This window comes from Cupressus sempervirens, chromosome 4, assembly GCF_028749045.1.
Source record: "Cupressus sempervirens isolate cs-2001-9-10 chromosome 4, ASM2874904v1, whole genome shotgun sequence".
Classification (NCBI taxonomy): domain Eukaryota; kingdom Viridiplantae; phylum Streptophyta; class Pinopsida; order Cupressales; family Cupressaceae; genus Cupressus; species Cupressus sempervirens.
This window is the reverse complement of record NC_143121.1, coordinates 447,377,263-447,449,351: the sequence shown is the minus strand read 5'-3', so window position 1 is coordinate 447,449,351 and position 72,089 is coordinate 447,377,263. Positions and strand designations below refer to the sequence as shown.

Here is a 72,089-nt window from a genome sequence, read left to right as displayed (position 1 = left end):
CTGGGGATTCTCATATCCCTCTACTCTTCTTCTTGTTGTCAAATTCCTCTAGATCTCTTTTCCTAATATCTTTGGCCTTCTTTGGTTTATTCACACTTCTCTACCCTTTTGATGGTGGCATTGATGGCCTAGACTCTATGGGTATTTTCTCCTACTGAGTAGATGGAAATTTCTCTTTCCTCTACATTTCTTTAGTACCATTTTCCTATTCATCTCTATTTTCTATAGAATATCCATTTGGGCTATTTAGGTATCACCCATCCCATCATCTATTTTTTTCCTTTCTTCTTCCTTTTGTCTCTCTTTATTTCTTAGCCTCTACTTGATCAATTGCATTGTGACCTTCACCTCCTCCATTGTTTGGACTTGAGTCCATTATGGTCACATCAATGATGCTTGGATGATTTGCACTTGACTAAGTATCATACTTCTATGGATCCTCTTCTTTTGGTGGTGATATGGATGCATGTTGTTTCTCTCCATTTTCCTTGGGTTCTTTGTTTAGATCTAGAATGATCTACATTTATTGCTTGACCTATATTGTCAATCTCTCTATGGTCTTTTTCTTGGAGCTCCTTGTACTTGTTTTATTTTTCTCTTTGGGATTTACCTCTACCTCTTTTTCTTTCCTTTTTTTTTAAACTTTCCTTTTCCTCCTCATACAGTTGATGTCAATTTTTATTGGCATTTGCAAAGGCTTCTCTTTTTCACACTTGTGGTTATCAAAGCTATATTTTCTCGTGGACTTGTATTCCTTCTGCATGATTCCATGAGTTTTATTAAATCTGTATTGCTTATATTAGATATGATCTTTGCTAGGGAATCCTCTAGCATTTTCTTCTAGGAAAGTATGACCCTTGACCATATCTTTTTGATTGTCACAAAGAGTTCACTAGGTACCTGTGACTCAATATCTATCAATTTTCAAGTGAATACTCTCAAACTTACTAGTAAAATTTTCACAATCTTATTCCTATTTTCCTTAGTAAATTTTAAAAATATATTATCTAATTATTGGAACTATTTAGAATAGTTAAGGGGGGTGTTAATCAGTTATCCAAGGTCTAAATATAAAAAAAAACTTTTCACTACTCAACAAATATCAAGTGCATGCATTGATTAGATCATCCAATATCTTAAACCTTTATATATTACTATCCTAGGTCAAATAAAATTTGTAGAAATGTAAACATAAGTTAACACAAAATCAATCACATAATTTGACACAATGATTTAACATGGAAACCCAATTTGGGAAAAAACACTAGTAACATGCTACCAATTTCTCACTCTTCTGAAGTGAGCTCTGTGAGGAGCCAACCATATTAAAGGTTACAATAACACTATTAAATGTGAACTTGATTGAAGGTTTTCAATCACCCTATTAAAAGTGAGCCTTGTTAGAGGACTTTAGAACATCCCATTAGAATGTCACCCAGTTAAAGGATTTACTCATGACTATTAGGTTGACCTTAATCCAAAGGATTTATCCACACTAATATAGTTGTTAGAAAGTAATAGTAGGACTTGATCTAATAATAAAACAACTCAGTTGCATATTTCAGATCTCACATTCAGTTCTCCATTCTACTTGGCATTCCTTCCCCTTCATATTTGATTGCTTGTTCACCCTTCTAGCCTCCACCTTCTTAAGCCTTCTATCTTAGTATGCCAACTGTAGATCCATTCCTTTGGCCACCATATGAAGCAACACCTCCAAACTTTGTGTCTTTCTCTAGCTTGCACTCTGACATTTTGCTTCTAGCCTTGTATCCCCTTATATAGAGAATTTTGATATTTTGCCACTTAATCTCGACCATCCATCTTAGGTTACATTAGATTCATCAAATCCACCCTTATTTCCATTTTGTTTCTAGAAACTCCTCTTATAATCCTCATTAAATTTTCCTAAAAATGGTTTATCTTGAATTTTGTGCCACCAACTCATCATACTTATCTTCAACACGCTTCATACAATTCAAGAAATCAATGTTATTAGCTTAGATTCATCAAATCTTTGATCAAACTCTTTATACAGTCACTTGACAATAACAATCTTCTGATGCTCAGTCAACACTAGGTTGCTCAACATGAAATAAGTGTTTGCTTAGTCATTATTACCATTCTCTAATGCTCGGCCTATGTTGTATTTTATTGGTGCTCAGAACATACTAAAGTTCCTTTTCTCAACACATACTAAACTTCTCTTTGCTCAGCACATATTGAATTTTCTCAATTAGGCTTGGCAAACACATTTTATTGCATACTCTTCTTCTTATCTTTGCTAAGTATCCTTTCATTTTATCCTTAAGTAGACAAACAATACACTATATCATCAAAGTCTTACTTGGTCTTAATGCTCCTTTTATACACCATGTAACTCAACCTTTCTCTAGTTACTCTTGTTATTCATTCTTTCCAAATCCTCTTCATCAATCAATCAAATGATAGCATTTAGACCAAAGTTAGCAATTTTCATACCAACAAGTAGAAAGTTTGACATTAGTGACATAATAATGATTTTTCCATTATAGGTTTCTACAATCTTCCTCATTTCTATACTTCAACAATCTTATTTTTCAACAATCTCCCTCTTTGGCATTGATGGCAAACCAATACCAAAATGAAACTTAATGCATTTTATTGAAATCTCTCCCTCTATCAGTATTTGTCTTTCTTCTATATAGGCCACTATTTGCTTTGCAATCTCTCTTCTTTTTTGGATAATCAATGTAAACTCTTCCTCTTAAACTCTTCTTCTTAGACAACAATCTTTATATATTCTCCCTCTTTCTAATTTTGATAATACTCTCCCTTTTTTACAACAATTTCAAATACTTGTCATCTTATCATGTAAATATCTATAATTTAGGTTCTCTTGATAAGATTATCCCTATGTCACATTGCTTGTGACTGTAAATATTATGTTTCAACTCCTTCCTCACTTTGGGTGGTTCCTAAAGTAAGATCCATTGCATCAAGTTGTAAAGTATGTCATTCAACTCAGTTGATGTGAGGCACTACTCTTACTTCTTTAAGTAGCTTGAGATAGGTGTATCACCCCTAGATTACCTCTAAGATATTCATGTGCATCCTTAAGTAAAGCCTGTGTACATATATCATCTATCTATTCCTTTATATTCACATATTCCTTTATCACTTCTTTGTCTTGAACCAACTCTCTCAAATAATGATATTTGATTGCAATGTGCTTTGTATTTGTATGCATCACATGATTCTTATATATGTTTATAGCACTTGTGTTGTCACGGTAGATTACCAAAAGTTTAGTGATTTTTTCCTTCATTCCTTTGAGTAACTATTTGATCCATACTATATTTTTACAATTCATTATAGTAGCCACATATTTAGCTTCAAAAGTATATTATGAAATACAATTACATTTCTTACTAGTCCATGAGACTAATATTTTTCCTAGGAAAAATTCTCCCCACCACTTGTGCTTTCCTATCATGAATGTGTAATGCCTTGCCCAAAGATCCTTGGAACAAGGATGAAATACAAGCCAAGATTTTTTTTTAAAAAATTGAACAAGTATGAGTGCACATGACAACATCATACTCAGATCACATAGATCACAATGGAATACTTAACCACCATCTCAGCAATGAATGAATCTCCAAATGCCACTACCCAAATTGATACAGGCACAATAGGAAATAGAAACCCAAAATGAAAACAACACAAAGAATCTAAGATCTATCAAGACATGGAAAATTAAGTAAACCCAAAGGGTACTAGAATCACCAAAAATTAATCTGCAAAAAACTAGTGAAGATGCCCCCTATTTTTTGCATGAGGGCCAATAGTAGATATATTCTTGTCTGAGGATGTGCAGCATGCCACATAAGGAAATACCTTCTACATGAGGATGTGCACCAAATGATGCAAGAAAGTACTTGGCCAAATAGCTAAGAAACCCAAAATTGGTGTTGGGTTATGCATGAGAAAGTTCCAAAGGCTACATGAGCAAACCCAACACACCATGTAGGATCTTGCATTCTCACGTGAGACAATACAATTTTGCATAAGATTCCAAGATAGAAAGCTAGAAAATAAAAAGGTAAAATGCTAAGAAATAAAGTTCCACCACATTGGGGAGTACCAGATCCACATCTTGAGGCAATGACACTTGAACAATAACTAAAAGACAGAAACCAAAATTTGAATCTAATGAGTAACCATAGCAATAAAGGGAATTACAAAAGGTAACATCACAATTTACTAAAACAACATCACAAAAAAAAAAAATAACATCGTAATGAACTATACAACCAAACTAAGTACATGGTTCTTCCCAACCATAATAGCATCATAAGACCATCATGGGCCCTAGCCATCCCTTGTGCGTAATAATCCAAGCTATTGATCAAATCATCAGTACTATCATATAAGGATGCCACTACTAAAGCATGCTACAACATAAGCATAAGAAAATCTAACATGCTAGAAGTAAAGCATAAGATGATCCTCCAAATATAGATAACATCATTATCATATGCTAATCATCTTGATAATAAAATGTGTCAACAACTAACAACATCTAAAAATGATATACAAGCATTCTAGTGAAAGCATAAATCACAAGAAAGTATACTCTAGAACTTGATGAACCAAGAGAAAATATCTAGCAATGGTCACACTAGGATTATAGGTTGTCTCTGTACACCAGTCCCTAGTAGTGGTATAGGTAGTTATATCTCCCAACCATGTGGAACCTACAAACCCACTCCCATCGTGCTGATGGAGATAATGATCCAACACAAACACACATAAAGAAAACATACATGGCTAACACTCATGCTAGATAGTGTGATGACTAAAACTAAGACATAGACAATGCATAAACTATAGGTCTTGGTTAGACACTTAATGGAATACTAAGTAGGGGCTGACATCATGGAGAGTTGCTTGGCATTGACAAGTCCAAGCTCAGAATGTGCAAATTCAACTCCCTCAATGGAAAGGCTCTATCATAGATTATTATCTTAAGTTTTATTACTACCCAATGTATTATTTAGTTATCACTTATTTAAAACTTCCTTTGCCAACCCTCTAGGCACAATGATCACCAGGTTATGAGATAGAAGCCCCCTCCATATGTTACCTTACCCTACCCATACTCATCCAATGATGAGTGCTTGTAGGCATGTAAATTACCAACCCAACCTTAATGATCATAACTTCTAAAAGTACTATGGAAGATTAGGCTTCACAACTCACCCAACAAATGTACACTCACATACTCATGTGTCTCACACCACCATCACAAAGATCATAACACAAGAACTGGATGAAAACACAATGTAGAAAGTCACTCAACCAAAAATAGACTCAAGAGGATGGATGCAGCATGCATCCCAATGTAACATAAAAAGTGCAACAATGGTTTGACTGACATCAAAATGGATGATCCAAGTCCATGACCAAATTCATGCCAAGAAAACCCAATAAAATAGGGCAACACATAGAATGATGTTAAAGCCCCCCAAAACTAGAAAACTTTGAAATTAAAACCCATTTGATCCTTGGGTACAAAAACCCCAAAAATCCAATAATATTTGGGTTCAGACACTGTATGCAAAAGTGACTAGCATAATAGTGTGAATCCCCAAACCCCCATCCCAAAAATTGGTAAAATATTCATACCAAACCAACTGGGTAGAACCAGCAAATAGGAATAGGGAGGAACACTAGTTCTCAACCTCCTAACAAACTGCTACTAGAAACAAAAGCTAAAATGAAACAAAAACAAGAAAATTAGAAAGCCCTACTTGACAGCAAAAAGGGTAGAAATCAAAATCAGCTTAATAAAATAAATCACCTGTTGAATCTACCAAAAATCATGGCAAAGAAAGGTCTACTTAAGCTGGATCCAATGAGACTAATCTCACAAAAATCTCATGCTTATAGCTCTCAAAACAAACAAAAATCCAATCCTTCAGAAAGAGGATTTCAGAAAAGCTCTCCAATTTTCAAATTGAAAAATTGAAAGTGAGAAAACAAATCCCTTTTTCAATACTTATTCACTTTTTGAGTGAATAGTTAATTAGAAAAAATAGTTAGTTAGAGTAGCTAGACTCTAAATCAACCCAAATGAAAATAGGTTATTCCTCATAATAGGATTTCACCTAAGACAAAGCTGTCAGAAATTAAATTCAATAAGATTTAAAGCCCAAAACCCAAAATCATAGAAAATCACTTAACAGCTTTTGTGACAATGCAAACTTCTAAATGCATAGACACACTAACTAGTCTAATCACATAATTTAGATGAGTTTGGATTCAATAATCACTAAAAGGTTAAATTAAACAATTAAAATAAGGATACGTCAACCATACAAGGCTGACATTGGTAAAATATGAATAATTGAATCACTAACTCCATGTGCCACTACCAAGGATATAATTCATGTACACTAAAACACATGATCAATTGCAATTTCATATAATCTCTTAGTTGAAGCAATAATGCATTAAATACCTAATTAATCCATTTACATCACTCACATTCACATAAATCATAAAGAGACAAGAATTAAGTAAATCATCGTAGCATAAAATCCATCACATAACATAATCAAAGAATATGTCCAAATACCCAATAATTAGATATCATCATAGATCTACTATCATCTCAAAATGGCATCAACATGGAAATATGATAAACTAAATAGCATAGCAGTATAGCATATATGATACTAAATCAAAGTATAACATCCAACCCTTGAGTCATCTCAAAGTACATAAAATAAGAGTATCAAGTATCACTCAAATCAAAATAGACAAGGTACATACTACAAACACAAGAGGCACTACATCCTCCCCCATTAGCATAGGCTTACTCCTAGAAGCCAACAAAAAGATAGGGTTACAATCCCCTCAATCATGTAGCATCCTCCCAAGTCATAGAGGTCTCATCACTTAGGTCCCATTGGACCCTTACCTTCTTGATGTCTTGACCTCGCAAGGTCACCCTCCAGTGTTGTAGGGTATGAATGGGATCCAAAATAAGCTGCTTGTCCACTACCTACAAAGCATCCTAATCAAGAATGTGGGTCACATCTAGAATATACCACCTCAAAACAAAAACATGAAAAACATTGTGGATGCATGATAGGCTAGGTGGCAACACTATTCGATAAGAAATAGGGCCAATCCTCTCGATGATCTCAAATGGTCTGACAAAATGTGGCATCAACTTAGAGCCTTCTCCAAAATGTATGGGGTTCTTCCTCAACCGCACTCTTAAAAATACCCTATCACTAATAGAAAAGTGATGATCCAACCTATGGGCATCTGCATACTTCTTCTGCCTATCCTGGGCAGTAACCAAATGCTCTTTAATGAAAAAAACCTATAGCTCCATATCCTAAAGCATCTCTAGACCTAAAAGAACTCAGTCCTCTGAGTGATTCCTACTCAAAGGGGTACATCATGGTCTACCATATAAGACCTGAAAAGGTGACATGCCAAGAGAACTATGATACCCATTATTGTATGCAAGCTTAACAAGGTACAAATAGTCCTCCCACTTCACCTGCCTATCCATAACATACATGCAAAGCATATCCTCTAGAATCTAATTCACTCTCTTGGTCTAACCATCAATCTCTGGGTGATAAATCAAACTAAAATTGAGTTGTGTGCTTAAAGCATGTTGGAGAGACATCCACAGTGCAGAAGTAAACACTAGATCTCTATCTGAAATAATATGACGAGGGATCCCATGCAAAATGAACAATAACTTCCAAGAAGACATTCACTATAGAAGAATTTGTGAAGGATGCTCTTATGGGTGAACAATGTGCTATCTTGGACAACTTGTCTAGGGTCACCATACTATAGTGATGCCTCTATGATGACATAGGCAACCTTGTGATGAAATCTATAAATATCGTATCCCATTTTCACTCTAGAATGGTATGTGGTTGCAAAAGACTTGTTGAATGTTGATTCTTTTCCTTCACTCTCTAGCACTTGAGACATCTAGCAACAAAATCAGCAACATAATGTCTCATCCCTACCCAAAAGTACAGTTGTTTAAGATCAGCATGCATCTTCTTGACACCAAGATTTATAGAATATGGTGCATGATGCACTTCTAACAAAACCAAGGTACAAAGATCACCCAACACAAGTATATAGATATGCCCCAAGTGTCACAGTGGTCCATTAGACTCAAGAAAATAACCTAAAAACCTCCACTTAAGGGTATGTCAAGACTTGATCTCCACCCTCAACTCCTGATACCAAGTGTCATTGGGCAAAGCCCCCAAAATATGGCCTTGCAAATCCACTCCCAATGACATCACTAATACCTCATGTTGCCTCCTACTCAAGGAATCTACAATGACATTCTCCTTCCCTTTAATGTAATGAACATCAAAGTCATACTCACACAAGAACTCCATCTAGTGATGCTATCGTGCATTTAGGTTTGGTTGAGTAAAGATATACTGTAAGCTTCTATGATCGCTATGCAACTCAAACTTATGTCCCAAAAGAAAATGCCTCCAATGGACTAGGGCATGCACCATGTCCATGAGTTCCAAATCATCAGTGGGGTAGTTGAGCTCATGGTCTTTGAGTTTTCTAGACTTGTATGAAATCACTTGACCATCTCACATCAACAACACACCCACGCCTTCTAACAAAGCACCTGTGAAAACTATGAAATCACCTACAAGGACTGATGCACTAGTCAAACACTCCTTAATAACATTAAATATTGCCTTGCACTGATATGACCAAACATACTTCTTCCCTTTCCATTGAAGAGAAGTGATGGGATGAGCTACTCATGAGAAATCCTTCATGAAGTGACAATAGTAACCCACCAATCCCATGAAACTATGAACTTCTGAGACATTAGTGGGTACCAGCCAATCCATGATAGCATGAATCTTCTCTAGATCTATTACAATTCTATCACCAATGATGATGTGTCCCAAATACTTCACCTCTAACTGGAAGAACCCACATTTACTCAAGTTTTCATTAAACTGATGGTCTCTCAAGCATTGTAATACCTAATGTAAATGGACTTCATGCTCTTTCACAATCTTTAAATAAATCAATATGTCATCCAAAAATACAATGAAACAGTGATCAAGGTAAGTGCAAAATACCATTCATCAAACCCATAAACATTGATGGCACATTGCTTAACCCAAAGGGTACAACCATGAACTCATAAAGCCCATATCATGTACAAAAAGTTGTTTGATGAATGTCAACCTCCTAAATACGAAGCTAATGGTATCCTTCTTTTAGATCAATCTTTGAGAATACTTGTGCTCCCTTTACTTGATTGAACAAGTCATCTATCCTCTAAAAAGGATAATGGTTCTTCACTATCACCTTATTCAACTGGTGGTAGTCAATGTACAAATGCAAAGAACCATCCTTCTTCTTTACAAAGATGACTAGTGCACCCCACAAGGATACACTAGTACAAATGTGGCCCTTGGCCAACAATTCCTCCAACTACAATTTGATCTCACTCAACTCCTGAGTAGTCATGTTGTAAGGAGCTTGTGAAATTGGCTATGCTCCTAGTACACGATCAATCTAAAAATCAATGTCACACTACGGTGGCATACCTGGAATCTCATTAGGAAACACATTGGCATATTCACAAAGGAGTGGATGGTCATCAAGTGTCATTGTATGACTCTTGACTTCCTCAAGATCACTAACAAAAACAAGAAACAACTGATAACCATTCTATACACTCCACTTTAGTTGATTAGTTGAGATCATTTGAAGTGAGACTGGTCTCTAAACTCCCAAAAGTTCCACTTGCCCTCCTGTGTCATCAATACATTGTATGGTCTTGCGACATTAATCAATATTTTCCTGATGGGTAGCTAACCAATCCATGCTAAAAATGATATCATATAATCCCAGAGGTAGAATGTGTAGATCCACTGTGGTGGTGAAGGTACCCAAATTCAAAATACAACCATTGAATAATGAGTCTACAGCCACTTTGGACCCCATGGCTAACTCAACCTGCCACCTATTGACCTAACACACTACCACTAGCCCATGTTGTTGAACAAGAGATGGTGATATGAAAGAATAAAAAGCACCTAAGTCAAATAAAATTGAAGATGAAATGCCATGCAACGTGCCTATAGCCTCAACTATTGTATCTTGATGATCCACTTGATGGTTGTCAACCACTACAAAGACTTTGTGATTCCTACCAACATCTTGTACAATAGGCTCAGATCTAATCATGCCCTTACCAGATCTTGATAATGGTTTGATGGAGCATTCAAAAGATTTATGGATAGGATGGCCATAAGAATAATAGTTTCCTCCAAAGTTGGAACCTATTCTACAACCACCCTAAGTAGCACTAGGATAAGGTGCACTACCCTTGCTAGAATTCTGTTGAACAATCTAAGGAGGATGATCCAGCTGAGATTTTTTTCCTTGATTCCAATTATCTCCTTTCTTGAGGTACCAGAATACTATTCACCCTTGGTCCAATAAATCTTTTTATTCTTATGGTGATAAAGACCCTAAGAGGTTTCTAATTGGGTTTGGCCCTTTCTAGAACATTGAGTGAATTATGCATCTTGCCCTAAATTTCAAGCACTTTGGTTCTAAGAACCACATTTGCTACTAAAACCTCTAGATAGATTTTCCTCTACAATAAGTACCTTCTCTACAACGAGAATAAGAGTCCTAGGTTGATGCATATAGACTTCTCTAATTAGGGCATCCTTAAGGCCTTGGATGAAATGATGAGCTACGAGAAAGTCATCATGGTTGTAACATGAATACTTTCAAAGCTCAAAAATCAGATTTCATATTGATCCACTGTCATGTTCCCTTGCTCGATCGCATTGAAATCATGAGCACGGGCCTCTTTGAACTAAGGAGATAGGAATCTCTCTCGAAACCTCTCCTCAAAAATCTCCCAAGTGAGATTTGCAATGCTGATTTAGATTTCCCATCCCTCAATATTCCACCATACGGATGTGTGGTCCCTTAACTACATAATCATGCAACATGCCTTCAAATTGGTTACATCTAGGTACATGGTGAAGCAACACCTCCATGTCCAATAACCAAGTTTTTCCCTTGAGGCCACCTCCCTTACCATCATACAATGGAAATTTGGTTTGATGAAAAGACTTAATGACATCTAGCTTGATGGAATCTTCACTATTGCAATCCCTACCACCCTAACGGTGCCTTCAACCACCTGGTGGAGTACGAGAAAGCTCACATTCATGCACCTCCTCTCTATGCTTTGAATGATGTGAATCTACATGATGAGATCCCTCTTCCTAGTCATGATCCTATTAGCATTCCTCTACATGAGGGCCCAATTGAGCAAGAATCTCCTAAAGCACCAGCTTCAATGCCCCCACACTATTCTATTCAGTATTACCCTATTCTCTCTCTCCTTCCTAAAATCCCTCTTCCTAGTGTTCTTTCCCATGGTTACCACCACAAGTACCACCCCAACCACTAGGTCTATGTGAAGGAGGCATCACTATAGGAACAACAAGACAATGTTAGAACAAATAGGTCATGAGCATAAGAGTCAAAACCATGAACTATAATGATATAAAAATAGAAACCATAACATAATAATACACAACAAAAAACAAAACCATAGTGGAATCATAACATAGAGATCTGAAAGTTGTAACATGGGCTTTGATACTAGATGTAATACCCTACTTGGAGATCCTTGGAACAAGGATGAAATACAAGCTGAGATAATAAAAAAATTGAACAAGTATGAGTGCACATGACAACATCATACATGGATCACATAGATTGCAATGGAAGACTTAACCACCATCCTAGCAACTAATGAATCTCCAAATGCCACTACCCAAATTGATATACACACAACAAGAATGGAAACCCAAAATTACAATAGCAAAAAGAATCTAAGATCTATCAAGGTGTGGAAAATTAAGTAAACCCAAAGGGTACTAGAATCACCAAAAATTGATCCCCAAAAACTAGTGGAGATGCCCCCTATTTTTTGCATGAGGAATAATAGCAGACAAATTCTTGTGTGAGAATGTATAGCATGCCACACAAAGAAATACCTTCCATGTGAGGATGTGCACCAAACAAAATGAGAAAGTACTTGGCCAAATAGCCAAGACACCCAAAACTGGTGTTAGGTTTTGCGTAAGAAAGTGCCAAAGGCTATGCAAGGAAGCCCAACACACCATGCCAGATCTTGCATTCTCATGTGAGAAAGTATGATTTTACATGAGATTCCAAGATAGAAAGCTAGAAAACAAAAAGGTAAAATGCTAAGAAATAAAGTTCCTCCACACTAGGGAGTACTAGATCCACATCTTGAGGCAAGGACACTTGAACAATAATTGAAAAACAAAAAACTAGAATATGAATCTAATGAGTAAACATAGCAGTGAAGGGAAGTATAGAAGGTAATATCACAGTGTACTAAAACAACATCACAATAGATAGAGATAGCATCAAAATGAACAGTAGAAGAAAACTAAGTACACGATTCCTCCCAACCATAATAGCATGATAAGACCATTGCAGACCCTAGCCATCCCTCACATGTAACATCCCAAGCTACTAATCAAATTGTTGGTACTATCATATAATGATGCCACTACTAAAACATGCTACAACATAAGCATAAGGAAATCTAACATGCTAGAAGTAAAGCATAAGATAATCTTACAAATATACATAACATCATCTATCATATGCTAATCATCATAATAAGGAAATACGTTAACAACTAACATCATTTAAACATGATATACAAGCATTCCAATGAAAGCATTAATCACAAGAAAGCATACTTTGGAACTTGAAGTACCAAGTGAAAACATCCAGCAATGGTCACACTAGGACAATAGGTCATCTCTGTACACTAATCTCGAGTAGTGGTATAGGTAGCTATGCCTCCCAATCATGTAGAACCTGCAACCCCACTCCCATCATGTTGATGGAGATAATGATCCAACCACAAACACATACAAAGAAAACGTCCATAAATAACACTCATGCTAGATAGTATGATGACTAAAATCAAGACATAGACAATGCATAAACTATAGGTCCTAGTCAGACACTCAATGGGCTACTAAGTAGGGGCTAACATCATGGAGATTTGATTGGCATCAACAAGCCCAAGCATGGAACATACAGATTCAACTCCCTCAATGGAAAGGCTCTAGCACAAATTATTATCTTAAGTTTTATTACCACCCAGTGTATTATTTAGTTATCACTTATTTAAAATGTCCTTCACCAACCCTCTAGGCACAATGATCACTAGGCTATGAGATAGATGAGAACACAATGTTGAAAGTCACTCAACCAAAAATAGACTCAGGAGGATAGATGTGGCACATATCCCAATGCAACATAAAAAGTACAACAACGGTCTGACTAACATCCAAATAGATTATCTAGGTCCATGACCAATTCATGCCAAGAAAACTTGAGAAAATAGGGCGGCACACAAAATGAGGTAAAAACCCCCCAAAAACTAGAAAACCTTGAAATTAAAACCCATTTGGTACTTGGGTACAAAAACCCTAAAAATTCAATAATATTTGGGTTTAGACATTGTATGCAAAAACAACCAGCATAATGGTGTGAAACGCCAAATCCCCATCCCAAAAATTGGGAAAATTTTCATACCCAACCAACTGGGCAAAACCAACAAATAGAAATGGAGGGGAACACTAGTTCTCAACCTCTTAACAAACTGCTACCAGAAACAAAAGGTAAAATGAAGTAGAAACAAGAAAAATGGAAAGCCCTACCTAATAGCAAAAGGGGCCAAAATTGAAATAAGCTCAATAAAATAAATCACCCATTGAATCTGCCAAAAATCACTAGAAAGCAAGGTCTGCCTAAGTCAGATCCAATAAGACTGTTCTCGTGAAAATCTCATGCTCATAGCTCTTACAACAAATAGAAATCCAATCCTTCAAAAAGTGGATTTCAAAAAGGCTCTCCAATTTCCAAATTGTAAAATTGAAAAGTCAGAAAACAAATCCCTTTTTCAATAGTTATTCGCTTTTTGAGTGAATAGTTGATCAGGGCAAATAGCCAGTTAGGCTAGCTAGACTCCAAATCAACCCAAACAAAAATAGGTTATTCCTCATAATAGGAATTCACCTAAGGCAAAGCTACCAGAAATTAAATTTAATAAGATTTAAAGCCCAAAAACCTAAAATCACAGAAAATCACTTAACAACTTTCACAACAATGTGAACCACTAAATGCACAGACATGCTCACTAGTCTAATCACATTTTATAGATGAGTTTGGATTTAATAATCACCGAAAGCTTAAATTAAGGATACGTCAACTATACAGGGATGACATTGGTAAAATATGAATATTTGAATCACTAACTCCATGTGCCACTGCAAAGGATATAATTCCTGCACATGAAAACACACAATCAAGTGCAATTGCATATAATATCATAGCCAAAGCAATGATGCATTAAATACCTAATTAATCCATTTACATCACTAACACTCACATAAAGCATAAAGAGACAAGAATGAAGTAAATCACCATAGCATAAAATCCATCATATAACATAATCAAAAAATATATCCAAATACTAGATAATCAGATATCATCATAGATCTATTGTCATCTCAAAATGGCATCAACATTTAAATATGATAAACTGAATAGCATAGCAGCATATCATCTATGATACTAAATCAAAGTATAACATCTGACCCTCAGGTCATCTCAAAGTACAAAAAATATATGTATCAAGTATCTCTCAAATCAAAATAGACAATGCACAAACTGCAAACACGAGAGGTACTACAAAATGTTTTGAGCCCAATCAACATCTATATATTCTCTCATGTCAAACTTGTCATTGTTATTGTATTATAAACCATAGTCTTTTGTCCCTTTCAATTATCTCATAATCCTTTTAACATCCATTAAGTGATTCTCCTTAGAATTTGTAGAGAATCTTACAACAATCCCAATAACTAGAGCAATATCAAGTCTGTTGCAAACTACATATTGTAAATTTTCAATCATAGACCTATACAATATTTGATTTACGTCATTAGAATCATCATTTTTGGATAGTTTGTGTCATGTCACCATGGGAGTACTAATTGGTCTTGAATCTTCCATACCAAAAGTTTTCAAGGTTTCCTTTACATACTTGGACTATGTAATGTAAATACCATATTTCATCTAATATACTTATAATCTAACAAAGAATTTTATTTCTCCAAACATAGACATCTTAAATTCTTTCATCATTTCATTTGCAAATGTCTTGTATAATGCATTTGGTCCTCCAAATATGATATCATCAAAAAACATATTATCTAGTAGAATTCCTTTACCTCCTTTTGTTTTCAAATATATGTTGTTGTTATCATCAATCTTCTCAAAACCAATCTTGACAAGATAATTGTGTAGTCTTTCATACCATGCTCTACGAGCTTGCTTTAAACCATATAAAGCTTTGTGCAATCTACACACTATGGTTTTGTTGTTTGGAACAACAAATCCTTCAAGTTTTTCAATATAAACTTCCTCTTCCAGTATACCATTTAGAAATGATGACTTAACATCTATTTGATAAAATTAACATCCTTTATAAGTAGAGTAAGAAAGTAGAGATCTTACTCCTTCCAATCTTGCAACTGAGGCGAATGTCTCTCCATAGTCAATTCCCTCTTCTTGTGCATAACCTTTTCAGAATAATCTTTCCTTGTCCCTTATTACTTCACCATTCTCATCCAATTTGTCTCTATACACCCATTTTGTTCCAATAATATTCTTATTCTCTGGTCTAAGTACCAGTGTCCAGGTTTTTTTCTTCTCAATCTAATCAATTTCTTCATTCATGGCTTGAATCCAATCTTCACTCTCTAGTTCATCTTTCGCTATTTTAGGTTCATGCATGCTTAACAAACATGTTTCATTTCTCAATCTATTCCTTGTCATTGGTCCATCTTTCTTTTCTCCAATGATTTGTTCAACAATGTGATGCCTTCTAACATATTTTGATAATCTTGGCTCTATTCTTCTTTCATCAATAATAGGTCATTCATGAAGTTCAATCTTAGGTTCATTGTGCACTTCTCTATCATGTAGCTCAACATTCCTTTCTTGTAAAGTGATCTTGGCATTAGAATGTACCTCATCTTCTAACTATAACTTGAATCTTGAATGTAGCTCAACAACCATTGTATTTGACTTGGTAGTCACTGATTCTCGCTGATTAGCAATTTGGTTTTCAATATCATCAAAAATGTCTTCATCATGGTACATAAAGGTTTTATAATATTCAGTTTTCTTTTGTAGTTCATCTTCATGTATTTCTTCTTGACTTGTACTTAGTTCAAGGTATAGATAGTTGTATTGAATGCTTCTCTCCATTATTTCAAAGCAACGTTCTTCTCCATTATCAGTGTTCTAGTGCAATCCATTGCAAATCTATTTCTCCTTTTAGCAATCCCATTTTTAGGAGGGTTCCTTAGCATAGATGTTTTCCTTTTGATTCCTCTATCATTTTAGAAATTGTTGAACTCATTTGATGTAAACTCTCCACCTCTATTAGATCTCAAACATTTCAAGTGTTTACCATTTTCCTTTTCAACTCTTGCAAGATACCACTTAAACATTTGAGAAGCATCAAATTTTTCTCTCAAAAACATCACTGTCATCAGTATAGAGTAATCATCAACAAATAGAATAAAATACTTGTCACCTTTGTAGCATTGCATATTGATTTGTCCACATAGATCAGTATGAACTAATTGTTGAATTTCATTTGAAGTTTGAGTCTTACTCTTAAAACTAGATCTTGTCATCTTTCCTAACTGATATTTTTTGCAAACCACATTATCAAGTTTCTTCAATTTTGGAAAACCTCTGACTCTTGTCATCTTATTTATACTAACCAAGTTGTCAAGATTTACTTGACATAACCTTTTGTTTCATAGCCACTTATCATCAAATTGCACAACAAGACAAGTTTCTTCATTCGTGTCAAGATAAAATAGATTACCTCTAGTCTGATCACCATTTCCAATGATTTGTCCATTAGTTTCATAGATCTTGGCCTTCCTATTTCCAAATTCAACTTTCCATCCTGAACTATTCAAATGTGGCACACTAAACAAATTATAGTTAAGTCCTTCCACATAGTAAGCATTATCACACATGATCTTGTCTATCAAACTTATTGATCCTATATCTTTTATTAGTAAGGGTGCATCATTACCAAATCTAACATTATTTCTATTATAATGATCAAGGGTTATGAACTTACTTTTGTCTCCAGTCATGTGATGAGAACATTCGTTGTCAATGATCCATCTATCACTTTTGGTTACATAAGATACTAGTGCAGTTGCCTTATCTTTATCAGAATCATCTTTCATAGCAACATAGACAACTTCATCATCATGATCATCTGATCCACCATCAGATTCATGTTCAGCAATGTAGCAAATCTTTCCCTTGCCTTTATAGCCTTTGTTGCTCTCATCTTTTCTACTTCTATATTTGTCTTCATTTTTGTTGTTTGTCTTCTTAGGGCATCTTGCTAAAATATGACCAACTTTATTACAATTAAAACATATGATGGGTAACTTACCTTTGTATTTTCCTTTGCCTTTGTAAAATTTTCTAGCCAATAGTGCCTCAAATTCTTCTATATCTTCATCATCTATATCACTATCACTAGCAACAACTTTGACCTTTTTCTTTTTCTTATCTTTAGGTTCTTTGAGTGTTAATTTAGCTTTGAAAGAAGAATCAATATTCTCAGATTTAAAATTATCAAATTTTGAAAATTCAAAAGTTGTAAGTTTACCAACCAGACCTTCAAGGGTCAGATCACTACTAGGAGTACACCTCAACTCTTGTATAGATGAGACTCTAAAAGTATAAATAGGCAGTCGGATTCTTAATACTTTGTTGATCGTAGTCTAATCTTCAATCTTCTTATCTAAACCTCTAATTGCATTTACAACATCTTTGATTCTTCCACAATATTGAACTATAGTTTCACCTTCTTGCATTTTTATATCATCAAATTTCCTCTTAGACTTTCTGCTTTGGCTCTCAGCACATTCTTGTCTCATTCATAGATTTTTTGTAGAGAATCCCACATTCCTTTACTAGCAGTACATGCTTTGATATCTTCAAACTTTGAATAGCTTAGGGAAGATGCAATCTCCAACATTGCATGATTGTATTCTTTATTTTCTTTCACTTGTTGAGCAATAAGGGGTCCAACTACTTCAACATACTTTTTGGTTATAGTTTAATGTGCAAAATCTCCAAGTCCATCTAGATGTACCTTCATCAAACTTTTCCATGCATGAAATTTTTTCTTGTTTAGCTCAGGCACCTCCTTTCTATACATCTTGATCTTTAGCTTCAAGTACCCTCAAATTGTTTCTTCACAAGCACCAAGAGCTCTAGTACCAATTGTTGGAATAATTTAGAATAACTTGGAGAGGGGGTGAATTAGTTATCCAAGGTCCAAATGTACCCAAAAAAATTCAATACTAAACAAATATCAAGTGAATGCATTGGTTAGATCATCCAATATCTTAAACCTTTGTAAATTATTATCCTAGGTCAAATGAACTTTGCAAAAATGTAAACATAAGTTAACACAAAATCAATCACACAATTTGACACAAGGATTTAACATGGAAACTTAATTTGAGAAAAACCACCAGTAACATGCTACCAATTTTTCACTCTTCTAAAGTGAGCTTTGTGAGGATCCAACCCTGTTAAAGGTTATAATACACACTGTTAAATGTGACCTTGATTAAAGGATTTCAATCACCCTATTAAAAATAATCCTTGTTAGAGGACTTTAGAACATCACATGAGAATGTCAAAAGGATTTACTCATGATTGGTAGGTCAAACTTAATCCAAAGGATTTATCTAGACTGATACAGTTGTTAGAAAGTAATAGAAAGACTTGATTTGATAACAAAACAACTCACTTGTAGATTTTAGATCTCACATTCAGTTCTCCATTCTTCTTGGCATTCATTCCCCTTTGTCTTTGATTTCTTGTTCACCCTTCAAACCTTCGCCTCCTTAAGACTTCTTTCTTAGTATACCAACTGCAGATCCATTCCTTCAGCCACCATATGAAGCAACAACTCCAAACTTATTGTCTTTCTCTAGCTCACACTCTGAGATTTTTCTTTTCGCCTTGTATCCCCTTATATAGATAATTTTGATCTTTTTCCACTTAATCTTGATTGTCCATCTTAGAGTTAGGTTAGATTCATTGAATCCACTATTCTTTCCATTTTGTTCCCTCTAGAAACTCATCTTATAATCCTCATTAAATTTGACTAGAAATAGTTTATCTTGAATTATGTACCACTAGCTCATCATACTTATGTTCAACATGCTTTACACAATTAAGGAAATCAACTTTATCGGCTTAGATTCATCAATTTTTTTATCAAACTCTTTATATTGTCACTCGGAAATAACAGTCTTCTAATGCTTGGTCAACACTAGGTTTCTTGACATGAACTAAGTATTTTCTTGATCATTACTGCCATTCTCTAATGCTCAGCACATACTATATTTTACTTGTTCTCAACACATACTAAACTTCCTTTTCTTGGCACATACTAAACTTCACTTTGCTTGGTATATACTAAATTTTCTTGGTTAGGCGTAGTAGACATATTTTATTGCATAGTCTTCTTCTTGTCTTTGCTTAAGTATCCTTTCATTTTAGCCTTAAGTAGATAAACAATACACTATATCATCAAAGTCTTACTTGGTCTTAGTGCTCCTTTTATACAATACATAAACCAAACTTTCTCTAGGTACTCTTGTTATCCATTCTTTTCAAACCCTCATCAATCAATCGAATGATAGCATTTAGACCAAAGTTAGCAATTGTCTTACCAGCAAGTTGTAGGTTTGATATCGGTGACCAATAATGATTGTTCCATAATAGGTTTCTACAATCTTCCTAATTTCTATACTTCAACAATCTTCTTTTTCAACACAAATGTACTACAATTTCCATTGGTTTCTATATCCTCGAGAATATTTTTGAGTGAAAGCTTTAAACTATCCTTTGGTGACTCAAGACTTTGAGTGCTGGTCTCTTCTTCTTCAGACTCTTCTTCGTCTAAATGGACATGAGGTTTCCTCTTGCTTTTCTTTGTTTCTTTCATCTTATAGGTCTCCACTATTGGAGGCTTGGTTTTTGTGGGATTCTTCTCTCTCACTACTTCTCCTTTGAAAATTCTTCTTGATGTTCCATCAATCCTTTTCTCTTCTTTTTGGCCTTGCCAAACTTTTATCGATCCTTGTCAATAACCATTGCCAATAACTAGTCAATTATCTTTATGGCTAATAGCTAGTCAACCACTTGGGCTATGAACTTGTGTTTTCCTTTCAAGAAGAAAAAATGCTTCTTCTGCAATCATTTACTAGTTGACAGGTATCCTCTTCCTCTTTTGTATATCTCCTTGAAATTTATTGAAATACTTATCAAGCTTTTATAGAGTATTGCTTCCCATCCCATTGTGTGTACTAATTATCTAACATGTAATGATGTTCTTGGATGTCCACCATAATTTCTTGTATCCTGGGAGTTATTCTCTGAAGTAGAAGAACATGCTTGCCAATATTGTGCTAAATTTAAATATATGCACATTATTGTCCTTTTTTATCTTATCCACATTGTTCAATAGCTATTTACACAACCACCCACTTAGGTTAAACATGATTTTCTTTGTTGTTATTTAGGCTACTCTATACATCACTTTACTATGTAGACTATTTAGTCAACTTTTTTAGTAGAACCCGTGTGATATTACCCTTGCAACCAACTACATTTTTTGGTCAATGATATCCTTCAACAAGTACATTCTATCGTCATGGTAGCATCCAATCAACTTTTCTATTGCTACTAGTTTGTGCTTTTGGGTAGTCATCTCTTATCCTACTCCCCTAAACCTTGTTACCCTTTCAGGCACTTCCTTTATGATCGTGTATGGCTTTTTTAGCCACATATAATCACCATGCACCATGTTGAGCACAAATCTTACCCATTCTTCCCTACAGAAGTTAGGGATATCTATTACACAAGCTAGGGTTTCTCCATTTCCTTTTAGATAGATTTTGATTTGTCATGATCACAAAAATTCTCATACATCCATCAAATCTCTACATCTCCTACATTCATGACCTTTTCCTTGATGTGGTTGCCAATATCTTTAATCAAAACACACTAATTTGGAGTGAGGATAACACTCCTATCATGTCCTTCCCATTGATGCTTTGCAAGATGGGCTCATAGATATGTAGCTCTAGTTCTTGTCCATTGAATAATTCAACTTTAAATAGACCATCATATTGTGCTATTATGATATCTAATCCCAAAATGGTCTATATGTGCACAATCTACTTTACTAGGTTACTTCTAGTGTTGCAAATTAACTAACAACTTTGGTTTGCGCAAGGTATGCTCCTTTGATAGCTAGGGTTTTGCAAACAAAAGTTCTTCAGATCTTAATATTGTGAAAATGACTTATGCATCTATTTATAAATTAGGCCTCAAAAAGTAACTCTTAGATTCTAATGATAACCTTGTCTCTTACTTACCTCTACCTTTGTGCAATAAATGACCTCTCATAATTCATCCAATGATTAGAATTTGGAGACAACCTATCTTATCTTTTTAGTAGTTGCACATTTAATTATCATTCAGTCACATGTTGTGACTTACTAGTTTGAATTTAGGAATTGGTGCAATGCCCACTTCGCTTGCCTAACCCCTCTTAAGCTCTTCTTAGCTTAACTTGGTTAGGAAGACACAACTTTCCATTGAGCTTGTTGCTTCTCTAATATTTACTCCAATATTCTCTAACCTTTTCCTAGTCTATACTTTAATAAATTCCTTGTTGACTTGCCCAACATCAATGACCTTTTCTTTTCCTTTGTTGTCATTGTGATGTTGATTGGGTTTTCTCTTGGCCCAGCAATCCTTGACTACATGACCCATCTTGTGACATCTGTAGCATGTTCTTCTTGTGTTGTTTTATGGTCTTGCATGGTTCCATTGACCTATCCACTACTTAGACTGGGAAGCAATGTGACCATCATTTTTATAGGTGAAGAAAACCCATCTCCTTCTCCTTAGAGATGACTAATGTGATCCATCCCTTGATTCATAGTCTTTCACACTATAACCATACATGCTATAGTAATAGTAATAGCCTCCTACACTAGCTTCATTTGTAAGATCTCGGCACTCATACTCACTATGTACATACCAATGACATATGTAACAATAGCCTCTATAAGTGTTTAGATTACTTATTTCATCTTTCTTATGTCAACACACATTTGACTTGTGTCTTATTTTACCATAGTGAAAATAAGTAGGTTTGTTCAATGACATACCTTTCTTCATTATTTTATTGTTCTTTGCAGACATTGTGTCTTTTTCCTTTGAAGACTCTCCTTTCTCAATCATGTTGATTCCTTTGAATCTTAAACCAGTCAAGCTTTTTGTCTCTCTTCAAGTGTTTGGTTTCTCTTCTATGTTCCAAGTGTTTTTGTTTGGCTTTGCAATATTTTCATAGTTGTCATTCACTATTTTGAGTTCATTCATTAGTTGGAAAAATTACTTATCCATCTATCTTTATTCCTTAGTTAGAGCATTCAATTGTCCTAGTTTTTCATAATCATGCTCAAGTATGATGTTGCTTTCTTGCATAATATACTAGTGCTATTCATCCATGAGAGTTATCTCATCTTCTTTTTCTTTCGACAAATCCTATGCTTGATATCCTACTTCCTAAGCTAGTATGAGTTCCTCATAGGCTTTATCTCTTGCTAGGATGACATTTCCTTTCTCATTCATAAATTCACCTAGTCTTACTATAGATTTTTCCTACTCATTTTTTCAGAACTTTGATCTTCTTGATTAGTTTCTCATTCTCAGCCATGAGTTCTGAGATTGCTTATTTTGATTCTTTAGAGCCACTTTTCTTTTTGATATTTTATATCATCTCTTGGATTTTACCCATCTTTTTCATCACCTTCTTCCTTGTGGCTAAGGATTCTCCCAACTTCTCTTTTAGATATTCCATAGTGTTGTACGCTTCTTCAAGCTGCATCTTGTATTTGATAGTTGTCATCTGATCTTCCCTTAAAATTTCAAGCTCACTACTACTAGGGTTTGTTATTTGATACTAAATATTTGTCCAACTAAGAGGGGAGGGGGTGAATTAGTATGCTTACTTTAATAAAATATACTGGTTAATGCAACTAGTTTTAACACACACTTGGTTACTACGACATTAACTATTAAGGAAATGACAAAAGGTATGTTGTAAAACCATACAACATCATCCACAAATGCATACATCATTGACACATATATTCTTATGTGCAAACTCTCAATGTGAGGGAGAAAACCACAAAGGGAGTAATATACCCACTAGCCTTTCTTTGTAAGAAAAAAAGTTCTCTATTAAAGGCTTACATTTGTTCCTTCTGTGAATGCATCCTATTAGGAATTCTTGTAACATGTTAGGATTACAAAAGCCTATAAAGGATACCTTGTTAGATAATTTCAATCTCTTTTTAAGAGGTACAATCCCTCCATGTTAAAGGCTTACAATAGTTGTAATGGTTAGAAGGAAAACTAGGATTTAGATCTAAATATTTGACACACCTTGCTTGGTAGACACTCTGTTAAAACTCCCCAAATATGGTCTAAAATTCTTCCTCTATTCTAGCTTGGTGAAATACCTCTATTCGCTTCCCCTTTCTCCTTCTCATACTTTTCATACCTATTCACTGTTACTATTTCTTCACAATTGCTCTCGTATGCCTTCATAGATCTTTGCTTCACATAGTTACAGTAATAATCAATGAAATTTTTCTTCACTCTTGAAAAAAACCTTCTAATATTCCTTTCTATCCCACTCCAAAATTAATTCCAAGTGATCTTTAAATTACATTCACTATTTACAAATGGAAACCCTAAAACTTATCTTGTTCAAACTACAAATTTTAAATTTGAATCTCATAGTGAGCATAGTCACAAGACACCTGTGACTACCTATTCATAGATGCCTATACTTTGTAGGCCATTCTATCCATCTCCCTTATACATCTAGGCCTAAGACCTTGCATGCTTTACCTTTTTTTCCTTCTCTCTGCATGCATGCCATATCCCATTCAACCCTTATCTTGTATCATCACATCAATGGTGACTAGGTCATGACACAATATTCCATATCTTCCTTATTATTTTGTCATGACTCATACATGTCTACCAGTGGTTGCACTTACAACACTTCATCACTTCTTCTTAACCAATTTCTAATCAATGAAAAAATTTCATAGTTAATCAATACTTGAGTTCTCCTCTCACCATTTTTCCCAGTCAATGTAGCTTAGTCCAACATTTGACCCTATCAACTTTTCTTATGCTAGTGTACTCTATATGTTTTGTTTGAAATCAAAATAAGGGGACCATGTATTCCCTCTCCCCCTTAAGATGGAAATATAATTTCTTATTTCGACATCTTAAGGAAGTGATGAAGAAGGATAATGCAATTTCAACATTAGAATATTATCCACAAGCAACACACATTCCAAACCAAAGAGGTGACAACTCCTATGAGGTCATAGAAGGGTAGAGTATTTTGAGACCCATACAAGAAGTTAAAATTAATTCCTTGGAAATGATAACACATTATTATAAGGCTCCAAGGTAAGTGATCTATCTACCACAAAAATCCAATTGCAAATGATATAAGATTGAATTTCACACGATAAACAAATAAAACACAACCAAATAAAAATATTAGGTCCTAGAGAACATGAGAAAGATGGATAGGCTTTCCTATCCCCACAATTGTAGGAACAAAGGGAAAATGGGACCTATTATGATTCTAATAAAGCAGACCACGTGTGACAATGAGCACCCCAATCATAGGTAATAATGTTACATGTCATGGATAAAAATAATAGGGACCTAAATGTTATTTAAAAAAAGTAGGATTGAAATATAGATCATCATAAGGAGATATGTGAATATCCTCACTATTAATGAGTTGTTTAATCTTGTAATGTAAAGCTTGACAATCATTTTTAGAATGGTCATGATAACACTGATACATGCAAAATGGAAGACTCATACGTTGTTTTTTATGTTTCTTTCTACATTTAGGTCTAGTAATCACCTTAGCATAAAGAAGTGTATGCAAAATGTATAGATTAGTATTAGATGATAAAGGAGAAGATATGGAAAAAGACAAGATCCAACACTTTGTGGCACACATCCTAATGTTTGATCGATAGTGGTGTTGAAAGAACACTTATGCATCTCATTTTCGAAGGGTGTATGATGTTCATAACAAGAAACCATATCATTGAGAGATTCATCATGAGTGGAAGTAGCAACACAATTATTAGAAATAAGAGTAGGTCAAGATTTCATGAATGAAAGGCCATTAAGTTTATATTCTCCAATATATGTTGATGTGAATTCTGAAGATCACAATCATCTTCAAATAGAGAAGAAGAGGAAGGTTCTTCTTTTTTTTAGGTTCATTGTGAGCATATTTTGTGTTTAATAAAGGATTAGTCACATCATCAACATGAAGCATATGCATAATATTGTTATAAATAAACTTGACCTTACTATGAAGAGTCAAAGGAACAACATGCATAGAATGCAACCAAAGTATTCCTACAAGAAGGTTATAATTGAGGGGTCTAGGCATAACATGTATAGGAGCATCTAATATCATTGAACCCACTTTAATAGTTAGTGTTATAATACCTAAAGTTCTCTTAGCAATATTATCAAATCCTCTATCAGGATTGTTATAAGGCTTAATACATGTAAGATAAACATTCATAGCCTTTAACATATGCATACTACAAACATTAAAGCTAGAGCCATTATCAATTAATGTCTGACATATGGTATTTTTATTAATAGACACAAATACCAAAGAAATTCATAACGATCTTGAATATCCTTGAGAGTAAAATTATCATGAGTAAACATAATTAGAGGTGGCCGGACAAGGGTATCATTCATACATTGTAAAAAGACATTGATGTTATCTTGATTAGGAGGTGGAATTGAGAGATTGGATAAAGCTCGTTTCAAGGCTTCATGATATGTAGGAGATGTTTGTAGAAGTTCCCAAAGAGAAATCATGCAAGGAGTATTATGCAATTATGATACCAAATCATAACCCATCCTAAGATTTTGAGAAAGATGAGGTGGAGGACGAATAATGGTTTGAGAAGCTAGAAGGGAAGTAGTAGGTTGAGAATTAATCCTTGTACGAATGTGTTAGGTATTGCATGATAATCCAAAAGATTATTAGATTTTCCCTTAATAGTGATTTGAGAATAACCTTTAACAACGGGAAGAGGCATAGTAAGAGGGTGATGAATATTGACTAAGTTAACTTGATGAAGCTCTTGATTGTTCATAGGGTTATTTCTAGAAGAAACAGGATAAGGATTGTAATATTCCATTAATACTTCATCTCTACAAGGAGAAAAAATGTCCCTCAAAGGAAAGTATACTTGAGGAGAAAAGTTATGTTAAAAAGAAAAGGAGTGAATAATGTGATATTTTTCATGAGGAAGAGAGTAATCAACATTATCATCTAGAGGTCATCCCCAATAGTGACATTATCAAGGTTAGGGTCATCTTTAAAAAATGAGTCTCAATGAAAAAACAAACTGAAGCATCATCATATGCATTAAATGGAATGTCTAAAATGTAATTAAGAGAACTTGAAAATAAAGGTAACAACCCCATTGAAAAGAAATGCAATGACTAGATGCAATTTTTTTCGTATTTTCACAATGTAAATATATGAAATGCAATCTATATGTAAGTGCCAAAGGATGTATCAATCCCACAAATGTAAACAATAGCATACAAATAAAATGTAGATACACCAAGAAGAAATATAACTCCAAGATCAAATAAAGGAGGGAAGGTGAGCAGGTTCAACAAAATGTACAAGGTGAACATGCAATAGAATGTAAAGGGGAATCTAACACCAAGATCAAAAGTGGAAATGTCGATAATTGGGTTCACCCATATGTACAAGGTGAACATGCAATGTCCCTCCAACAAATTGAAAGGGGGAAGCTAAAGCCAGAACCATAAGTGGAAATGTCACATCTCAGGTTCACCCAAATGTATAGTATGAACACACAATATTACTTTAATAAAAGGAAAAGGGGAAGCTAAAGAAAAAATTAAAAAGTGGAAAAGTTGCATCTTAGATTCACCAAAATTTATAGTGTGAACACACAATCTCACTCCAATAAAAGGAAAAGGGGAAGCTAAAGTTAAAATCAAAAGTGGGAATGTTGCATCTTGGGCTCACAAAAATGCACAAGATGAAATGTGAAGCAATCATAAAGGGGTAAAATACTTCACATTTTGGGGGTTGATTGACCTTGTATCTTAAAGGGAAATTAAAGAGACCGATACTATCAATTCCAATTCTAATGTAATTAGATATGAGGAGATTAACACCAACCAAATGATGAAGGAGCACTAATGCAAACAAAGATCTAATAATTAGAGAATGGAAGAAAGAATACAAAGACCCTAATAGCCCCAATGTAGAAAGAGCTATGAAATGTGATTAAGACTATATATTTAGAAAGTAGATACACTAAAATAAAGAAAGTAATTAAATGACTCACATTGAAAGTGAGGAAGAATATTGAATCTTATTTTCTAATGTTTGTACAACTCCAATCAGTGAATAGTCTGAAACTATGAGATCTTTAGAGCCCAAAAATCATTTAGTTTCGTGGAAGAGTCAAATTTTGTCAGCAAGGTCGACTTGGTAGGGATGCAGTGCATCTCTTCTTAGCAATGTTCGATTATGAAATAGTTTCCAAATCTCTAAAGTATAATTAAAAGGGTATCTAAATTTACAACCTAATTTCATTTTGAGATATGTAACTTGCAATAAAATTGTTTTGTTTTGTTAATATGGGGCTTTCCTTGGTCAAATCACAGTTTAGGAATACACCTTGAAATTGAAATAATTGAAAAATTAAGAATGTAAAATAAATGCATGAATTAACCTGAATGGCGAACATGATTTTCATGAGGGCCTCATGGTCCTCATCATGAATGTTTTAAAATCCAAGAGGATAGTAAGGAGTAGAGGCCGCATGAAGGATGTTGATTATGATACGGAGGGGAGCATCCAGGAGAAGGGTTATGACTCTAGGGGTGAGGAGAATGTGAACAAGGGCACTAGGGGCAGTTCACTAAAGGAGAAAAGAGGGGTTGGTCACTCTAATTCTAAGAAGGAGAGTGATTTTGTAGAAGAATTGGTGAGAGATTATAAATCAAAAAGTGAGATTAAGGGTAAGCGGATTAAGGGCAGTTCAATTGGAAGGATTCTTCCCCCTCGGATGATATACCTTAGCTCGCAGGTTGGAAAGGAAAAGATTTCCTTCAAGACATCTTGAGAAGCATTTGGGACATAAAGGAGACTCAGGAGATGAGGATTCTGAGGAATAGGGGACCCTCCCCATTTCTGGTGAGAAGTATGGTGGTACTCCAAGGGCTTTGAAAGGGATGTATGGTAACCCTAACACTATTGTAAAAGAAATTAGGGTAATGAAAAATCAAATGCAGACACTTGGTAGGGATATGGAAGCTTTAAGGAAGGAAGTTAGACATGCTTGCAAGATTGCCCGTGGAGAACGCACTCTATTGATAGATTAATGGAGGTGGTCGGAAGTGCTGAGGATGTCAAAAACCTATTGGAAGTTGGGCAACATATTGATAGATTAATGGAGGTGGTCGGAAGTGTTGAGGATGTCAAAAACCTAATGCAGAAGATCCTGCAATTGGAGGCTAAGAATAGGGCAATGGACAAAGATTTTACTACCAACCAGGGAAAGATCACAAAAATGGAATCCAAGATGAGCAACCTTGAAAAATTGATTAAACAAATGGCTGACAATGTCACTACTCTATTGAAGAAATTGGAGACAAAGAAAGGTTAGGATTCTCCTCAGGTTGTGGAAAGTCAAGGTCCCAACAAGCATACCAGGGCTCACTCCAAGAAGTCTGAAGACACAGGAAAAAAGGATGAGGTGAAGGTAGTGGCTAAAAACATACAGATTCTGGTGGACCAAGCGTTGGACCTGATCAAGGCTTCTTAGCTGGTTCTTTGCTATCTCGTTTGCTATCTTTTTGCTGGCTTTTTGCTATCTTTTTCAGCAGATCTCTTTATGACCTCTTTTTTGTCCTCCTTGGAGGTCTGTTTCATGTTTTCTCTTAACTGTTATCTCAATTTCTATCTAGACTTTTTGTATTTTGTAAAAAGGTTTCAGGTCCTTTAAAACTTGCTTTTACTTAATCAAAACCTTACAATTGTAGGATCTTTCAAATCAAATGAAATGAGCTCACTTTACCAATTAATTGGATTAAGATGAATGTAAATATGGAAGAAGCATGAATGTAAGTAAAAAACCTCTCTTGATGACAAGCTCCATTATCATCAATAAAGGAAGCTAGATCTTGAAAGGTTGTAGCATGAACATAAAAGATAGATGATGAAGCCTACAAATGAAATCTTTAAACCTCTTTGAAAGCACCTTGAATACAAGAGATCTCCTCTCCAATGGATTGCAAAAGGATCTCTTTGAATGTACTTGAAGATAGCTTGGATGCTTGAACACTTGAATTCTTGAAGACTTGAAGACTTGAGTTCTTGATTGCTAGTTCGCATGAAATGATTTTTTGAAAGTATGATGCCAAATGAGGAAAATGGATGGAATTATAAAGGGCTCATAAAAATTTCTCTCATTGGCCAATTTGACCTTGAATTTTGCACCTTGAGTTAACCTAGACTCGAGGCTTGAGAAGATGACCCAAAGTAGGTCCCAAACAAGGACACACTACATCCCTGATTAGGAAATCATGAATACATACATCCCTAATTGAGTAGGTACAAACTACATCTCTGATTGAGCAAGTAGATATTGCGTCCTTGCCAACATAGCCCATAAAAGCTTTAGGATTCCCTTAGGGTCCCAAAATAGGTCTAGATTGTCAGAAATAAGGTGCAATTTTTTAGAAAAGTCAATTTAAATGTGAAAAATAGATTATGAGTGATGGGAGGATGATGCAAGGGGTCTAGTGTTCTAACACTTTACCAACTCTACTTATGGTTTAATCATTGATCCATCCAATGGCTCTTTGCTTCCTTGTTCTTTCCACCAATCTTGGCCTCCAAGACCCCCTTCCCAACTTTCCTCAAAGGAATAGTTGGATTGATGATAGAACTTAATCTTTTTTATTTAAGGAACTAGTCCTACTAGCCCTTCCTTCCCTTAGAACTCTAAAACCTTGCTTAGGATCTTACTCTCACCATCCCTAGGCCCTTTATGGTGTTGTAGATATCCACCATATCCTTCTTAATCCTAGTTGATAACTCTGGTCATATTAACAACCACCAAAATGTCACTATCCACAAATAAGGCTAATTAGGCCTAATTGCATTAGGTCTAGTCTCACTATTTTAACCAATTACTCCCAATTCTTCCACACAACCCTATGGAAGACCATGTGATTCTAAAATATATCATCTAGTACTTCTAGAATCCCAAATCACAGTGTCCCAAATCACCCACAACCTTGTTCACTCACAAGCCCTAGTTTCTAGGCTATCTTTTAGGCCTCTGGACCAGTTTTCACAAAAGTTTCCTAGAAACCTTCAAACCATGCCATTAGATTGCCCATGTCAGATCATGGGTGTGCTCTACAAACACTTCTTATTGTTGTCCTGGCTCGCCTACTCCCAATAGTTAGCTTAGGGCATCATTCCACACCTAAAAGATCAATCACAAAAATGAAAAAGAAAGCAAAAAAATATGTACAAGGTCTAACCTATCATCCCATAAGGTTTCATATATTTTCAATTGTGGATGATCAAGTTAGAGCCATTTTTGTGTCAACAGTTGTATGAATGAAGATCACAAACTAGTCACTTGAAAAACTTCAACAACTCCTTAACCTACCAACTTGAGATCAAGTTTGAGTATCCAAAAGAAAACTAAGTCAATGATCTATAAGTTCATGAAGTTAGATCACACATCCCAATATGTACATAGTCGTACAAAGACATAAAACTCTATAAAAACAATGAAAAACATAGGAAAATGTCAGTACAATATGCTCACGTGGGTGGCATGCAACTGAAAGCCATTCTAACCTTAAAGAATATGTATCCCATGCTCAAATACTAGAGCATGGGTCGTTACAATGACCCAAACATTTATTTTCAACAACCTTGCAAAAATTGCAAAAGTTACTCAAGTAACTTTTGAGCAATTTTGCAACTTTTTAGCAATTTTTGCTCTCTTCAAGTTTTGAGCAAAATTGTTGTCCTGGCTCACCTACTCCTAGCAGTTAGCCTAGGACATCATTCCACACCTAGAAGATCAGTCACAAAAATGCAAAAGAAAGAAAAACCAATATATACAAGGTCTAACCTATCCACACAATTTCATACAATTTCAACCATGGATGATCATGTTAGAGCCATTTTTGTGTCAACAATCCTATGAATGAAGATCACAGACCAATCACTTGAAAAACTTCAACAACTCCTTAACCTAGAAACTTGAGATCAAGTTTGAGTATGCAAAAGAAAACTAAGTCAATAACCTATAAGTTCATGAAGTCAGATCAAGCATCCCAATCCGTACACAATCGTAGAAAGGCATACACTCTATAAAAACAATAAAAAAAAAAGGAAAATGTTCATACAGTCTACTCATGCATGTGGTATGCAACTAAAAATCATTCTAACTTTCAAAAAAAAGCATCCCATGCTCAAATACCCAAGCATGGCTGGTTACAACCGCCCAAACCTTCATTTGCAATATTCTTGCAAATTTGAGCAATTTCATAACTTTTTAGCAATTTTTGCTCTTTTCAAGTTTTGAGCAAATGGGTGTCTCTAGGCCTATTTTAGGACCTTAGTTAGGATTCATAGGAACCTATAAGTGACCAAATACCTGCCTTAGCAACTTTTTACCCATTTGACAACTTTTGACAACATTTGCCCATTCTAGAACCTTGTAAACAATTTTTGCTTTTTACAAATAGATTGGGACAAGTTGGATTCCAAGGACCATTGGAACTTATTAGATTCACACAAGACTCTTAACTAACACCCTAACAACTCCAAAACCAAAAAGGGAGGTGCTTTGCACCAGAGGATGGCAAGGGACTACCCAAGTGGATAGATCTTACCTCAAGTTTTGCAACATGAAATATGAATACTTAAAGATGATCTATTAGTTCCTACCCTAAATCTCTCTAGGAGAAATGAGAAGAAAGGGGAGAAATATAAATGAATGATGACACCACATTAAATGGGTGCTAAACCATCATTAAATTGGAATGTTTCCAATTTAAGATAGTATAATAATACCCAAATATAATATAAAAATCAATGCAGACACACAATAAGGTAGCTACCAATCATTATTAGAAGAATCAATAAGATTTTATTTGTAATTAAATTTTAAATAATACTTTTAAAGGTTTAGATCAATGATTGTAGAAATGACCCAAGTCAAAGTTTTGCATACACATAGATCTAATCCAAGGTGTGGGTGAATCTTAGTATTAAAGATTAAGCCTGTAAGGATATGTGATGATAAGATAAGGATACAAAAATATACCACATATAAAAAATTTATTGCATTCAAAACCATTTCTCTGCACCCACCTCATATTCAAAAGACCAACAATATATGTGCTTTCCATGGTGGATTTGGGACAATAAATATTTCATATAATTTGTATGACCATTTTGGAACCCAAACTAGTTCATTTTCTTTATGTATTCTCTATTAGGGTCACCACATTATATCTTAAATGACCTATTTAGATGTTTCTCATCCCCATTATTCTTGTCGTGGTCAGTTTAAAAATCTTAACTACCTTTTTTACTTGCATAAGGGCTCAAGATGCATGGAGTGGGTTATATTAGGTTTGAAGACCTTTAAACTTGAGCTCTTTTCTTGGCTTTACCAAAAATGTTGCTTAAGTTCATCTAAATTTGACATGAATAAAAATTGGAGAACATATAGAAATACAGAAGTTCACCTTTGTTTCAAGAGTCTTTGTTGACTCTAATTTTTCCTTGTGAACTTACCAATCATTCATCGTAATATTTTTCTTTAAAATCAATGGCTTGATAACACAAGTTGTTGAGAAGTTGCATATTTATAAAGTCTTCCTAAGCATGGGATGGATATGACTATAGCCACAATGGTCATGTTAATTCACACTCTTCTTCTTAACAATGAGGATGTGGATGGTCTCAACAAAAATGTGTATCCTTTGTTGATTCTCATCCTCATGGTTGGGGGCATCTAGGTGGCCTAATAGTAGGATCCCTTGGTTGAATTTATCCATCTCTATTATATGAAATGCTCCTTATTACGAATGAGACAAAAGAAAATATTATAATAGAAAGACAACCAATTTCTCATGACCAAACCCTCTTAAATGATTTAGAGAACCATCTAATCTTCCCTCTAATTCTATAACTTTTTAAAATTTGTATCTAATTCTATAACTTTTACAACATAACAATTTGATAATATTATTTGTCTCTTTAAATCTTTTTCTTATCTATATATTTCAAGATATATTTCTATTATAATATAATATATATTTAATTAGAAAAAATACTTATTAGCTAAAATAATCTTAATTTATAAGGTTTACCATTACAATAAAATGCAACAAACACAAATCTTGATTTCCATTATAAAAGAGTATTCTTTACATTTTATATTCTTGACTTCTACTTTACTTTTTCTTTAAAAGATTATTCTATTCTTTTTCTTCGACATTCACAAAAATAAAGCTGACATTGATCAACTTACGCAAATCAACTTAAGCAAGCATAAGTTGTGATTCTTAAAGAGTTAATGTAAAAATATTCTCCCTTTTTAAATCTTAATAGGGAAGGTTTGCAGCGAGGACCGTTACTTTCCGTATCTTAATATAAAATAGTTTTTTAAATACGAAACTTTTCGAAAATATCTCATCGAAATACATTACGAACAGCAAGTTTGTAAAATATTAAAAAGTTAAATTTTTAAAAATATAAAAAATAATAATAACGTCCAGACGATTGATCAATCTATAGGACAAAGAAAAAACAAACGTTCTTCAAAATTCCAAGGGCGATTCTTGTAAATTCATGTAGAAACTGGTAACCATTTTAGAGATCGTGTCTATAAAAATCTCGTTGGTGAGAAGGTTTGCAAATAATTTTGTTGTTGTTATAATTATTATCATGGGGAACTGTGCCGGAATACCGCTCACTCACGAGCCTGAAGACAATCCAGGGCCAGCAGTAGGGTCTGAACCACAACCCGCATTTAAACAAGCGGCTCCAGAAAATTCAGCAATGCACAAATATGCCTTAATTGGGGATAACTTTCAAACTATTGATCAGGTATGTTTTTATGCTTTGCTATTACAAGAGCATTAACAAATGTTTACTGTCATATGGCCTCCCCCTTTAATTGAGCTATGCCTTTTTCTGATAATAATTTCTCTTTGAACTGCACTCGCCGGCAATGGATTTGGCCTGCAACACATCATGGCAACAGCTTAAATTTACTGAGAGATCTGGCATTGTTAATTTTACTCGAGAACAGTTGAATTCCCTAAACAAGTTAGATACTCAACAGGCCTGCACAACTTTCTTTCTTTTTAGCTTGATAGAAAAGGTTTTGCATAGTCAAACTCAGAAATTATGAAATTATGGTCTAGGAATCGGTTTTTGCGATTGGTGTTTTACAAAGTTATCGAACTGCTATGATAACCTGGCGAATTTAAGGATGTAGAGACTCTTAATCCTTTGAGCTTGCTAGTGATATATATATGGTTTATGCAACCAAATGGAATGTAATAACATTCAATTTCCTTGATAACATCAATTATACATGTGGGATAAAATTTCTTTTTTCATTCCTACATTGTTGAAATGCATAATACCAAATTGTTCAATAACACACTCATGCATTACTCTAACTTAAGAGATGCAATCTTCATGGACTGATCTATAACAGCAAGAATTCAGTGGAGGAGTGCCAAATAGCACCAAATTAGAGAAACATATAATCCTTAAATTCTTCAAACATCGTTCAAAACTTCCTTACCACACCATACTGCCAGTATTGTTTTGATCCAAACTGAGAAGAAAACCATGATGTGTCCCTTGTATGATGCATGAGAAACCATGTAGCAGCTGCAAAATCTTCAAGAGTAACCACTATCTGAAAATATTCTTCACCGTCTTTGAAATGTTCAGTGGAAAATAAGCTACAACAATGAAAATTGTCTTCATCATACATATCATTTCCTATGCAAGTGTGCAAGAATGCAATAAACCATCCAGCATCAAGGAGTTTCATGATCATCAACATAAATGGATCATAGCACTTGTAAACCAGAAAATAGGCCATACAGAAACTTGAATTAAACATACAATGATTAAATATTCCCCTATAAGCAATTGTATATTACTGCAACCATTCAAAATCAGCCACCCTATGAAAAGATTTACACAAGGATTATGAAGTGCTATTATGTATAGTGGACATCTCCTCAGAGTATGCTTGTTGAACAAATTAATTTCCTTTAAAAGATAATATTCTCATCGTATCTCATATTTTTTAATGCCAATGTCCTGTCCCATGTGTGTGATATCAATCTCTCAGGGAGTTGCCTTATAAAAGAACTTGTGTTGCTGAAATAAACCCATAGATATATCTGAGTACTCTTAAGAATCTTTCCAAAACTTGTTGGAGATCAAGATATCAACAACATAAATCTCTGACCAGAATCACCATGAATTGGAATGTTACTCTATAAGGAAACAACTCATACTTTATATGCTTCTAGCAAATCTGTGACTGAGAGTAGCATGATGCCAAATCAGAACTTGAGATAAGATTAGTGTGCGCATAATCCATTGCATGCTAAAATATGCTCTCCAAAGACGATTCTAAAAGCATTTATTTAAATGCTTTCCTTTGCTGATTTGGAAGCAATGGAATGATAGAAAGAAATATATGATGCTCACTGGTGAATATCACAACTTGTATATTCTTCAGCTTCAAACAAGTTTCTACTCACTTAATTTCTCTAGCAACACCATACTCTTGTACTAATGGTTGTGAAAAATCAAAAATTTGAAATGTAAAATAGTGTTGGGAAAATGGTGTCTCAACCTTGCAATAATTAAATGTATTGTTGATAAAAGGGTTATTGTTGATACGTGAGTTTGGCGGGTCACAGTGGAGCGTGGGCGGCAGAGGTTAATGTCTATTGGGACTACCGTACTAGAGGCTCAGAACCCAAACTTAGTTTGTGAGCACCAAGCTCCAAATTATGGTTCCACTTTCAATATGTTTCTTCATCAATGGGTAATGGATAACTTAAGTTGTATTAGAATACTGTAGTGTTTCTTTAAAGGCCATCTTAGTCTTTAGTTTATTAGGCAGTTTGTCTTTTTGTCTTTAGTTTAACATTGTTTCTTTTAGAAACATCGTTGTTGTGAATCTATATAAGGAGCATTCATCTCCCTAGTTTAATATAACATCGGTTTTCCATAGCATGGTATTAGTGTGGGTCAATGGGATTTCAAAAAAAATGTTGAATTTTTTAAGAGAAATTTGAGCCTAATTTGATCTAGAATTTTTTTTGAATTTTTAAAATAAAAATCATTGAAGGTAGTTTATGAAAATTTTGTGGTTTATCTTTGAACATTTTTGCTAAAGATCATGAGCCTATTTGAGGGTTTTAATCATGCAATTTCCTAGTTTGAGAAAAAGTCTTGGATTTTTGAAGGTTGTTGTTTGAATGTTCTTTTCATGAGTTGCATGTTATTTGCATTTTATGTTACCACATAAAGTTTTGTGTTTTTTGACATGAAGGTTTCTCTGATGGGTTTCATATTTTTCCCTAAATTTTTTTTTGATGAGTTTTCTTAATTTTTTCCTTTATAAAAAATTCGGATGGGTTTCCTAATTTTTTCCCTTAAAAGATTTTTGATGGGTTTTCTCTTAATTTGTTTTTGATTTTGTAACTTACAAAGATGTGTGGGATTCCTTTGTGGGCTTTTACTATTTTTCCAAAAACAAAAATGATTTGTAATCTTGTGTTTGGCAATATTTTCCTAAAAAATAATGACATTTTTGTAGTCTATTTTTGGGGCGTTGTGCTCTTTGCAATTTTTTTGAGGGTTTGCCAATTTTTCCAAAAAGTTGTGGCAATTGCTCTTAGTATGTCTTTGATTATAGAGAGGGACAAATGTGTTATCGAACATTAGGTTGGACATTTTTTGATGATTTTTGGTCAAAAGGTTTGCAGCTTTTGAGAGGGTTAAGGGCAGAGTTTATGGTAGGCTCTTGTCTCTTGTTACAGAGCATTCTAAAGAAGAGGGCAATCTTCTCTATTTTTATTTGGACGCATTTTGGCTACACTTGGTCATTAACATTCTACAAATCCAAAGAGGGTCTCAAGAACAACATAATGTTCTAAATAATTTATGAACACAAGACATATAAAGTCATTTTTAAGGTAGTTAGATGATGACCATTAACAAAGGGTATTGGAATATTGTAGTGTTTCTTTAAAGGTCATTTGAGTTAGTCTCTAGTTTATTAGATAATTTCATTTTGTCTTTAGTTCATGATTGTTTCTTTTAGAAAACATCGCCTTTGTAAATTCTATATAAGGAGCTTTCATTTCCTCTCTTTAATATAATATTGATTTACCATAACAAGTTGCTATCTCAGAGATATATTTTAATACAATGTACTCTGCTTTCAATTCTTCTCACAAGTCTGAATATAATCATGCATAATCTTCTTTCACAAGACGATAATAAGTAACTTGTTGCCTTCCTTCAAAATCTGCTTGTATACATCACATATCGTTGATGTGAGTTTCATGACCACTTCAATCTGTAGAATAAAATACCCAATATTATAGCCTCTCTTGAACAAGGAAATTTCAAATGCTAAACAACATGGCAATGCATGGTCAAATGAAGCAATCCCGATGTTTACAATTCATACTAGTTTCTTTATGTTGGATATTACTCGGTTTATGTAATGCGATCTTTTTGGTAACCACAAAGAGACATATGCTATTCTTCCTAGACTTTATCAATTATTTTCCCTCAAATTGACTACAACTTGAACTCAACTTGAACTTCAAATAAAGATAGAAAAGGAAAGGGCATAAAGAAATATAAGCTATTCCTAAGGACAATGATATCAATGGATGATGCTTGGATGAGTGAATTCCTATAACCAAGCTTTGCTTTGCCAAATGAAACAACTACACAAAGATGATGCAATCTCCAAAGGTAATGAAGGATTTTCATATTGCCAATATTTTCATCAAAATACCAAATAGTAACATAATCCAGATGAAAATTCACTATCAAACTTAGTTTTTGATCAAGTTCAAGTAACCTTGCATTGTGACTTTCAATCAATTAGTAACAAAAGGTATGAACACAAAATTCAATGCACATCTTAGCATTCTCCATTTTAATTGATAAATTTAAGTAGAAACTGTTCAAAATGTCGAAGCAACACAAGAATCCACCATATCTTCAATAAAAAAATGTATTAACTTTGACATAATCTTGGTGACAATTTCTTGTCATTGACTCTTGCTACTCTATTCTACCATCTACTAATTGACTGACTCATTCCTTAGAAATGAGAAGGCCAAGCCTTTGACAGATCTCTTAGTTACAAGGAAAGGCCTAGATTGATTTGAAATCAACAACCAAGATAATTTACTAAAACCCTAATAAGGGTTAGTTGTAACCACCACAATTAGGGCTAGTTATAACCATTGTTTACAATCATTTAAAGTCATCCAATGAGAATATTACATTGCTTTGGAATACATATCCTTTTAAGGATGAACCAATGAGAAAGTTGCTTGTAGTAACTCATTAAATGTCTTACACATGTCCACTTGTGAATGAATTTGATCAGATGATCTTGGACATGTTGACTTGGAGTCACTTGATTGGTTGAAGATGAGTAGGCACGACCTCGATGTGTACATCTTTATCCTTGATTGAATGTATCATCTTCTTGTGAATGATTTTGTTGGATCATATTCCCAAATTACTCCATCTTTGTGAATGTTCTTCATCATCTTTGTTTTTTAAATCTTCTTGAAATTGCTCTTATCTTGATGTCTTGATCCTCTGTGACCTTCTTGTGCTAGTTGGGTTCCTTAATGTCGATCTTGGATTTTTAAAGGAAATCCAAGATTGTCATAACCTTCATCAATTGTAGAGCTATCCTTCCTTGTACTTGATCTTGAATTCTATGTTGAAATTTCTTAGGTTGTCTTATCCGCTATCTTCAAATGTCCTTGATTGTTCCATCCTTGATCCTTGCATCAATCCTATAAAGAACAAGAAAGCACTTTGGATCAAAGCAAAAAATAAGAATTGAAATGCAAGTTTAAGATATTTTTCATGATAAACAAAGGGATCTTGAATTTTGAATCAATCACAGATTGTTATTCTGATTTTGCTCCAGTCTGGAAAATTTTCCATGAAACCCTTTTGGAACACTTGATGAATTGGGGAAATGTCTAACTTGTTGAAGTAATTCTCCTCTTCTGATTTAAATCTGCATTTTTCTTATCAAATTCGTTTTAATTCTGCCATGAACTTGCTAGGGTCTGCTCAAATCTGATCTAATATTCTAGATTGCACTTTAGGTCTGACCTTTCTTGGTAAAGTTCACCTTCAATCTGGACAACTTTTATATGAAGAAAAATTTCAGAACTTACCTTGACAACTTTTACACTAAGAAATTTCACAACTTCTCCCTTACCTCTGGCTATCACAACCTTTCAATTCTATACTTTTCCACAAATTGATCAAAGTTCCACCCAGTCTTGACAAGAATTCTCAATTGCTTAGGGGACTTAGATACACATACTACTGACAAGCTAGACCATAACTAACACCACCTACAACAAATTAAGATAAACACCAAGTCACTAAGTGAAAAAAGAGGGGGCTCCCATTTGCAATGGAGCATGTGTGTTTGAAAAAAAAACACATGTTCTTCATATACATGCATGTATTCTTTATGCACGGACTGCATATATTCCTCAATATGAATCTGAAACACTTTTCATATCTTTTCTCCTCTTCTATTTCTGCATAATTGTCCTTATATATCTGCACGGATTTGTTCTTAAAACTACTTATGCATAAATGATATAGATATATTCTTTTATCTCACACCACACACACACTTCTCAATGCACTTCATAAACCTACACACACACACCCCTTTCTCAAAACGTTTGGCAGCCTTTGAAAGTCATCCCTCTTTATAAGATATGTATCTTTAAGTGAGGTGACCCATTGTAAGTAACTTTAATGTAAATTGTCCGTTGATCCTACAAGTCTCAATGGCATTGAGTAAAGTAACCGGTGACGCTAAAACTTAGCACACCAAAGTGTTGTCAATGATTGGTAACTAGTAAACAAGAAGAAGATATACCATCTCACAACTACTAGTAGACATCTACATTGGTCGGATCGAGTGTGGAGATGGTAATAAGGCAAGGCAGTGAGTCACAATTAGCATGATGAGTCACCATTGACGTGACACGAAAGAGAAGACACGTCTGCACCGTGATGTGATTGAAGTTCAGATGAAACAATGGAAAGAAGGAAAGACACAGAGGCTATACCTAGGCCTAGCACAGGACTAGCAGGGTTACCAACCTAGACCCTATGAAGTACGTGTCATGGGTTTTCATGAATAACTCAGACATACAATTCAAATTTTGAATGCATCGAATTTGAACAAGATTTTTTTAGGGTTTCAACACCTAGAGGAATGAAGACATATTATAGCTTGAAAACATTAATATTCAGAGTTGGAGACAAGAGATATGCGAGTGAAGTAGAAAGAGATTGGATTGAGAGAAGTGTTGTGTGAATACAGAACAAAAGGGAACAACAAGCCAAGGCAAACTGGTGCACTTTAAACAGGGCAAAGCAAAGAAGTGAAGTGATGATATGACAAATATCACAGTAAACCCTGACACAACGATAGGAGATCTAGACGTCCTCATGATATACACTAGCATCTACATGACAAAGTGTGCCATATAGTTTAGATGAACCTTTGATTGCTTTCTTACCATAGTAATTTATGTAAGCTCTTAATTGGGCTTGCTTTAGTAGTAAGCATATTGTAAATCCTCTAACAAGGTACCTCCCAGAAGGAGTGTTCAAATCCTTTAATAAGGTATCTTTGACAAGCTCATGTAATCCTAATAGATTGCAAGCATTCATAATTGGATGTGTTCCCAGAAGGCACAGTCGTAGCCTCTAACCGGGCAACCCTTTATCTGCAGTAAAAGGCTAGTGGCTATATTATCCCCATTGTGGTTTTGATCCTCTCGTCGAGGGTTTCCACAGACAAATCTGTGTCACTTGATGTCTGCTTTTGTGTGTGAGATTGTATGCTTTTACCTTACTGCATTTATCATTGTTATATTAGTTAAGTAGATACTACTTAGTTTTATAAGAACAATAGTTCAATAGTTTGGTTGGAGAATTCATATCGATTTACCCCCTCTTAGTATCGAATGGGACCAACAATCGGTATCAAAGCTTAGAGCCTAGTAGTGACAAGCCTGACAGTTTGAGGGAAGATCAAATGACAACCATCAAATACAAAAAGCAACTTGATGAAGCTCTTGACACTATTGAGGATTCGAAAGAAAAGTTAAGAGTATATTTGTCAAAAAGAAAGAAACTCAATGAAGTCATGAAATTATTGAGAAAATGGAAGAACATAGTGGAATAGATGAATCTAAAGAAACTATCACTAATCTCATGACTGACAATGAATAGCTAAGAAAACTAATCTTACGTCTGAAGAAAGAGCTAGAAGAAACTTCTGCAAAGCTAAGCCAAGCGCAAAATGAAAAAGGCAATGTTGCACTAGCAATAGAGAAAGCTGAGGATGCATGAAGAGAAGCACTAGAAGTGGAAAAGAACGCTTGAGGAGGATGCAAGACAAAAAGATGAACGAATCCATAGACTAACTGAGGAACTGAAGAGCACAAATGAGAGAAATGAAAAGTTGAAGAAGTTCAATGATGGCTCTGAGAAGATAGACGAGCAACTCAAAGCTCAAAGAGAGACCAGGAGCACAATCGGTCTTGGCTATGAAGCGATAACAAAACTAAAGTTGGTGAGTCTTCTAGAAGCAAGGACTAGAATCACAAAAGACAAGGGAAAACATCGTCTAAAGGTAAGAAACCTAACAAACCAACCTGTCATTGTTGTGGTAAAATAGGTCACACTTCTAATGTATGCTGGCATAGGAAGATTTCACTTGTTCAAAACACTTTCAATGGGTATTGTCACAACTGCCACCGCTATGGTCACATGGCACAAGAGCGTCGATTTCATCGAAATGAGAGAAGATTTGATGGATACTGTTACTCTTGTAACACGTATGACCACAAGGTTGAGGTTTGTAGATCCAAGGAAAGATCAAACTAGTCATCTCAATAAGATTGACAAGAGCATGGAAAGATGGATAGGCATGTACTATCGATGACATTCTTGACCAGAAATGAGGTTTGCTGAAATGGTGATCGTATACATAATCTATTACTCGAGGAGGGAGAATAGTGTACCTAGTGGAGCAACATACGATGCATATCAAATCATTCATAACCATGCCACACTTGACCTAAGTGGATGGCTTCATGAGCAACTAATGATCAATCTACGTAAGGTCAGGGGCAACTATAAGATACGGCCTTTAAAATACAAAGCTATACTAGTATTTATATTTTTCTATTTCAAGAGGGAATTTCCAAGACATCAACTAGTCAAAGGAAATGCCTATAAGAGAGAAAGTTTGCAAAATGTACATGCGATTGGAAGATAAAAGAGAGGACCTATATAGGTCATACTTCAACAAATTTCAAAGTGACATGCATCAAAGGGAAAGAATGCCCATTACCTTAGTTGAGGAATACAAAAATGAACTATGTTTTCTAGCATGCACGAACTACTATATGATATACGTTGTTGAACCAAGAACGTGTTGGTCATACCACAGGTTAGTAGGTTAGTATACTGAGAGGGGTGGGTTCATCAATATACTCACTAGTTTCAACTTTTTACTCTAAATCACACTTCACACTCATCTATGTGTTTGTCTTGGCTATAACATAACCTGTCAAGATTAAGCAAAAACAAGGAACATGAAAATAGCAACACATAACACAATATTTATCTCGTGGAAACTTGGCCAGGGTAAAAACCACAATGTGAGTCAATCCTCACAAAGCTTGCACTCTTTTGAAGTGCACTCGATCAAGAGCTTATCCTTGTTAGAAGATTACAAAGACACTGTTAGGTGCCACTTGGTTAAGGGATTTTGATAAGACCTATTAAAGTCTTTCCCTGTTAGGAGCAACCTGGTTAAAGGACGTTAGGACACAAGTTAATGTGTCACCCTATTAGGGGATTCGTAAAAAGAACCTATCAGGGTCCACCCTCGATGGGATTTACTACTGCAAAGGTTAATAAACAACAGGGAATGATCTAACGGATAACTACTATACTTAGGTTGAAATAGATCCTTCTTTAGCTCCCTTGACTCGTCTTGAACTATGCTCCACCTTCTCTTGACTTTGCAACTTTAGTTCTCGATTACTTGTGTGCTTGGCTCTCCTTGCTCTTGCACATGAAATCTTTGTGTTGCTCAAGCTCACTTGCTTCTCCTCAACACAACAAATCTTCGAAGGTCACTTCGCTCTTGTCACTTTCTTTCACACCTTGAGGTTCCACTTAGCTCGACTCTTTTGGCTCTTTGGTTAATCAATTGGCAATCTAACCTTTCCTCTTTCAACTTTGTCTCTTATACTTTCTTTTAACATTGCTTGGAAGTCCTAATCTGCAAATTCAAATTTTGAATTCTCACCCCTACTACTAGCTTGGCTTCTCGTTGCAGTAGTGTGTCGCTCTTGCCAGATGCAGTGTGTTCATACAGGAGTAATGGGTATCATGTGTCTTTGATGACTTGCTCTTGTTGGAAAGTTCAAATTTGAATTCTTTCAAGTGTTTCTCGATCTATTCCCCCTTCACCATTAAATGCTAGGCCTACACTTCTCTTCTCTGATCACCCTTGTGAACTAGAGTTGCACATCTATGTGCTTTGCCGGTCTTTCCTCTCTACCGGTATTGGTTCCTTCATGTGCCTTAACATCAATGACAATACTTTTGATAACAAAGTCTACTTGCCTATCTACTGGTGAGTTATGCCAACAATCTCCCCTTTGGCATTGATGGCAACACTTAGTCATTTTAGCACTCACTGTTTTGGTGCCTTACCTTAGCTTGTATTTCTTCTTTCATCATCCCCCTTGAGATAGTCCATCCACATGCTTTGACCGTTGCCTTGCGTTTTCTTGCATTTTTTCTTTCACCATCTATTTTGTGTTCTTCCCACACCTGCTCTTTTGAGCTTCTTTTGTTTTTGTGCTCCCCCTTTGTTCTTCCTCTTCTTCTATTCCTCACAACTTCTCCCCCTTTGACAACAATTCCAAAGGTGACCATCTTTCTTCTCTTTTGTTCTCTCGATTGCTCCCCATATGGAATAGTCCCTTGTTCTCATCAATCCACCTTTAGACTTCTTCATTTCTTGATCATGGATTGATGCATGCCTATCCGTGCTTAATTCAGGCTGGATAGGGGTAAGATCCCTAACCTTTCTATTAGATATTCAAAATAATCCTTATGAAGAGGCTTTGTAAAGATATCAGCCAGTTGCTCCTTGGTTGGCGCATATCCCAACCTAACCTCTTTTGCCTGCACTTGCTCCCTTTGAAAATGGTACTTGATGGTTACGTGCTTTTTATGTAGTGCATCATCGGGGTTTTATATATATTGATTGCAGTAGTATTATCATAGTTGATAACTATCGTTGCTCCATTTTCTCTTGAATTCCTTCAAGTAGTTGTTTGATCTAAACAACTTGAGTGCAATTTGTTATTGCAGAAACATATTCCACTTCAATTGTTGACTACGATATGAAATTTTGTTTCTTGTTGGTCCATGCAACCGATCTTCCTCCAAGAAAGAATGCACCACCAGTTGTGCTCTTTCTATCATCTATGTTCCCCATCCAATCAATATCAGTGAAGACACTAAGCTCAAAGTTACCTTTTCGAGGATACCATAGGTCATACTCTGCAGGAACCCTTTAGATACCTGGAGATCCTCTTCACAACTACCATGTGTGATTCCTTTGGGTTTGCGGAAAATTTAGCCACCAGGCCAACTGCTTGTGCTATGTTCGGTCTGCTATGCATGAAATACTGTAGTTTACCAATCATAGATTGGTAAAGCATTTTATTCACTTCAGGGTTTTTCACCCTTCTTTGAGAGCTTGCAACTGATCACCATTGGGGTGCCTACTAGTTTTTCTTCCTCCATACTGAACGTCTTCAATATTTATCTCACATATTTTGTTTGCCCTACGAAGATTCCTCCTTTTAACTAGGACACTTGAAGTCCAATGAAGAGCTTGATTTCTTCGATCATGGACATTTCAAACTCCTTCATGGCTTCAGCAAACTCAACACTTAGCTTATCATCTCCTCCAAAGATGATATCATCCACAAAGATTCCCATAATCAACAAACTTATTACTGTTTCTTGCTTCATCTATAGATTGCAGTTGTCATTGGTTCTTATGAACCCAATCTTTATCAAGTATGATTACAATCTCTTATACCATGCTCTTGGTGCTTGTTTCAGTCCATACATGTCTTTTCTCAATCTACATACTTGATTTTTGCCTTTTTTGGTCTCAAACCCTTTAGGTTGCTCAATATACACTTCCTCTTCTAGAATTTTGTTTAGGAACCCAGACTTCATGTCCATCTAATACACTTTGAAGTTCTTGTGATTGCAAATGCTAGGAGCATTCTGACTCCTAATATCGCTGTTGGTGCAAAGGTCTCTGTAGTCCATGCCTTCCTCTTGTGCATAACGTTTGCAAAGAAGTCTGGCCTTGTTTCTGACTACCTCACCATCTTCGTTCATCTTGTTTCAAAACACCCATTTTGTACCAATGACATTCTTGTCATCTAGTCAGAATACCAATATCCATGCATCATTCTTCACTATTTGATCATATTCATCCTCCATGGCCTTTCTCTAGTCTTCATCTTTCAAAGCTTCCCCTACAACTTTAGGCTCCATGTGTGAGAGCAGACATACTGTCTCTCTCGCCTTTCTCCTCGTTATCACTCCTAGCTTCTAATGATTTGGTCTACCGAGTGGTGCCTCCTTACATATTTTGCTAGCACTGGTTCCCCTTCAACTGCTTCTTCTCTTTGTTCTTCATGTTGAGCTTCTATTGCTTGAACCGATACAACTTCTTGTACGGGTTCCACCTCTATCGATACTCTCTCCACTTTATCACTTAGTGGGATGTACTCAAACTGCTTGTAATCTTTTGGTCCTTTCTTGATGTCTTCCTCATTCTTCTCTAAGAATTCATCTACCCTTATATTGGAAGCAGTGTTACCAGCCTTGAACTCGGTCAGGCCCAGATTGGGCTCGGACTCGATCTCAGTAGTTGGACTCGACAAGGACCTAACAAATTAAAAAACCTATAAAATTCAAAGATCCATAAGGATTTTAAGTTTATTTCATGCATCATTTAGCCAATTAACATCAAATACACAATAATTGAGATAAATAGATTGCAACTTTTCATACATTACGTTAGTATAAATTCAGATTTTTTAAAGAAATTACTTAAAGTTAAACTAAATAACAAAATAGAAATCTGAAATATAGTGTAACTGTCAAATGTCTACAATATCCATGGAATATGCAATCCATGGAATCAAAAGTTCAAAACATATATCAAAAGAAAGGATCACAGTAGCCTATGTCTTCCTACAAGTACGCCTAAGATAGGTCATGGAAGACTCTAGAGCCATCCTCTCTCCCTGTGTCCGAGGTTGAACCTCAGTGACATGCTCATCATGATCATCCTCATCCTCATAATCCTCATCCTCATAATCATCCTCATAATCCTCACCATTGGAGTCAGATTCATCACTCTCAGCCTCAGGGTCCTATACTGGGTCTCCTTGTGCTCTAGCCTCTTCCACTACCATCGCCACTACTAGATCCCAAAACCCCAATACTCTTCCCTCAACTCTTCTTTCTCTATTCGTTTTGTTTGCAAGTGATAGAGTGACCTTTTTAGGTCTTACTCATACTTAACAAACCCAGAAAAACAATTTTAATTTTTTTTGTCATTTCTAGAGGCTGCCCATTGGCCGAGTCAGGCTAATGGGACTCGGCCAGTTAGCTGAGTCAGCTGACTCAGCCAGTCAGCCAAGACTAGGCTAGGACTCGGTTGAGTCCGAGGCAAGAGGCCATTAGCCTTGTTTTGCCTGACTTGCCTTGGGACTCGTTGAGTATGGAAAGGACTCGCCAAGTCCTGTAACACTGATTGGAAGATTCCACAATCTTGTTTGTCTAGAGATTCAGACACTAGTATGCTCTACTCTTGGTAGAGTATCCCAAAAAGATACCCTCATCACTCTTGGGCTCAATCTTTCCTTGGTATTCATCTTGATGTAGCATTTTCTTTCGAATACCTTGAAGTTATAGACTGATGGTGTGTGACCAAACCACAGTTCATATGGAGTCTTCTTTGCCCCTTTCTTCACTTGTACCCTGTTAAAGGTGTACAACAGTGCTTACAACCTCTCTCCAGTATATTTGTGCAACATTGTTTTGGATCATCAATGTTCTAGCACAGTCTATGAGGGTTCTCTTTATTCTCTCTACTACATCATTTTGTTGAGATGTCCTGGGAGTTGACATTTTACTTTTGATCCCATTCTCCTCACAGTATCTTTCAAATTCTTGTGAGGTGAATTCACCTCCTCAGTCTGATCTCAAGCACTCCAATACTCTACTGGTCTCCCTTTCCACTTTCACTTTGTAGACTTTGAACATGTGTAAGGCTTCTAACTTTTCTTTCAAGTAAACCGTCCACCTCATTATAGAAAAGTCATCAATAAACAACATAAAGTATCTGTCACTAGATACACTCTTCGTTCTCATGGGACCACACAATTTAGTATGAACTAGATCTAGTACATGTTCAGAAGTAAGTGACTTGCTAGAGGAACTTGAACTTGCCAACTTTTCTAGTTCACAATCTTTATACATAACATTGTTAGGTTTAGTAATAGGGGGTAAACCCCTTACACAGTTCCTCCTTCGTACTTTGACAATACTTTCAAAATTCACTTAACATAGCCTTCTTTGCCACAACTAACTATTATCATTTTTTGTACCATACAAGCATTACCATAAATATTGAGGTAGAAAAGATTGCTTCTGCTTTGTTCTCTAGTAGCTAAGTGTTTGCATGTTTTGTCAAATGTTCTGCAAGACCCTTTAGTAAACTCAAACTTATAACCTTTTTCCATCAACTAGGTCACGCTCGACAGGTTATATCTTAATCCTTCCACTAGAGATACATCTTCACAAGTAGTGGACTCATTTAGGGCTATAATACCCTTACCTATCACTGTGCATGGTGGTTGTTCCTGAACTTCACCATCCCTCCATCATAGGCCTCGACCTCGTGGAACTTGCTTCTATCACTAGACATGTGGTGTGAGCAAGTGCTATCTATTATCCAGTTCTTGTGGATAGTGGTTCTAGTTATCAGGGCTCTCTCCACCCTTTCTTTTGTGATAGCAACAAAGGACACTTCATCCTTGCCCTCATCATCATCACTAGTTGACTCTTCATCAGTCACAACTTCTTCAACAATGAAACATTGCTTCTCATTTTCTTTGGAGTTTGACCACATCTTGCTGATTTCTCTCCAGTTGTTGCTCCTTGTCAGCATAATGTCCTATTTGCAATTAAAACACTTGAAAGGAAGCTTACCTTTGTACTTCCCTTTGCCTCTGACCATTCTTTTTGCAAACAAAGCCTCCATCTCTTCTTGTTCGGCTTCTTTGGCATGTAGGATCTCTATCTTTTGTATCTAGATGTGCTTGCCTCTCCTCTTTCTCTTTGTGTTGCAGCCGGTGCAATAGAGAGGCTTTGAATGCCGTTTCAACCTTGGGTAGTTGACTGTTGTTGAAGTTTCTAAGCTCAAATGCAGTGAGCTTGCCTATCAAGGCATCAAGTGATACCTCCATCTTATCTATTGTTCTTAACTCCTAAATGGTTGACACCTTTATGACATATTTGGGTAGCAGGGTTCTCAATACCTTACTCACACACTCTTCTTCTTGTAATACTCCTCTGCATGCTCTGATGGCTAGCATGACATCCTTCATCCACTCACCATAGGCTTCAATCTCTTCAACTTCTTGCATCCTCGTGTCATCAAACTTTCCTCTTAGGATTTCAACTTTAGCCCTCATGACATGCTTCTCACCACCATATACGACTTTCAACTTCTCCCACATCTCGTATACTGTCTCCAGCTCCTCCACATCTTTGTACTCGGAGTAGGACTGGGTGCTCGCTAGAGCATCCATTGTGGTTGTGCGTATCTTCTTCTCCTTCAACTGGTTTGGGCTGAATTGCCCAGCTGGTTCAACATATTTGACCTTTATATGGGTCTAGTAAGCATCTCTAAGAGTCTTTAGATACAAACGCATCTTCCTACACCATGAACTGTAGTTTTCCTTGGAAAACTTTGGTGCATCTTTTTTAAACATCTTGATCTTTTCCTCGAGCTGTTAAGCTCTTGTCTCCTGAGGACCTAGGCTCTAATACCAATTGCTGGTCCTACTATAGGTCAGTAGGCTAAGAGGGGGAGGATCGAATCAGTATACTCACTAGTTTCAACTTTTTACTCTAAATCACACTTCACACTTATTTATGGGTTTGTGCTGGCTATAACTTGACTAGTCAGGACTAAACAAAAACAAGGAATATGAAAATAGCAACAGTAACACAATATTTATCTCATGGAAACCTGACTAGGGTTAAAAACTACATTGTGTGAGTCGATCCTCACAAAGCTTGCACTCTTCTCAAGTGCGCTTGTTCAAGAGCTTATCCCTGTTAGAAGATTACAAAGACACTGTTACATGCCACCCGGTTACAAAGATTACAAAGAACTTTAGAACACAAGTTAATGTATCACCCTATTAGGGGATTCGTACAAAGAACCTATTAGGTTCTACCCTCGACGGGATTTACTGTTGCAAAGGTTAGTAAACAATACGTAATGATCTAACAAATAACTACTACACTTAGCTTGAAATAAATCGTTCTTTTTCTCTCTTGACCCATCTGGAACTATGCTCTGCCTTCTCTTGGCTCTGGAACTTTAGACCTCGATCACTTGTGCCTTTGGCTCTCCTTGATCTTGCACACAATATCTTTGTGTTGTTTAGGCTTACTCGCTTTTCCTCAGCATGACAACACTTCGAAGGTGACTTCACTCTTGTCACTCTCTTTCATACCTTGAGATTTTACTTAGCTTGGCTCTTCTAGCTCTTTGGCTAATCACTCAACAATCTAACCTTTCCTCTTTGAACTCTGTCTCCTTTTATACTTTCTTCCAACTTCACTTGGAATCCCTAATCTGCGAATTCACACTTTGAATTCTCATCCCTACTACTAGCTTGACTTCCCATTGTAATAGTGCTTTGCTCTTGTTAAATGTATTGTGTTTGTATAGGAGTCATGGGATTCATGTGTCTTTGATGACTTGCTCTTGTTGGAAAGAATCCAAATTTGAATTCTTTCAACTGTTCCATGATCTATTCCCCCATCACCATTAAATGTAACGTTGAGTGCACTCCTACTCTCTTCATCACTAGGTATTCACAGGTATCTTTTGCTCCATGCTCACCTTGCTAACTTGGCCAAATCAACTCACTGGTCTGTCTTCTGCTTGGCATCCTTTTGCTCACACAAACTTCACATAGCATACTTAGTCTAAGTGGATCACCTCTGTCATCGTCTCCGTTGGGCCCATACTTCTTCTCTTCTATGATTACCCTTGTGAACTAGAGTTGCACATCTATGTTCTTTGCCAGTCGTTCCTCTTTGCTGGTCTTGGTTCCTTCGTGTTCCTTGAGATCAATGACAACACTTTTGATAATTGACTCTACTAGTCTGTCTGCCAGTTAGTTGTACCAACAGAATGCACTGGTTAACAATATTCCTGTACAAGGTGACAGAAGGAGAAGCAAGACCTTCCATTGACTTGCTATTGTCAATGTTAGTAGACCTAAAGTTGCCAAAGCTCGGCATGAGCATAATGAGAAGGCGTGCGCTCATCAGACTAAAGAAAGACAAAGAACTAACACACAAAAATGCAAGAAAGTCCGGTAAGAAGAAAAACACAAAGAAAGATCAAATTAGTATGAATGAAGAGATTAACATGGAAGAAGAGTTCGAACTCACCAGTGAAGCATCAACAAGTCTGCAATGACAAGGGAACAATGAAATAAACATTGATTTAGGAAGAGAGTCCTCACAAGAACCAAAAATGATCATGAAGGATACTAGTAAGCGGGCAGCCAAACTGCTCAATTAACAAAAGTAGAGACATACAAAAGGAAGAAGAACGGACAAGAAGAAGCAAAGAAGAAACCTTCTCCACTCCTCAAAAAGACAAGCCATCTATTGGAGAATCATCAACAAGAACATCCAAACTAGTGAAGAAATGTAAGAACCCACCTCCTCCACTTTCAATTGAAGATATTGTACCCAATGGAAATTGCAATACAATAAGGTGTATGTATTCACTAATGAGTGAGGAAGACAAGAATAAGGTGACAAATGTTGTACTAATTAGTTTGAGAATATACAACAAACCCCAATAAAGATTAAAGATAAATTGCCAAATGAAATGGTACAAATCATCCAAAGGAGATGGCAAGCTAGAATTAGTAAGCTCAAAGAGATATTGGATGATGCACTGGCAAAGGACAGGCCAGAATTTTCACCACCTGTGATGACATTTGTGGAGGCACACAAAGATGATTTCATCTCACAAGAGAACATTGCGCTGGTGATAACAGGAAGAGAAAATGATGCCTTTGAAAAAGCAATAAATTGTTGGAAAACAATTACAGCACACTTGGGGGAATACTATATACAAAAAAGAAGAGAAATCAAAAGCTCAATCATCCTAACAAATTGATCCTAAAGGGAAAATAATTTTGCAACAAGAAACGTCAGAGATAATCAAACTAATTGGATCCAACAAAATATCTGAAGAAAAGGGATAAATAGAAGAACTACAAGAGATACCTATTAACTATAACCCACTCACATCACCAAGGAGTGAGGCACACACTACTACTTATAGCATGGAAGTCCCGGAAAAGGTGAAATCCCTAGAGCTAATAAATCCATGAAGGGATTTAACAACAGAGACAGTGGAGACTGTAATTGATGAAAAGTCACTCGAAAGGGACTATACTTCAGTTGGGAAGAAGCAACATTTAAGTCCTGGAGAGGCACCGACACCTCCTACAAACTCACTTGTCACGGATACATAGCAACCACAAGTAACCAATCCTGAAGCTCAAAATATTGAAGAAAAGCATCGAGATAGACAAGACAACTTGTAAAAGAGATTGTACACTTTTACCTTACTGCATTTATCATTGTTATATCAGTTAAGCAGAAACTGTTTAGTTTTGTAAGAACAATAGTTCACCAGACTGGTTGGAGAATTCGTATTGATTCAATCCCCCCTCTCAGTACCGGTTGGGACCAACACTGTCACCTTTAATTAATTATTCCTCAAATTGCACCTCCGTAATGATAATTACGTTTGCTTGATCGCTGTCATTTATAGAATATACAACTCACTTCTTTTATTTGCTGCTGCATTAGGCAATCATATCGCACATGATGAAAGTGATCAAACTGATCCCTCTTTTATGCTTGTTCATGCTTTTTTTAAAGCTTATGCCATGGAGAGGACTAGTACAAAGAAACTCATATCTTGAATCTCATACAACAAGGAGTATGCCTAAGCAAACCTGACCATATTATATGTAGAAAGAAGAATCGAACAGGCATAGACTGGCTCCTAACAGCAAAAGTAAAAACCCTGGGATGAATATATATTCACCTGAACAATAACATTTAGCAGCTTCCAAAATACTATTGATTAAGGCATGCATGATTCTCACAAATTTCCCTTTAAATGACCATCAACATACTCGTTATATTCGTTACAATATTGAACCGATTTCATGGAAGCCTTCACACCCATGCTTCAAATTTAATTTTTAATCTCATTGATTATTGTTGCTTTATGCTCAATTGTTGGTTGAAAATACATCTACTTATTGTATTTTCACACCTTTGTGATCTGCTTATTACCTTCCCTGCTCAGAGATATGATCACCTTATTATATTGTTTCCATCAATGTTTAGTAGTATAACCATGTTTCTTATTTATAAATCAATGCTTAGTCGATTATCATTTTGTTTGCTTAACATCAATTCAGTCACATTCATTGGTGAGGGAGAACTAAGAATAGGGGCCAAGCCTGGTCTCAAGCTTGTGCAGCACATCCTTGAGTAGTGTAGTGCTCAGAGATATCAGATTTCCACAATCCATTATAATTATCATACAAGTTTTCTGGATTCAATTGTGTGTTTATTTGATGCAAAAAATAAACACACAATCGAATCCAGAAAACTTGTATGATAGTGCAGTGCTGTCAACCTTCTTAACCTCGTGGTAGGCCATCTGCAAGTCTTCTGAGACCATGCTTTCATTTCCACACCTATCCACTATGAGCATCAGCCATATTATCTTTGTTCTCTCTTGTAAAGAAAGGGTGTTTGCCTCCACATCTATTTTTGCTGATGCCGTTGCTTTCTTTCTTCAGACTTGCACACATAAAGTTCACTTTGGCTTGTTGCATATGAACTTTAATTGCTATCTGTTTACTTCTTTCCTAATAAGGAATTGTTTCTCTTTCATTAATTCTACTCCTTCCGGTGCTTTTTCATTACTTGTGTCAATGTATGAACTCCTTATAATTCTTCCAAGGATGGATGCAATATCATTTATTACTTTTATATTCATCATTTGTCCATGTTGCTTCCCTTATGACATGCTCCCCTCATCTATATGCTTGTTCATTACTATGATTATAATGTGTCACACCTTGAATATGGATATGTAAGATCATACGTTTGATATATAGTAATGTTTATGTCATCATCTTAGTCAATATATAGTAATTGATATTAGTCAACTTCTCATGTTTGACATCAACGAAAAGATCTAGCAATCTTGACACCAATGACATTATTTCTAACAACAATAAATGCAGCGGTCTTTTTTATGTCCTTGAGAGCCTAATTAGATTTTCATATGCAACTTTTACCAACTTCAAGTGACAATTTAATTTTCTGAGTCTAGAGTCTTATCTGTTGGGAAAAACGTTGATGAATATTTCATGAGTTTCACCCTCTGTAAACTGTAACTGATGCCACCGTCATTTCTTAATACCTCTACGCTCTCAATTTTTGAAAAAGTAAACCTTTGTATTTGAAACTTGATTAAAAGGGTTATTTTCTTATTTCCATAGGGACAACAAATGGAACACTATAACTTTCGATTTTTTATTTCTAGGAAAACTCAAAATGGCATTGATGCAAGCTTCTAGACACGAATCTTCTTTCACAAACTAACATTTAGGCTAGCTTTAGCTTTATAAAATTTCATTTTCTGTAACTATATTTTGTTTCTTTTATTTATTAGTTGTTAGTTGTATATTTTATTTGTATTAAATTTTAATATAGCTTTTTATTCAATCGCTTGATTTTTGCAATATAAGGTAATAGAGAGATATCTTTTAATTTGATTACAGGTGACTAATGCCTTGAGAGAGTCCGGGCTTGAGGCCTCGAACTTGATTGTTGGTATTGACTTCACTAAGAGCAATGAGTGGTCTGGTAAAACTAGTAGTTGTGGTGTTTCCACACATTCATGAGAAAGGAAGATTAGATGTCTACAGATGCAAACTTTCTTTTGTCACATCATTGAGCCTTAAAATGTTAATTTCATAATTCCCTTTGCCAATAGGAAAACACTCTTTCAATGGACGGAACTTGCATGCAATTGGCGACATTCCAAATCCCTATGAACAGGCTATTTCTATCATTGGGCGTACTTTGTCACCCTTTGATGAGGACAATCTAATCCCTTGTTTTGGTTTTGGTGATGGTTGGCAACTATTTAGCTCTTGTGCATTTTGCTTATGATATTCTCACTTTCTTTGCATGATCATATTCAGTTTTTGTTACACAAAGGTAACTGACTTACTAATGTTCATTTCTGCATGGCATAGTATCAACACATGATTATACCGTGTTTAGCTTTTATGAGGATCATCGACCCTGCTGTGGGCTTGAAGAAGCACTATCACGTTACCAGCAGATTGTTCCACATTTGTCACTGTCAGGTTTGTAGAATGTCACAAAGTACAATTAAGAATGCAGATTGAATGAAATAAGGATAAATCTTTTGCAAAATAAACAAATTTTGGGACACGACATACCTTTTTTCATAGATATTGTATTACTTCATATGGTAAGATTTGTCTCACAAGTTGCCTTAGGATGCCTGCATGGTGAAAGACATGAAGGACAGCCTTGGCATTAAGATGACCAAGTATAGCATGGCACACATCTTCTTTAGAGAATAACTCTTTAATGGGACTGCATCAATTCCTCTCTCAATGTAAACACGTCTGCTTGATTCCATTCCTCACCAAATATCTATGGGAGCAGGAAGTTTAATCTTAATGCCTTGTTGTTACCAGGGTATCCTATAAACAATGCCTCTCTCTATCTACATTAAGTTTCCCATAATTGAGACATTGGAGAAGAAAAAATGATTCTTCTCGGAGATAGAATAAATGAAATTTTTATTTTCAGTGATTTTGTTTGAATTTATCATTGAAAAAGTAGTCATGGATGCAAAATTTTGACAGAAACGGGTCAAACTGGGAGAAACAATCCCTATCACCAGTTCAAGAACATTGTTTCCAATTTCATCAAGTGGTAATTATGGTGAATCTGTTATACTAACAAATTTTGTGATTTTGTTGCCTATTGGCAAGAACTTTCAATCCAGTGGTTCAGTACACAGGAAGATAAATTACTTCATCTTCCAACAATGCTTCATTCACTTTACTGTAGGCAAACTTCTATAGATCAACCAAGTGGTGTTTTAAAGATTAGACAGTAATAGCTTTACATCTCTTTGTGTAGACTGCCGTGGTGGCTTTGGTTGTGTCTAAAGGCTGTGTTTTTTTAATTTGAGAATCAAATGCTAAAAACAGATTCATGGATCTCAGTTTATGAAAATGCTTCATTTTAAACTATCTCATCGGTTTCATCAAAGTAGCTTCCATTCCCTCATTGAATGGGTCCTAACATTGCCACGACACACCCCAATTTGTCTTGAACCAGAGACCCCCATTAGGGATGAAAATCTTGATGACAATATGTGCTGGGAACCCCCCTAGTTCATGCAATGTTTATTTGGGATTCAACTGCATAATTTTTGAGTCAAAATAATTGACCCAAATTTTTGTGAGTAGAGGTTTGGAAGAGCCCATCTTGCATGAGCACAAAGCGTCCATGTAACACTAGTTCTTATTCCCCTGGATTTTATTTCTAATTTCCTAGTATGCACCTCCAAATGCATTGCTCCTAATGTATGCTTATTCATTTTAAAACCTCTGTTATTCTTTTCTCTTGATTTCCCTTCGTCTTATGTCTTTGGTAATTATTGGCCTTAATTTTGCATTCCTTTGTTTTGTCTGGTTGATAATTGTTATGTGTAGTTTTAAAGTTAGGCAAATCATTTTCTTAGGTTTGTGTTTGCTTGGTTTGAGCTTTCTTGGTTAATGTTTCTACTCTAGATTAGGCCACTCTGTTCAAACTTCAAACATCCAAATTTGGTTTAATCTATTTTCTTTGCTCTGTCAAGTCCAGTTATTAAGGCCTTCAATCTAGTATTTTCTATTTTTATCCTCCAAGAATTCCTTGGATCCAAAGGCCTTTTTGTATTGCTGGTTTATCGTTTTTATCAACCAAGTTTTATCATTCAGTTCCTTCATGTGCCTTTTCTAGATTTGAAATGAGTGTTCACTTTTAAGTAGATTCCATGTTTTACCAGACTCATCCCTCCAAAGCATTCTTATCATATTTTAGTTTGTTCCATCTCTTGAGATCTGGACTTTCTAAGGGGTCAAATTCAATTAGATCTATTTCATATTTCAGTTTTGACCATGTTAAGTGATAGTAGCAGCACTTAAATCAAGAGTTTCCCTGATTCTTATATATAGCTATTCTTGGAACTCTTGAGATCTTGACAAGTATCACTTCTAGAGGACAACTAAGCCTTAACTCTAAATCTGTATTTTATATAAGTAACATCTGGATGTGAAAGTTTCATGTGCTGATTTACATCTTTATTGGATTCAGATTTCAAAGCTTTTAATGTTTTCAACCTATGATATTTCTTCTCAACTACCATGATATTTCTTCTCAACTACCAAGCTACCTAAGGTCTTAAATTCGGATTTATCCACCCCTTGCATCCAGATTCCTTCAGCACTTCCCTCGTTCTCTTACTCCTTTGATTGTTTTGCAACATCAAGCTTATTTTTAGATTCTTGAAGTGTCATTCAGACACTTTATAATATATGCTTGTCACTTTAATCTCAAAGGTCAACTCTCAACTTCTTTTTCTTTTCCTTTCAGTGCATCAAGGGTCTCTTCTACAAACTTGAAGATATGATTCCTGTCTTGAAGATATGATTGTATATCTCCTTGTATTATCAATTTGTAAAGCTCAAGGCAGATTATAATAAATTAACAATATAACTAGTGTGTGTGTGTGCGGTGCACAATGGATGAAAGATCTTACTTGGTAAGACAGCTGTCTAACCTCAGTTATTGCAGTTTTGTTTGTAGGGTGTAAACTAGGGTAAATTCTAGAAGGTAACATTACATTTTGGGAACAAGTTGTGTTTAAAACATTAATGGGAAAAAAGAAACAAATGGTTGTTTTCTTTTCTACAGAAGCAAAAGTGTAATCTAAGTATTGTTGCATGGTCCATGGACTAATGTGAAGTGGTTTGGCTAAGGTTAATTGCTGATATGCAAGAAGGTGGGAAAGGAAGCAACTTTTTTTGCTTGTAATAATCAAAGGATATTTTAGATGGGTAAACTAATGTACTCCATGTATTCTAATGGAACACCTAAATTTTCTTTATTACCGACATTCTCTATGTTTCCAACTTGCAAAATATTAAGTTGGAGGGAACAGCTCACATTGTGACAACTCTTGGAACTGATAAATTCAGTTAGAGATAAGTTTTCCATAGTCTCATATATGGTGAGCTGGGAAAGGTAATTTAATAAATTTGACATGCCACAGGGAAATTAATTAAGATAGTGATGAGTTTGTTACGAGTTAATAGAGACAATTGATAATGGCAAGATTCCTTTGATGAAGAATGCTTTTAGTTTTAAATGTAATACCGATCCAGGAATGATTTGAAGAAGTATTATTCTCTTATTTTTATTCTCTATTATCATGCTTAATCTTACTTCATGTTTTCAAGGTAATATACACGATACAATTTCTCTTAGTTTAATGACATGCATTGAATTTTTGTTGGTAATTCATTAACTGTGGAGAGTGATCAAGGCATGTAGTGACAAATAAATGATATAGTTTTGTGTATTTACTTTTTTATTTATAATCTGAGCCAATGAATAGTGAATACATGTGTGTGTGAATTTCCAGTTTCCTTGTTCATCGACATAGTCAATGAAAACATGATTTCTATATAGTTTTTGATCTAACATGTATTTTTTTGTACAACTTTTTTTCAGGTCCAACTTCTTTTGCTCCAATTATTGAGGTTGCAATGGATATTGTAGAGAAGAATGGTGGTCAGTATCATGTTCTTGTTATTGTTGCCGATGGACAGGTAATAAGTTTTCCATTTATTTTCTTTTGGCCTGCCCAAGTCACTCTATAGCATATAATTCTTCAAAATTTATTTGAGCTTGTAATTTCTTGCTTTGGTGATGTGCTATGATATATTTATTTTAATAACTCTCATATCTGAACTCTTTCTATGATTCTCTAACTTCCATAGGTAAGCAAGAGTAGTGATCTAAAGCCTGGGCAGTTAAGCCCACAGGAACAGAAGACAATAGATGCTATAGTTTCTGCAAGGTATGATACTCTATATGCATCATACAGGGTAGTTCTTATATGATATGTCGATGATATGTTGATGATTTAATCTTTACACCTTTCAATGCGCAGTAGATATGCACTATCAATAGTTTTGGTCGGAGTTGGTGATGGGCCGTGGGAAACAATGCAGGAATTTGATGATAAAATCCCTCGACGTTCATTTGACAATTTCCAGGTTACAATTTTTTTCAGATAACCTTAATTCATTCTTCATCTTGTATATATCCTTCAAAATTCATGTGGATCCACATATATTCTTGAAGTCATTAAGTGGTTGGTAGCAGCAGTTTTAGAAATATGCAGTACAGTATTAATGTAAAACTAAATCCTAATATAAGGATGCATCAGATTGTAGATAGCTTGTAAGTTATAGACATTGCATAGATAATGACCACAAGCTAGAAAGGGCTCACAATGCATGACACTGAAAATAGTAGCATTCTCAGTAACAGATAGAAATAGAATTTCAAGTGAGGGCTTTTGCAAAGTAGCCACTTATGATCCTAATTATTATCTTCTGCATGGTAGACTTAGTCATGAGTTTGATTTTCATGTATTGTCAATATTGTCAATATTATTGGAATATAATGCCGGTCTTTATGCTAGCATCTTATTAGATTGGATTCATCTTGCAGTTTGTGAACTTCACAAAACTTATGTCAAGTAACCTATTGCAATCTCAGAAGGAAGCTGAGTTTGCCCTTGCTGCACTTATGGAAACCCCATTTCAATATAAAGCAACAATAGAACTCAACATTCTGGGGTATTTGACTACTTCAAACTGTGTCAATCAGACCAATTCTTCTGAATGATGACATTAGCTTGTTTCCTAATAGCAGAACTACATTTACTGTCGTATCTCTATAGGGGAAAAGTTGGAAAGATTCCAAGTATAGTGCCACTTCGTCCTCCATTATCGGTGATTTCACAAGATGCTTCTTTCTCAAGTTCCCGCCAGCCATCAATATCCCAGCCTGGAGCTTTGGACAGCACCAGTCTGGTAAGGATTTCTCAGCCAGAAACAAACTTGGACGGTGAGAGACAGGTAGAGATTTCTCCTCCTTGGACAATTTATTCTTTATGCATGAGTTGTAATTTTTCTCCCTCTGAATCTTTTGTTTATATTTCTGTCTCAGTATGGAATTGCTGGAAATGTTCATAAAACTGTGTACCTTATCTCTTTCAGGTTTGCCCCATTTGCTTGACCAATTCTAAAAATATGGCATTTGGTTGTGGACATATGGTGAGTATTTTCCAGATTCAGATTTTTCTTTACTTTTAATTTTTAAGGAAGCACTTGCTAGATTATTGAAATAAGCTTTTCTCAATGATCTTGACGCCATGTAACAGACCTGTAGGGAATGCAGCCAAAATTTGTCGAACTGTCCTATCTGTCGTGCCCGCATCACAACACGCTTGAGGTTGTATGGTACCTGAAGATCCATATCTTGTGCTAGCAATTCTTTGATGATGGTTCAGCAGTAGCTTAGAGGTGGATATAGTAGAAAACCTTTGCTTGTCTCTTTAATAGCCAGCCGTTAGACTTGCATTACAGCTGTTCGAAAGTTCTGTTGATGAATATTATGTGCACGAGTCTTTTTTAACACTTCTGACAATATCAGTTAATTGTGTATGCAAGACTTTGGTTCTTGTATCTTGAACGTATATGGATGTGGCATTAGCATTCATTATGGTCTTTACAATTGTGAGCAACTTTAACGCCATGGAGCATTTTCCATAAAATAAGAAAATATCAAATTAAATATGTCACATTGTATCTATCTTTTTGATATTTCCTCCTTTCTTATATCAATTATATTTGGGATCTCAAATCAGATCATAGACCACTGTACGTAAATTTGTATTGGGCAAAGGATAGACGGATTGGGGCAAAAATCCAAGGCCCTCAACACCCACCTTCTCAGGGCAGAATTTTGTTAACTTCAGAAAATAGTAACACTTTCAGGGCTGCTCTTGAGGAACTTTGTATGGGACACCCTATGTATAAGCATGGTGTTAATAGTCATGATTTATCAAATCTGATTCACAAGGCTCTTTCAAAATGCAAGAGAGCAAAAAATAGAAAATCTGAAACTAATTGTTTTCCAGCCAATGCATGGTTTGATAAGGAATGCAAGAGGGCTAGGAGAAATCTAAGGGAGTCAAATAAAACTAACCTTGACATTAAGACCTACAAACAGATCCTAAAGAAGAAAAAAATCGATTTTATGTCCACAAGGAGAGAGGAGCTAATTTTCTTGGGCAGAAATAACCCCAAACGTTTTTGGAAAGAACTCCAACCAAGGAGGAAGCAAACTGAAAATAATATTACTGCCACCCAATGGTTTGATTATGCTAAGAAACTTTATGAACAAGAGGGTGGAGTGGGACAGCCACCTTTGGTCAATGATACCACAAATATTTTTACTGTGCAAGAGATAGAGACAGGGATTAAGAAGTTGGGTGGAGGCAAAGCAAAAGACCTTGTTGCGCTTCAAGCTGAATATTTGAAGTGGGGTATGAAAACTCTTGCACCGCACATCACTGAAATCTTCAACAAAATCTGCCAGGAAGGGTTTCCGAAAGATTGGACAATCAGCCTTGCAATACCACTTTTTAAGAGTGGTGATGTTAACAATCCCTCCAACTACAGGACTATAATGATCAATCCCCTCTTTGCTAAACTTTTTGGCAGTATGATAGAAACTAGGATCAGCAAATGGGCAGAAGAAAATCATAAACGTGCTAAAGGGCAAGCTGGTTTTAGGCCAAAGCACTCGACAGTGGATCACTGTGTCACTCTGAGACACAGTATTGAAAAAGAGTGGGAGAAAAAAGAAGAGGTTTTTTGTTGCTTTGTTGACTTCAAAAAGGCTTTTGATACCGTTCCGAGAGACAAGTTTTGGTTGAGGATGGAAGAATTGGGGATTCCTAGGCATCTCAGAGCTGCTGCTCATAGAATGTACGAAGAGGTGAAAGTCAAAATCAGAACTTCAGATGGCATTTCAGAATGTTTTAGGAGCGATATCGGGGTCAAACAGGGCTGCCCTTTATCCCCTACTTTATTTGGTTTATATATTGACAAACTGGAAGAGTGGTTAAACACGCAAGAGCGTGAAGGCATTCAGCTAGGGGAATTTGTTATAAAGCTACTCCTATATGCGGACGACCTCATTTTAATTGCCAAATCTGCTTGTGGTTTGCAAGACCATCTATCTTCTCTTGAGCGCTTTTGTAGAATGGTGGGGATGCAAGTCAATATCAGCAAAACCAAGGTTATGATTTTCTCTAATAATAAAAAACAGCATCAACATGAATTTTATTACAATCGAAGTGTTCTCGAAGAAGTTGCGGAATATAAATACCTTGGCATCGATTTCAACAAAAAACTAAGCTGGTCTAGCTGCAGGTATAAAAGGACATTAGGTGGATGGAAGGCTTTCTACGCTCTTCAGAATAGGTGCCGTGAAGCGGAGTTGTGGGATTGGAAAACTATTCAAACCTTGTTTGGTCTTCTTGTGCTGCCAGTTGTTCTTTATGGGTGTGAATTATGGGCCAGCAGCACTACTATAGCACAATGGAAACAAATCGAAGGAATCCAAAAGCGCTTGATTACAAGCAAGTTTAAAATTAAAAGCACTGTTCCATATGACATCATGCTAAGTGAAATGGGGGCTGCGCCTATTGAGGGACTTGCTATGGTTCGCCTTTTAAGCTATCTAAAAAGAATCGAAAAAATGGAAGAGGATAGATGGCTGAAAGTTGTCTTTAGTGACACACTATGTAAGCGAAAAAGGACATGGATGCAACAAAACATCAAGTGGATGAGTAAATGGAATATTCATTTCAATATGTGCCCCACAAGTAATAAAGAAATAAAGGTCTTTGTTATGGAGAAATTCTACAAGAGAAATTGGGGAAGCGAGATTGGGAGGAAGAAACTATATTATATAAATGAGTTCAACCCCACTTGTGATCAACTCGAAAAAGTGTACATAGGAGCCAACATTTCTTGGAGAGCTAAAATTCTTATTGCTCAGCTGAGAACCAACTCTCACCAACTTCGTTGTGAGACCGGGTGTTGGAAGAGGCCAAAGGAGGCTTGGGAAGAGAGAATTTGCAGATTTTGCAATTCTGGGAAAGTGGAAACTGAACAACACTTTATTCTAGAATGTGAGGCCTACAAGGATAGCAGGGATAAGTTTGCGGATACTATATGTGACAGTTCTTGGCATAACCTGTTCAACGAAGAGTACATTGAGCAATTGGGGGGGCTCATCATTAGTCTACACAAGAGGCGAACAGCGCTACTTAAGTCTGCTTGAGTTGTCTTGCTGTCCCATAGGCTATTTTTGGCCTCGTGGACGTTAAAATTTTATCTATCTATCTATCTATTCAGTAGAAGGCGCAAGCTACAATTGATGTTTTTTTCTAGTTATTGCTTCTTGTGGTAGCACATAATGCTTCTATTGAAGGCAAATAGATGACTAATAATCTGTATCCTAATGTAGCACATGAAAGGTACAGTGTTGCAGCAAGCAATAGTTTGTTAATTAGCTGGTATATGTGAAGCTTTTTAAAACACTTTAATATGACTAAAATTATATAAGTGCATGCTTGTTTTTCAAATGATTTTACTTTGGTGTAGGCCTCTGGGGAGCTTGTATATTAATTTGCTACGATTTATTAAAGTGGAGACAATTATGTATTTCTATGCTAATATAAATTGAAAACTTTTTTATGGCTCCTTCTGGACATTTCTTGGGCATTTTCCATGGCCTTGGCATTGTTTTCTAAGAAATCTCCCAAAAAGGCCTTCTTCATGTAACAAACAATTTTTCATTTCGAAAATAAGGATAGTTTAAATAAAGATTACCCACATTCATTGATAGATAACAATTTTAACAAACAACTGAAATAACCAGATTTATGATCAACTGAAGATAACTATATTTATGATCTTTTGTAATTAACTAGATTAATGATCAACTAAAAATAACTATATTTATGATCATCTATAAATAACTAGATTAACGATTAACTGAAAATAATTGCATTTATGATCAACTAAAAGTAATTGTATTTATGATCATCTGAAAATAACTAGGTTAACAATAACTATATTTATGATCATCTGTAAATAACTAGAGTAATGATCAATTGAAAATAACTACATTTATGATCAACTGAAAGTAATTGTATTTACAATCAACTGAAAATAACTAGATTAACGATTTTCATACAAGTGGGTAAATGTTTAACAAGAAAGAAGAAAAGAACATAAGAATCATCCAAAGGATCTTTAGCTAGTTGTGCAAGCCTCAACTTTGGTGAGGGGAGAAACATTGACATAGGCTTAACCTCCCAACTTTGGACCATACTTATCCCTGCACAATCTATTAAATTAGAAAAACCCTCCCTACCTTGGGATCGGGCTTGGGATGTACTTAGTGCAACCATCTGAGCATCCCAATGTTTATAATGTCCGCACAGTTATGAAACAGACATGCTTGCATAACTGGTGCCACTGACATCAAGTAATCATTAGATGACAAATATGCCTTTAAACTATCTTGGCCAACGATTTTTGATGGGTTCAATGACTCGATCACCACCGCTCGACTTGATAATAGGTTACATTATTAGGGACGAGCATGAGCTATTAAGTAAAATTTATTGATATTGTTTTAATGTATCAAGTCTGATTTTACTCTCTTATCCTTGCGGAATTTCATCTCACCTCTTCACCTTTTCTATGGCTTAACAGTCGGTGAGTCCTAAGTGTTTGGAATTTTAGAGCATCTGGCTCTTATTGATTCATGAATATTGCAATCTTCCAACATTTCACAATCTTCTTTTAAAAAAAAGAGACTTGCATAAATATTTATCAGTCAACTTTAAAATTTATTGGCAAATAGTTTATGAATCCAAGTTATAACACAACAATATGCTTATTGTTAAGCAACTCTCTAAAGTTATTTAGTTATAAGTGATGGTACACTACAACTGCAACGATGAAAACGCTTGTAAAAATAAATATCATGGGAAAAATATGAACTGGAATGGTTTTCACATGACCTGATATAAGTTTGGGTCTGTCCTGAAGTATTTGCAAATTGACTTGGTAACTAGCTCTCCTTCAGTTGTAGTGGACGTATCCAAAATGCAAAGATACTTAGTCTTCAATGATGATTGAATCACATACGATAGAGTTTTAAGGCACTACTTGTGAATGGAAAGTGCAAATTGGGATAATAGAGAATTCCGCACAAGAAATATATGGAAGTCGGGTGTTATGGAGGGTGGAGAGATTATTGGAAAATGTAGTAGAAGAAGATAGTCGGGTGTATGAAATATGATGTATGTCTATTCTCATAGCTTCCATATTAAAAGAACAAATTGTGACTTCTTGGCTTCCGCAAGTTAAAAGATTATTTGCCAATTTACCATGCCAAGTGTTTAATCAGTTAAAAGCAAGAAAGAATAAAATTGGAATTAGAGTTGAAAGATTATAATTCGAATGTTATTATATTTTGAATATTATTATTATTTTATATCTATATATGTACATGTGAATATATTAATGAGGTGACATCATTTTATTAAATAATTATAATATAATGGTGCCATTTTATTTTTATATCTATATGTATGTATATACATATATATTATAATAATATGGTGAAAGATCATTTAAAATCTTTTAAGGTACGTTTTATGTTTTAACTCAATTATTTTATGTTTCTCAAATTATTTATTTAAATAACAGATGTATCCTGTGTTCAAGTCATTAAATCCTTACTAAAGAAGTTTAAGGTCATACCTATCAATTTTGCTAACTGAACTAAGCGAGCAACTCATTATGATGATCTTATTTAGCAATGCTTCCCCCTTTCATCTTCTCCTGCGATGACCCATGAAAAACACTTCCGCCATAATAACATTTCTATAATAATTTTCATATGAACATTTAGAAGATGAAATGTCCCTTTACTGATTTTATATGATATTTCACGCCTCTAATCAGATTTTCAAGATCAAACAACTAATATCACAAAGATCCACCTAATTTCTCAAGAAACCCCAAATCGGGTATGCCAGAAATAGTGCCAAAAGCTTCACAGCTTCACCTAATTATTAATAAATCTGAAAGTGGACATTTTTACAAAAATTTGAGCAGCATAATAGCCTATAAAATGACATTTCCAGATCTGTATAACATGCACACAATAGCTCCCAAACAGAGGACAAAAACAATGCTCATCGGGCTCCTGAAAATAGCACAAAATAGCCCAAAATCACCACAAAAACTTAATAATCTATCATAGAATTATAATCATATCAAAATACATATATTCAGCTCTATTTTAATATTTAAAAGTCTGATATACAACAGCAACCCAAACTGATATGAAATACTCAATTGGAAACACCAAACTCTTACAAAATATACACCCGAAAATCCACAAATCTGCACTGTTCAGCACAAAGGCAAACTCTGCATGAGCATGCACATGGAATGGCTTCAAACTCCCGTCCTTAGTGTTCCTGAAAACCTGCAAACTTCCGTTCTTGGGTCTCCCTGGAAACCTTCAAATTCCCGTTCTTGGGTCTCCTTCTCCATAGGTTTGGCAGCCTCTGAAGAATAACAAAGAAATGAGCAAAAATCAAGTTCTGGAATGAGCCCAAAATGCCTCCAAACCCCTTAAAAGAGGGCATAACCCTAACTCACGTCCAAGAGGGGTTAATAAAACATATTTTAATAATAATTTTTATTTATTAGTCCATTCACTTCCAAAGATTATCCCCTTTTGCTGAAACTTCACCTTTTTGGGCCTGCCTGCCTTAGCAAAGATTATTATTTTTAATTATTTGAAAAGGGGACATGACAAGTCCTCCCCTCCCAAATATTGCTTGTCCTCAAGCAATGGCTGAACAATAAACCAATCAATCCACCTGGATCCCAAATGTAGTCATGAACTATACTACTGCCAAATAACATAGGCTCCTGCAATACCCTCTGCAATATGACCAAGAGGAATCCATAATCAAATTGACAATTACAGCTCAACCAAACTCCAAAATCACCACTACCACAATTAGAAACCCACGAGACACAAACTCTTAGAACATTAGAACCCACGTAAAGTGGATAAATCAAACTACCAACACAATAAATACCATCAACGCATCCCACTGGCCTCTACGGAATGTACAATCCAACTCTGCAACAATGGCGAACACTCTCAAATGAAACTATACCAAGTATGGAGAATCCACACACTGTACAACTCCTGCAGTCAACACAACTCTGTAGATCATCGGCCACTATCTCATAACCATAACTCCCATGCACCCTTGATGGTGAAAAGCCATCACAAGATAAACAACAAGAAATGGAACCCAAACCAAATTTTCCTGCCATCAACTCCTCAACACAAGGATCGAATGCTAACTGATGTACATACCCTGCAATATAATGTTGATTAAAAAAACCAACCTCAGTCAATAGCTCACCATGAACAAGTGATACAACCCACTATGACTAATCACTGGCTAAGTCAGGAGATGTCATAGCCAAAGGAGTAGAATCAATAACAACACCCACTGAAGCATCACTCCCAAACTCCTGCTCTAAGTCACATATTATCAAGCTGTCAACTGCAGAACCTATCACCATGTCATGCCCATCACAACTCTCATCTTGAGGCATCAAACTGTCCCATAACTGATGATAAGCACTAGGAACCAAAGTACATCTCTGTATCATCATCTCATCAACATGGTCATCAAAGGTAGATTGATGAGCATACCTCACAGTGTAATGCCAATAGAATGCACCAATCTCAGTCAGTGGCTCAGACTGCAATCCAAATGTAACTAACTGCAATCGATCACTAACCAAGTTGGAACTGACTACTACCTTTGAAGATATCACCAAGGGAGTAGTATTACTAGCAGGAACCATGCCAACTGCTAACTCACCAACATCACACATGATCTTTGATACATCTCTAGTCTTCGTGCCATCAGTACTAGAGGCCACCACCATGTCAGGCATACAACAATCTGCTACAACACCCAACTCAACTGAACTTGAATCTAGTGGGAATGAACCTGATATGCCAATGTTAGTATCAAGTATGGATGCATCCCCATCTCCACTGTCTCTGACAATCTCAGCCATGGACATCCTCGGATCACCAAACACCACAACTTGTGACTGTATAGAATCAGGTAAAGACTGTAGTCGCTCTAACTCCATGGTCACCTTAGCCAAATGAAACTGTGACTACTTGAAAGCCAACTGTGTACTCCCAAGAATCTTAGAAGTCACCTCAAGCTGCTCAGTAAGCTCACTCACCTCATCTTCCTTGGCCAACAATGCATCATATGCTGTACTGCCCCACTCCATAAGATAATCTCTGTCAGCTACCAACTGCATATAATCATGTCTCAGAATCTGGATAGCCTCCCATAAAGAGTGGAACTTTGTCAAGGAAAGATAATTGCCTCCCTGCTCATCACTAGTACGAGAACCCCATCCATAAACTGCTAACAATTGACGAGCAGCATCGAAATGTTGGCAAGCGATAGCAATGTCTTGCTCACTAACTCTCAACTGATTAGACACATGATGGCACTGGCTTGACTGTCTCCTACAAACCTCCTCTGATGCATTGTCTAAAGGAGTATCCTCAAAGTTACTAGTCTCTAGAGTATTACCATCCATATCCTGTGAATCAACTCTAAAGCTCATATCAACAAATGGAGTATCAAAAACTGTAGCACTGCTGTCCAACTCCTTTGTACCCAAGGAAACTAAGTCTTCAAAACTACCCACTGCATCCTCCTGGATGTCATCAATACCAATATGATCCTGGGACTCGTTTGTACACACTGCCAAATATGAAAGATCATCAACACATTCCAGCAAGTATGGTCAACTGGATATATGAACAAAGCCCAACACCGGTGTATAAAAACTAATACCAACATCGGACAAGCTGCTAGCACAAGAAAATACAACACCATGCAATCTACTAATCAAATCCATGATAGCACCCAAACAAACATTGCTACCAAAAAGTGTTAAAGATTTCCAGTCAACTGAATCCCAAACACCAATATAACAATCTCGAGTCCATATCCGTAAACTAGAATCAGCTAGTAACTCAAGAAAACTCCTCACCTGAATAATATGACCAATACCAACTAACTCCACATACTTGTCATAATGAGATAATGTAGTCACAATACTGTCTTCACTCACCTTCAGCTGGCGGGATAAATCATGTGAAGTACTACTAGCCTCAACCTCATGTGACGAAGCATCTAACTGTGTCTGGTACTCTCTCTCAGAAAAGTCATGAATGCTCAATGTCCGCTCATCTCTACCAGGTATCTCACCATCATGCACAACAACATCCTCATAATCATCATCCTTGAGGTCAAATCTATTATTCACTCTTTGACTAAAATCATCAAATGTAGTTACCCGATCATGACCTTGAGTAGTCATTCCATGATACCACCAATCATAGGTTGTATCTTCCAAGTGTAGACTTGCAATTTGAACAACATCACTCTCCTTCATGGGGTTAAGTGTGAAGAAGGTCTATAATTTTTGTAGTCATGCTCTAGTTGAAATTTTATTTGTTCCATCAAAAGTAGGTGCTATAAACTTGCTTATTTTATTTTTGAGCTCTCTTCCACTTATGTCATGCTCCCTTCTGTACTCTTTCTTGGGCATCAAAGTGTTCATCATATCCACATATTCTCTAAAAGGAACCAAACTAGGAAAGTCATCATCTAAGCCATTGTAAGTAGCTCTTAATGTAATCAAGTTACCTGTAACCTCTTCCACAAGATTAATGGCTGGATTTGGTATTGGTGGCTCATCTATAGGCAAGAAAATAGTTTTGGTTGATTTAGATGGTGTGGATTTCAGATTTCTTGGCTCCTCTGAAGTGTTCCCTTTCTCATTAATAGATGCAACTCCTTGTATTTTTTCTGTCAATATTCGCAAAGCCTCTCTAGTTTCTGCCAAACTATCCACTGTTTGCTTCTAAGTATTTTGGATGTCTTGGAAGAATTTCTTTGCCATCTCATCTGGATCAGCCATACTTTTCCCTTCCTTGGATTTTGTACTTTTACTTTCAACTGGAGGTTTGATCAAAATTTCTTTATTCTTTTCTCGCTGCAAATATCTTTTTTCTCTTTCACTTAGTTGCATGCGATCATAAATTTTGACATGCAACTGATTAGAAGCAACATGCAACCATAAATTATGACATGCAAGATCTGGGTAGTTGTCAAAATTGACATGCAAGATCTGGGTAGTTGTCAAAATTGACATGCAAGATCTGGGTAGTTGTCAAAACTGACATGCAAGATCTGGGTAGTTGTCAAAACTGACATGCAAACTTCTACAAACCCTCAAGCTGGCAAGATCATGGCTCTGATACCACTGAAATGTCCCTTTATTGATTTTATATGATATTTCACGCCTCTAATTAGATTTTCAAGATCAAACAAGTAATATCACAAAGATCCACCAAATTTCTCAAGAAACCCCAAATCGGGTATGCTAGAAATAGTGCCAAAAGCTTCACACCTTCACCTAATTATTAATAAATCTGAAAGTGGACATTTTTATAGAAATTTGAGCAGCATAACAGCCTATAAAATGACATTTCTAGATCTATATAACATGCACACAATAGCTCCCAAATGGAGGACAAAAACAATGCTCATCAGGCTCCTGAAAATAGCACAAAATAGCCCAGAATCACCACAAAAACTTAATAATCTATCACAGAAGTATAATCATATCTAAATACATATATTCAGCTCTATTTTGATATTTAAAAGTCTGATATACAACATCAATCCAAACTGATATGAAATACTCAACTAGAAACACCAAACTCTTACAAAATATACACCCGAAAACCCACAAATCTGCACTGTTCAGCACAAAGGAAAACTCTGCATGAGTATGCACATGGAATGGCTTCAAACTCCCATCCTTAGCCTTCCTGGAAACCTACAAACTCCCATTCTTGGGTCTCCCTGGAAACCTTCAAACTCCCGTTCTTGGGTCTCCTTCTCCACAGGTTTGGCAGCCTCTGAAGAATAACAAAGAAATGAGCAAAAATCAAGTTCTGGAATGAGCCTAGAATGCCTCCAAACCCCTTAAAAGAAGGCATAACCCTAACTCACATCCAAGAGGGGTTAATAAAATACATTTTAATAATAATTTTTATTTATTAGTCCATTCACTTCCAAAGATTATCCCCTTTTGCTGAAACTTCACCTTTTTGGGCCTACCTGCCTTAGCAAAGATTATTATTTTTAATTATTTGAAAAGGGGACATGACATAAGACTTTAAATTATTAATCATAATTCTAAAAGCAAGCAAACTGCTAAAATCATATAATAGTTAATGGTTAACGGCCATCTTCATTAACAGTTAATACAATGGATATAAATAACTACCTACTTCACATGATAATGGAAGAAAAATTCATTAAATCCAATGGTTATGAGAAAGT

The 72,089-nt window shown here is 35.7% G+C and overlaps 2 protein-coding genes across 6 annotated transcripts; one reads left to right on the top strand and one right to left on the bottom strand.

Annotated features, from left to right (window-relative positions):
* The first annotated feature begins 34,208 nt into the window (after positions 1 to 34,208).
* On the top strand, positions 34,209 to 61,296 carry LOC149561921 (E3 ubiquitin-protein ligase RGLG3-like). 5 transcript variants are annotated; one of them, XM_089825438.1, is made up of 11 exons: positions 34,209 to 34,597; positions 55,114 to 55,198; positions 55,329 to 55,469; positions 55,594 to 55,707; positions 59,159 to 59,256; positions 59,428 to 59,507; positions 59,601 to 59,706; positions 60,215 to 60,294; positions 60,399 to 60,576; positions 60,718 to 60,774; positions 60,882 to 61,296. In XM_089825438.1, the coding sequence occupies exons 1-11, from the start codon at positions 34,436 to 34,438 to the stop codon at positions 60,966 to 60,968; spliced, it is 1,188 nt and encodes a 395-aa protein (XP_089681564.1). In that variant the 5' UTR covers positions 34,209 to 34,435; the 3' UTR covers positions 60,969 to 61,296. The 5 variants fall into 5 exon arrangements, with proteins under 5 accessions (XP_089681564.1, XP_089681562.1, XP_089681561.1 ...); XM_089825436.1 differs by having other exon boundaries at positions 34,210 to 34,597; positions 55,329 to 55,463; positions 60,167 to 60,294; XM_089825435.1 differs by having other exon boundaries at positions 34,211 to 34,597; positions 59,604 to 59,706; positions 60,167 to 60,294.
* On the bottom strand, positions 34,543 to 35,632 carry LOC149561922 (uncharacterized). The gene is made up of 2 exons (XM_089825439.1): positions 35,307 to 35,632; positions 34,543 to 34,732 (listed from the first exon to the last, which is right to left on the bottom strand). Exons 1-2 carry the CDS (start codon positions 35,610 to 35,612, stop codon positions 34,673 to 34,675), a joined length of 366 nt encoding a protein of 121 aa, XP_089681565.1. The 5' UTR covers positions 35,613 to 35,632; the 3' UTR covers positions 34,543 to 34,672.
* Positions 61,297 to 72,089: the final 10,793 nt, after the last annotated feature.

What these genes read in the sequence shown, in the direction of transcription:
- LOC149561922 (XM_089825439.1), bottom strand. Translation starts at nt 35,612, where the DNA reads ATGGCCTATTTTCTGGTTTACAAGTGCTATGATCCATTTATGTTGATG. An exon ending in AATACTGGCAGTATGGTGTG is followed by an intron (nt 34,733 to 35,306) that starts GTAAGGAAGTTT and finishes GATGTGTTGCAG; the next exon opens with GCCAAATCCATTGCCGGCGA.
- LOC149561921 (XM_089825434.1), top strand. Translation starts at nt 34,436, where the DNA reads ATGGGGAACTGTGCCGGAATACCGCTCACTCACGAGCCTGAAGACAAT. An exon ending in TAAGAGCAATGAGTGGTCTG is followed by an intron (nt 55,199 to 55,328) that starts GTAAAACTAGTA and finishes CTTTGCCAATAG; the next exon opens with GAAAACACTCTTTCAATGGA. An exon ending in TCCACATTTGTCACTGTCAG is followed by an intron (nt 55,708 to 59,158) that starts GTTTGTAGAATG and finishes ACTTTTTTTCAG; the next exon opens with GTCCAACTTCTTTTGCTCCA.